General features: G+C 47.2%; 1 protein-coding gene across 1 annotated transcript; it reads right to left on the reverse strand.

Moving 5' to 3' along the window:
* Positions 1-18,206: 18,206 nt before the first annotated feature.
* Positions 18,207-26,778, reverse strand: EN1 (engrailed homeobox 1). The gene is made up of 2 exons (XM_027562264.1): positions 25,301-26,778; positions 18,207-22,207 (listed from the first exon to the last, which is right to left on the reverse strand). The coding sequence occupies exons 1-2, from the start codon at positions 26,184-26,186 to the stop codon at positions 21,891-21,893; spliced, it is 1,203 nt and encodes a 400-aa protein (XP_027418065.1). The 5' UTR covers positions 26,187-26,778; the 3' UTR covers positions 18,207-21,890.
* Positions 26,779-71,742: the final 44,964 nt, after the last annotated feature.

The raw sequence follows: 71,742 nt of genomic DNA on the forward strand, positions 1-71,742 counted from the left end.
AGGGCTGTTATAAGGAGTCAGTGAGATGAGATACATGTAAATAACTTGGAAGAGTATTGGGCAAATAAGAAGCAATCAATAAACGGTAGCTTTTATTATGACATGTGGCATGAAATTCTAAGAAAATAATCACGTAATTGTTTTCTTAATTGCATTTACCTCTACATGAACTAAATGTGAAGTCACAGAGGAGGAAACTGTCCTTCTCAAGTCTTATGTCTCTTCCTAACCCCATCCCTGTTCCCGTCAGATCACGCAACCCACAGTCAGGAAACAGGCAAGTCATCAGAACCCTAGGCTTTTCATGAACACTTCCAAGACGCTGCCCACTAGGGCAGGGTGGCTGGTCCAGCTCAGGGCTAAGAAAGAGCTGAGAGAGGGGTAGATTCCAGGTGGAACAGGAGCTAGAAATTCTACTCCCTCAGATTCAATGCCTAGAAGTGGCCAGAAACCACCACAGCCACCCTGCCCACCTACACAAGAGGCCTGCAGCCAGCAGAAACTAAGACCATATAATTTCCTGGAAGGGCTTGGGAAAAAGTCCCACAGGGCTCCCAACCATCTCCCCATGAAGAATGCAATGTTCCTGCTACGTTTATATTTTGAAAGCTTTTGCTAACCAAATAAGCTACAATAATATAATTGTACTAATAAAAATAACAACCACCATTTACCAAGAGACAACAATATTCCATATATCTTATAACTGTTATTCATTTTTAAATCTGTTAAACAATAAGGCATTTATTTTCCCATTTTTATTCATCAAAGGGACATGTACGTCCCAGTCAGAGTACTGGTCCACATGGTCCACATGAAACAGCATCTGTGAGCCCAATACTCTGTAAGACCCCCAGGCCCAAGCAATGAAATAGGTCTGGCTGGCCAGGGCAGCCTCAGCAGGTGGTGTACAGACTACTTCTGGCAATCACCTGAAACATGGTGATTGCTATAGGCCCCTTCTCCCTGTTACTCTTGTCAAGGACCTCAAGTAAGGGACAGAGGGGGGCAACTGAATGAGCCCAGTCCCCTCATCTTACAAATGATAGATCCATACCGGAAGTAACAAAAGTCCCACTCTCCTGTCACACACCTGGTAGCAGAACACAGGTTTCCTGATCCAAGTGAAGAAAGCAGCCTGGACCCCTCGGGGCACTGTTCAAAGCTGCCAGAGGGCTGTCCCCACGCACTCCCCACCCACCCCACTGGCCCTTTCTGGGCTCCGGGCATGCAGAGAACTCTTTCCATAAAGAGAACCCATCTCCAGTAGGGCACCATCAAGCACTGGCTCGGTCAGAGTGGCCACAAATGTAATTCAAATTAAAACAAGGCTAACCAGAAAGCTGGCAAGAAGGAGACTTTAGAGAGCTTTGATGCTTCCCCTAATGACTGTGTTGATACTATTCAATCAGATGTCAGGTATCAAATTCTCTACCTTTAGATTGTTTTGGAAGCTCTTGCTTTATTGATGCCACATATGTGATCAGGGCTATCAGGGTGTATTCTACTCTGTCTCCTAATCGCCCTCTTCCAATGTCCTTGTTTTTAGAAGAAAAGGTGGGGTATCCGAGGGCTATTTTATATATATATATATACACACATATATACATATATTACATATAATAAATGAATGGAATCAGGAAACATGCTTGCTACAGATTAGGTCTCCTATCAACAGAAATATTTCTCAGAATGTCTCATGGCCAATGAATTTTTATACATCACTATTGTCTACAGATCTATATTATGGGAGAAAAGACATAAAGAAGCAAGTTAGAGAAAGAGTTTGATAAAAGACACCCCATTGCTAGATTCACTCCAGACATGTGCTCATGCCTTAAAACCAAACCATTTAATTGGCATCAGAGGGGCCTGACCCACCATGTTTGAAATGCAAACAAATATTCACTTGAAATGTTCACTAGTTCCACAGCACCCAATGAAGCAAGGCTTGGGCTGAATCAGTGGGATGGGGTGGGGTGGGGTATGGCAAGTCTGCTGGCCATGTTTCAAGATCGGAATTTTCACCAACCCAGAATTTTCACATCCAAATGTATCTTGTCCCCTTCCAAAGAGACATGCTGGAAACTCATATTTTATTCCAGCTACACTGCTATGCTTAAAAGCCCCACAGACTCTTCTAGAAGTGCATCAGATTGCATGGCACACTCTTTTGAAAATCCTCAGTGGTGGAGAAGTTTTGTCCTTCAGGGAGGATCTGAGTTTGAGTAAGAGTTGAAAGTCGTTCTGAGCCAAGTCTGATGAATAAGGCAAGTGATCAGACTGGAAATGCTATTTTGAGCATTAGTGAGGTTCAGATATAAAATAACAAGACTCCTTTTATGTGTCTGTGATGAGGAGTGTGTGTGAATATATGATTTGTAAACTAGTTTCTGAAAGAGAAACTCTTAAAAGTTTCAAGCAGTTGCAGTATTCCTGGAGCAAGGGCATATCCTTTCAAAGTCATTGCTTCAAAGAGGTCAACCGTTATTGGGAAATAGAAATGGGAGGGTACAAACCCAGGTCTGAGGCCATTACTTTGGAGCCCCACGTGGTGAAAGAAAGCAGCGAGGTTCTATCCATAGCTGGAGTAGAATCCACTCCGTGGCCAGGCCCTGGGCTGCACGCACATTAATGGAGACCATCACACTGGGAAGGCTGGAAGGGGGCTGGGCCCTCCTCCCAGGCCTGCTGGCTGGCTGGCTCTGTTCTGAATGACACAGCTAATTAAGGTAAGTACTATTGCAGCTCTGGGCTGGAGCTGCCGAAACGGGGCTAGCCTTCCTGGTGTCACAGCTTCCAGATGAATCCATATTTCAGGGGTTAACAGCTCATCTGTAAATAAAATAAAATGTCCTCTGGGCTGCAGCCAGGTAGCCCATTCCTGCCTTTGGCCTGAATGTGATTAGCACATTGGGGTGAAGGCAGGGAGGGGGTGAGAGGGCAGTGGGAGAAGGGAATCAGTTGGAGATTTTTTTAAAACCCTCTGAGAAGTGATTTTGGTGACTAATTTCCGAAGGAGGTTCCCCCTGGGACACTACCTCCCTAGCCCCCTAACTTTTAAAACTAAGTTCATTTTGAGGAAAAAAAACATAGTAAATTGGCTTCTTGTGGCTCAAGGCCCCCTAAACAGAATCAGTAAGGCCAGGGCACCAGACAGACCTTGTGGGTGCACAGGTCTTCCTTGTACTTGGAGAGTAAGGTGGGAATAAATGAGGCTGGCTTCAGGTTGTGCCCCCCAGTTTTTGTCAGAATCTCAAAGATGAAACCAAAAAAGACACAGCAAGCTAACACGAACTGTACCTGTAGAAGCAAATAGGCTAGGAGGTTTAGAAAGCAGGAAAGGCACAGGCACCTACATGAAAACAATCCATGAAAATCTGGTCCTTCCACTAAACCTAGCTTTAAAACAAACAAACAAACAAACAAAAAACCCTGCTATTTGAATACTCAACTGTTGTTTTATTTTCAAAACCAGGTTTGTGTATGAAGCCCCTGCATCTTCTTCAAGGTAGTCAGGAGCTCTGCTAAAGCTACACAAACTACATTCTCCAGGAAGCCTTCTGCCTCTTGAGAACATGCTCAGAAAGAAGTAAACCTGTGCACCCACCGCCACCAGGCAATTGTAATAATAAAGTGAAGGCAACCATCTTCACAAATTTTTCCATAAATCAGAAACTCTTTGAAGGTAAAATGTTGCTTGTAAAATAGCAAAGTGGCATCATTTAGGCGTAACCAGTGACTATGCAGCAGAGACCTAGGGATAGGTTTTGTTTAATTTTCTGAAATACCCTAAGTGTGAGCCCAGGTGATATTTTTATGTCTCCTTACGTGCCTGTCTATTTAGTCTCTTTAATAAGCTTGGAACGATGATGCACATGGGTTCCATTAAGGGCTTGAAAGTTTTCTCACATCTAGCCACACAAGAAATTCCTCCCAGTATATCTAACTTGTCTGCACGTCTGCTCTCTTGTTAACTTTCCAGCAACCTTTCCTTTCTTCACCCCACTTTCAGCATGTGGTGAAGGCATTAGCGAGGGTCGCAGCATATTATCTCCCCGTTCCAGTTAGGTGAGGAGGAACAGTTGACTGTACTTTTAAAAGTGCAGTCAGCTTTGGAAAGCATGAGGGTTTCTGTCTTTTGGGCAGGGCTGGGGGCAGCGGGGCGGGGGGGGGGGGGGCGGCGGTGGTTTGTTGTTGTTGATGTTGTTGTTGTTTTCACAAACAGCCCAGCTGTAAGAAGCCTGTCATTTCTCAGCCTGTTGTAGAACTCCAAAAGCCACACTCTAGCAGTTGTCTTCCCACACATCAAAAAACAACCACCACTCCCCCCCACACACATACACACAGCTCAGCTTCCATATTTCTAATGCTTTCCTTCAGAATACTTTTAAGAAATTATTCCTACACTGGGCCTTCCACAGAGTGCGTAACACAGACTAAGGGTTTTTCTAAAATCCAAATCTGAGCAGGAATTTTCTGTTTCCATGAAAAGGTTTCTAAGATGTGCACAGAAAATGAACTTCCAATAATTGTCTCCACCGTATTAACGCATATCTTCTGTTGGAAGAAAATCTGTAACCTCATCAAGGAATAGAATTCAAATAAATTTTCATTGTCCCACTGCACAAAGCTAAGCTTAGGCGAGTCCTAATTTGTTATTCATTCTTCTTGTTTAATTCATAATTTGATGCTAAATGTGGTGAAACAGCAGTGCCCCACAAACTCAACTGCATCTGTTCTCAGATACATTTCTTGCAGCTACACAGGCTTATGTTTTGCACTAAAAATGTTTTTAAGCTCAGAAGAGCAACATAAATGGAGGGTGAGTTATTTTTTCTATGCCTAGCAAGCCAACATTAATCTCTCTCCAAATTTTGGGTTCCGTTTTTAGTTTTTTACTCTCTTTTACTCTTTTTTCTCCCCATTCTGGCTAACTGTGCTTCTCAGTATTTCCCAAACCCTTATTTAAAGCAAAAATTCTTCCTGACAAATGTTTTTGGTTTAAAACTAATGTTTGCCCCAACTGGGTTAATGCCACAGAAGCTAAAAAAAAGGTTTTCAAAAAATATTCCACAACCTGATTTTTAATTTACTGCATCATCAGCTACTTTTATGATAATATTTAATCTACTGAAACAAAACCAGCCTTAGAGGGGAAAAAAACAAACACCAACAAAAAGATAGTTTATTTTTAGCAGCTTCATTCTCACTTAAGGTGGCTACCGAAAAGGCAAACAGTCTCACCTAGGAACAGTAGTTTCTCTCCTCTATTTTTCTTTCTCTCTTCCTTCCTTCTTTCCATTAATTTTTTCTCTCTTTTTTTCTCAGTAGCTGAGTTAATCACATTAAAGGTTAGACTTCACAAAGTGCAGTTAACAAGTCTCTGTAAGAAGGCTTTTAGAAAGAAACACTCCCCACCCACCCACAGAAAAAAATTTATAGAGTGGTGATAAGTGTAAATAGTCAACCGTGGTCCAGATGTGCAAAACCCCGAAATGAAAAGAAGTTTAGTGACTACAGCACTTCATGAGGTCAAGTTTGGAAAATTTGGCTCAGAGGGCCATGATGGTGAGAGTGTCATTATTTAGGAGTCAGGAAATTAGGGAAGGGAGACAATAAAATTGCCTCAAAATTCAGGGAGTTTCTTCATCTCGGGTGCTTCAAACTGTTTTACTCCAGAGTTCATTGTTTTAGAGACAAGTCAGATGGGAGAGATGGCAAAGCAAAGTAAGCATTCTATGGGTTCTTATGGGTCTCTATATCCTATGTTTGTTCAGACTGATTTCTTAAGAACTAAGCATTCTAGTGAGAGACAGTTATGCCTAGCACTGTGCAGATAAAAAACACCCTTGAAAACCATGCCCTGAAGATGCAAACTGTAATGGAAACTGAGCCAGGGCAGTGGGCACCTCCCCCTACCCTTAAGGAACTGCTTCCAATCAAAAGGTGAGCCCCTCTGCATGCCTCCACATTTTTAAGCACTGGCCTAGATTAAGGCAGCTCCAAGCCATTAGAATGGGCCTTTCCTGAATGGAAAAGACGTTACTGAAGTTTTGCCTGTGTTTCTGGTAGAAAATGGCCCTACCCCAGGAGCACCGTGCTGGTGGCTCCTCAGCAAAGTAGAAAATGTCACTTACGCATGAGCCGTGACAACAGCATGTACAGGCCCGCACGTACGCTTTCCTCTGCCGAGCAGCTGCTACAGCTGCAAACTGCAGGGCAAGATCAAGAGGACTAAGGAGGCCAACGACCCCACATCCACAGCGCTCTGGCCATGGAGCACTGCAAGAGAAAGTTCAGGTTATGTCAGGATGTTTCCCCTGGAAATGAAGGGGAGGTTTCCTTTAAGCTCCATAATTAGCTTGTTTGAAAGCTCTCTGATTCACCTCTCCACCCTAATTCTTAAGATCATGAATTTTGCATTATTCTATGCACAATAATGCACATAAAATTAAATAAACAATTTAATTAATTTAATTAAAATTAAATATTAAACATATTGTGTATAAGGAACCTGCGCCTTTGATTTAATTGGGCGGGAGAATCCCAAGCACTTTGGGTAACAGCAGAAAATAATTAAAAACAACAAGTACGTTAGCCTCTGGGTACAAGAAATAGTTGGGAGCCTTCTCTTGAGAAAGGTTTATTTAATTAAAATTAAACTAATCTTTGGAAAACATTTGATAAGCATTTCATAATACAAATCATAATCCAAAAAATGAGGCTCAGCCTGCTTCTTCACAATACAGGAAAATTGTGTTAAATAATTTATCTCTGGCAGTAGCTACTTTCTCCTTTATACACACACATACACACACACACACAGAGTAATTCAATAGACAACATGTTTACTAGGTTTGAATTCTAGGTAATATTTGATTCATTTAAAATCTAAGATAAACATTAGCAAAGCGTATTAAGCGTAATACATCCATAGTGAGAATTTAGGAGACAGTGCTTGATTTTGAACTGGGTATTGATTTTCAGAGTCAACAAGCCTCCTTCCAAAAGCATCCTCATGAATTCATTTAAAAGGAAAATGTAACTGTTTTGGCAAATCACTATCTTGTTAATATTAGTGATTTTGGCAAATCAGTAATATAGCCCCAAACACTGAAAGATCGCGGTCCCACAGTCATCCTCAGATACATTTAACTCACAAGGCATCGTGGTTAGTGCTTCAGACCAGGAGAGGAAAACCATTTATATTCCTGCTTCCCTCCCACCCCCAGTTAATGTGACTAGATCTGTTATTCAGTTGCAGAGAATTAGATAATATTAGACACAGACCACAAAAGAAAGTCATCAGATACACACACACTACCCTGCTAACTCTTCCCAGGGCCTGACCTGCCAGAACCCCAGACGTCCATCGTCTTTACTAAACCAGGGCCCAGTTTGACACCTATAGCCTGAGCAGGAATATCACCAAAATAAGTTTGTGGTCCAATTCCAAAATTACTGAATGCCTGCATCTCAGCTAGCAAGTACCTACAGGCATAACTCTAAGCCTAAATTATATAAATGCCAATTGTCCACCTTTTAAAACATCACATACCCCTAAAGAAGACCAAAGTTAGACCATCCACTGACTCAGGTAATTCCCTTCACTTCTATTTCTGAATAACTTAGTTTACCAGAGGATATAAAATATTTTCTTATATTCTAATGATTCATAAAGGATAAAGAAACTATATTCACCTCAGAGATCTGTTGGGAGCATACAACAATGCATTTTTGTTTTGTCCTTACAGCAAAAGATTTTCAATATATGTCTTGACAACAAATCATATTCTCCACTGGTCATATGTAACCTAAAAATCATTGTGTGGGCTGTACATACCCACAGGTGTCACACACATAGAAAAATATGAGTCAAATGTCGTTCTACCTACACCAGGTCATTTTATAGTGTCTTTGCTTTGTAAAGAAAGCCATGACGATATGTAACATGCTATTTTATAAGCAGTAATTCATAATGGCAACTAATAATTATTCCTACAACATCACGCATTCCTCAAAAAATTCAGCTAAGCTTTTAACCATTTTCCCTGTTTGGTTCAACTTTTCTTTGATCAGAAGAACAAAGTACCATTGGAGACTTACAGTTGGACTGAGAGACACGGCGATCCAAAGGGTGGCCTGCCTATTACCAGACTTAAAATTAAAAGAAAAAATCTGGAGATGGGGCAGAGCTAAGAAGGATTGTAAGCAAAATATCCCAAAGCCACCTCCAGTTCAATTAACTCTTTCACATCATTATTGGAAAAGAATGCTTAACCCTCTAGAAAACACCCTGTGAAGAGCCTGGTGCAGCCCTGGCTCCCTCCAGCCAGGACCACGGCTGCAGAGGGTTTCTCTTCTGCCATCCAGGGCTTGTCAATGGTGCCCTTCATTTGCATGTCAATCCTTTTACATGATTAATATGTATTTATTGACCAGAAGGCCTTCCCAACCTAGGACAAAGGGAGACAGGCAGTCAGTCCCCTTTTATAGGGCAGCTATAACTTTCCTGGCAGGACTGACAATTGTGCACAGAAATAATTCTCTTCCAGATAAAAAGTTCCCACCATTCAGACTCATGAAGTGATGGAAAGAAAACAATCTAAACTGGGCACCATAAGCTCATGTGCACCCTCCACCCCTTCCCCCTAAAGTCATTTGTCTCCATTTCCTGCCACAACTGGAGAGTGTGGACAGTTACTTTGAAGACCAGAAAAAAAAAATGACCCAGAGTCTGAAGTTTTTACATCTCGTTGGGCCCACAATGGCCTCTGAGGCTGAGGTCTGCCCACAGGCAAGGCCTGACCAGAACCCTGAGTTACCTGGGGGAGGAGACTTGCCTTCTTTCCGACGAACGTGAATCTAGAAACAGGATGAAGCTGCACCCACCACAGCCCACAATTCAACTCCTCATCAATCTTTTATTCACTCAAATAAGCGTCACATTTCCCAGACTGACATGTAGAGTTTTATTTATTAAACAGCAAATTCCATTTTTATAAAAAGATCAGCCTTGTATCAACCATGAAAGATTCCCAGAAATTCTCTCCTCTTATATCTATTTCCTCACTCGTCCCACATATGAAACTAAATAAATAACAGCCTGGATGGTCAAGCAGTGGCATAAACTTCCACTTTCACTCTGGCATCTGCCTGTCTGAATGTCAGAGATGAGACTCCAGATAAGTTTAGAAAAATTGTGCACAGTATTACGATGACTTGTTTGTCCTGACGCCAAGGATATTGAGTCAGAACATCCAAGAGGGTTTTTTTTTTTTTTTGTCTTTATCCTGGGTGGTTCTGGGACTTACTCAGTTTGATTGTTGGCTTCCCACTTCTGAGGGTACTAAGTTCTCCACCCCACAGGGAGGCTGACAGCTCACTGTCTAGGGTTTCCAAGGAAAAGTGCATGAAACCATTTCTTCTATAAAGTCCTTCACTGCAGAAATTAATAAGAAAAAAGGGACTTTCCCTTTAGGTTGAGGTAGTTCATAGGCAGCCTCCACGTAAGCACTGTAACCTCTTGAAGGAAATGCACACACGTTTATGAACACCAACAAGAAATCAGTCACCTTTTCACTTCAAGGCCAGCTCCGAATTCCTCCCCAGGATTCATCATCCTGGGACTTTATGAAAGGTACTCATTAGAGGTAAACTCACTTGATTTTAAAGCAGAATTCTGGGGTGTTGCTCCTCCCAGTCTGTCCCTTACCTACATCCTATCGAACTCTAGGCAGTTGGGAACAAATGGTACGCTTTGCAGGAGGACTTGTCACAGGCTTGCTCTCCACCCATAGTCTGGTCTGGACAAGGTAAGGGAGGGAAGCAGTTTAAACAACCACATGGCTGTCTGTCTGACTTCAGCCAACCCCTGTTTCATTCACGGTGTCATTTTTACTTAAACTGGTTTACATGTATAGACTGTGCATAAAAGAATCCCAGAAAGAGTCCTAGAATTCCAAGAATGTAAACTTCAAGGGCTAGGCCTGCAATGGTGAACTTACCACAAGCAATTTAACATAGAATGGCCCCATGGATGTTTATAGGCAGGATGTTTCAAATTTCTGCCCAAGTTTTGCCCATACAGAAATGTGATGCTTATGTTGAAGAAGGTATTTCCCTTAATAATAACCTCAAAGAATATTGCCCTGAAATAGACCCGGAGTCATTTCAGAGATGCTCCTCTAGCTTCACACTTCTTATGTGATGCCCAGAATGTCAGGACTCCCCCTGCATCCATCCCTGTTCCCAATTCAAGGTTACACTTTCAAAAGCTTCTTGAGACTACTCCATACAACCACATTTCCCAGGAAAAATATCCACCAAAAATTCAGACATGAGTGTGGATAGCCCCTGAAAACAAATACAAAGACAAGGAGGGAAAGTATCATGAGAAATAGAATATAATCTCTAAATTCTGTACATCTGTGCTTTATTCCACTAACCTGAACAGATCTATGTGTTAAAAGTAGGGAAATAATTTTTTTCCTGAAGCTACTGACATAAAAAACTAAGGTAGGTGCACCTAAACCTGCCTTTGTTTTCTCTTTGACAGATCATAAATTCAGCTAAATTAACCAACCAGAATCAGTCCCAGAGGTATTGCCTCTGATATTATTAAAGTTAAGGGATGGGTTCCGATGTTTACAGTATTCCAAATAATCAGACTTCAGGAATTCACATGGCTAATCTGGAAATCTGGGCTATACCATACCAACATGGCACCTGGGACGCTAAGAGTGCAGCCCACCAATGCCCACCTCAGGGCATCACAGGCACTTGACTTAGGTCAAGTTCAGTTGATTGAATAATTTATCAGGATACAACAGAGGTTTCCCTCTAATGTTTGTTATCCTTAGAAGCCAATCTCTGTTGGCCAAAGAATACCTTTTAATTTCAATTCACTGACTCCCACTTCATACATTTGGTGGAGTAAAGGAGTGGAAACCACAGCATCCCCCCCCACAAAAAAAGCCTTCTAAATTTGAAAGAAGATTGAAAACTCCTGAACACCTCTATTCTCTCTTTGACCCCCTCCTTATCTAAGATTGCAGGCCATTAATCCAAAATGGGCACTAGAGCATTCTGGTATTTGCCTTCACGTTAAAATAACTGAACAATTAATGAAAGTTGACCACTGTTTGTGCGAGCAGCAAGCCCTCTCCCTTGCTTCCCCGACTTAGTGACGCATGATCCGTGATCGTATCTACTCACCGTCGCATCCCCTCCCCATCCAGCTGGCTCTGTCATCCCTTACTGCATCAGTGGAAACTCCCCAGGCTCTGTGAGGTGACTTTGCCCTCAAAGAACCATTAAGACTGCTGCTCTTGACCACTGAGGACCTTTGTGGTAAAAAAGTCATCATCTATTAAAGGCAGAAAGGACAACTACAGGGGCTTGACTCCATTGCAAGCTATAGACAAGTCACCAGCCACCTAATAAGGGAAATGCATCATTTCCAGGATGGTCCCTATTGATACCCCAAGGCAAGTCTCACACACTTCCATAAGGTGGCTTCTTAAGAAAAACAAGCTCCTCTAAAACAGAAGCAGAATTAACTTCCACTTTCCCTGCAACCTGTGAGCTGGATAAGGTGAGAGAAAGAAGGACTGACAGTCCCTCCTGGTTATCCACCACCCCCCTTGCAAACAACAGCCTTTGTGTTGGAGGGGCTCCCAGCATGGGATAACTGGAATGTGGGCCTGCCACTGTGTTGGAGTTAATAATACAGTGTCACAAAGGAATTTAAGCCTGAACTTGGGAAATTCTCCTTCTAGGAGTTTATACTTCTTCCTCTTCAAACTTCACTGCTCTGTCTCAAAAGAATAAGAAATCTTTATCGTTTTTCCCCCCAGAGGTCATTACACTTCTTTTCAACCTCCTCGTTGTGAGATGACCAAAGAATCACTGATTATGGAGAAGGCAAATCGCCTGCAATGTGTGAGACCTGGGTTTGATCCCTGGGTTGGGAAGATCCCTGGAGGAGGGCATGACAACCCACTCCAGTATTCTTGCCTGGAGAATTCCATAGACAGAGGAACCTGGAGGGTTACAGTCCATGGGGTAGCAAAGAGCTGGACAAGACTAAGCAACTAAACAACAACAACCACCAAGTCACTAGGTGAGTTTTGTACATCAAAGATAGAAAGGCTCTGGATCTACTTCCAAAAGGACCCATCGAGACTGCATATATGCATCAAAATAAAACTGTGGACAGAGAGTTGTCACTATGGACACAAGCCCTTGACCGCCTGAGCATGGAGAAGATCAGGGAGGGCTAGAGGGTTGGAATGAGAAAGTGAATGAGGTCAGGACAGCGTACATGGGTCTCCTGGCTCTCCTGGAACACACTGCAAATTCCAAGGAACTCCACTGTAAATAGAAAAGGGAGGTGCAGCATTAAGGTTAGCAGTGATTTGCACTGCATTGGGGACCCATAGACTACAGCCCATGAGGCTCCTCTGTCCATGGGATTTCTCCAGTCACATACACTCAACATCACAGGGATCCTCAAGAGTAACCCTCTGGACACCCCTTTTCTCCAATCTCAAATCCCTCAATTCTCAAGTCAGGGGTATGTAACTAGGTCTTTACTCCAACCAGCGGGAGCTTGCTGGCTGCAGCCCCAGCGAACAGAGCTCTTCCCTTCCCCAGGTAAGCCCATTGTAGGGGCTTTTCCCGACGATGCTGTCTCACAGCCAAGTGAGCTTGTGAGCCCAGAGACGGCTGAGGATCCGAGACAAGGAACTCGCTCGCTTGGTCTTTGCCGGGCAGTGTTTGCCATTTGCGGGAATAAATGAAGCATCGGTAATCTCCATAATAGAGCTTTCACGCTTCATTCTCTGAAACTAAGTTGGAGCTTAGACAGAAAGAAAAAAAGGAGGACTTTTAATTTAAAGTAATGATCATCAACACTCTGGCTCTAGAGAATCTCTAGGGGAGGGTTCCCCACCCTACCCCCAGGAAGCTGGAGGGAGGGCCGCGGCTCCCGCGCCTCACCAGGCGGGTCTTTTTGCTTAGATTGGTGGGCCAAATCCAAACGTGAGCAGCTCTCCTGGAGTAACAGGAAGGAGAGAAGCCCAGAGAGGGAGAAATATCCGATCAGGTTGTCCAAGAGAAAGGAGAGCAAGCCCTCTCCACCGAGGCCCGGCCAGGACTGGGGGCAGAGGCGTCTTCTACACAAGTCAGCAGTCCTCACTTGAGTTGCGCGGGGCGCTGTGGGGGCGCTTCCTCAAAACCCCGGGTATCTCTGGTTACTTTCACCCGCGGCAGCTTCGGTTTGGGGTCAAAGTGTTTGCACGTGGGGTGCATGGAACACAGAATCTCGCCCACCTGGAATCCCCTGATCCTGCCTAGTCCGAGAGCCCCAATAGTTCTATCCCAAAAGGGAATTTTGTTCACTTCAGCTGAATGAAAGTGGCGTCGGGAGGCTTTGTCCTTCCAATTCTCTCCTCCCCTAACACCCCGGGTCCCCTCACTCCCTTGCCACTACGCAAACCCACAACCCTAGACTTCTCACTCTGCAACTCCAAACAGCTCGACCCTGTTAGGGCATTTTGGAGAAGAGATAAGAAACTGAGGCCCTAGGAACATGAAACTGGGGTTTGGCCGTCTTCCCCCGAGTAGGTAACTAGCGATTCCGACGGAGCTCTGTTTCTGCCCGCAGAGGGACAGCGCACTTGAACCGACCCTGAAGTCGTGAGGCTAGCGTTGAAGGCCAGAGCTCAGTCCGCAAGGGGAGGAGGCGGGGGAGTTGCAGCCAAGGACCGAAGGTCCTCGCCCGGCCTCCGTCCTTCTCACGCCCGCCTAGCCGGCCGCACCTTCCTGGAAGCTCTATAGGGCCTGGGTGGGCGCCGCTCAGAAAAGATGCTGACCAAGGGCAAGAGGACTGCGCTAGTTTTAAAGAAATTCCATGCAAACAGTTAACCTGAGGGGGAAACCACAGCTGTGCCTAGGAAAGCGAATTGGCCAAATATCTCCAGAAAAGGAAAGGGAAGATGGAAAAAAGTCTGCCACCTGAAAGTGGGCGCTTTATTGTGGGAAGAGGCGGCAGGGGGCAGGGCTGCTGCAGCAACTTTTTCTCTCGCCCCCCAAAAAAGATCCCGCATCGGGGATTTCGGAAGGCGCTCACCTAGTCCAGGAAAATGCAGGTGGCGGCCCTTCGCGGGCCAGGTTCGCCCCAGCCAGGCACCAAGCAGGCAGGCGCCCAAGCTCTCGGACGCCAGGGCCTCCGGGCCAGCCAGGGCCGCGCAGGGCGCCGAGCGGGCTGGCCGAGCCGGGCAGCCGAGCCAGCGAGGGTTTCGGCTCCCGGTGGCAAATGTGCGCGAGCGCGCGCCTCGTCTAACCCTTCAGGACAAGTTGAAACAAATAAAGTCGGGTCTCCACAGCCTGAGGTCCACCCCTCCTCCTTCCTGGTTTGACCCCAGGCCCGGCCGCTCCAAAACATGGTTTGCGCAGCTCAGATTGCCAGCCGCTGCGCGATACCGCCAGGGCAAGGGCGCACCGCCAAAGGAAGGGAGCTTCCCCAGGGGCCACGACTTGGTAGCCCGGGAGTCAAGGGGGCCGGGGGTGACTGGGGAACGTGGTGGGAGCGGGGAGCGTGGCCGCCTCCAAGGTCAGCCCCGGTCCTGCGCGCCGGCCCAGGGAGGGAAGCGAGAGGTCGGAAGTCCCCGGCCTCCCTCATAGCCTCCAATCCCGGGAGCAAACTTGGGAGCCGGGCCACGGACCAGAGGAGACGGAGGGCAGGAAGCCAAAGAGACGCCCAGGCACACCCTCCGCAAAGGCCGAGTCCGAGTGGTCGGAGAGGTTGACCGCAGGAGGGCAGTCTTCTGAACGAAAACGGAAACCTTGGAGCAGAGGACCAAGGAGGAACCCAGAGGCCGGGAAGCCCATAGAAAATTACTGAAAGGAGAGCGAACCCGGCCTAGACACAAATCGAAACTGTACAGAGATAGTCGCTTGGGGGAACCCGGGTAGGAGATGCGGGAATATTGGCGCCTGCGGGTGGAGGGAGGCGGGTCCCTGTGCATCACCCGGAGCCCAGCGCCCGGGCAGCCCTCCCTTTGGCGTCTCCATCGAGCCGGTGGGCAGGATCCCGCGCTGGGCTAGCAGAATTGGGGTTTCGAGGTTCCCCGAGAGAGGACGAGCCCCAGATGCTCTCCGATCTCCAGCCTGACTCGACAGGTCAGCGCAGTCCAAGCCTACGGCCTTTGCTGCGCTGACCGGAAGTGCATCTGCGAGGCGCCCTCCGCAGACCGCGCTGGGCGCGCAGGCAGCTCCAGCCAGGGGGGAGAAGCCAAGGTCCGAGAGGCCAGGGGCGGGCTGTGTCAGCCGAGCCAGATTGGGCTCAGGAGGGAGAGGAGATTGTGAGGGTAGACACTGCTGATTGTGGTGGGAAGGGGTCATCTTGAAGACCTCCGGGGAACCTAATCTGAGACCAACCTGGGTGAAGTGGGATTTGAGAGCAAGAATTCGAACGTGAGGTACTAACTTGAGAGAAGAGTGGGAGGTTGGAGATGGCGGCTGAGGACTACTCCTACTTAAGAGTTCAGAAGAGAAAGAATAGCCTTTAACCCAAATCCACCCCATCCCGACTTATGCAGAAGTTCTCTTACTGTGGAAACATAGCACACCGGGAGAATCGTCCTGGTATTTTATGACATATAATTACTGTGTAAGCTTTAACGTGGTTTGGTGTGACTTTGGCAAGAATGTCCCTGGACCTCACTTTTCTTACCTGTAAAATGGGGATGATAATATCCAACTCAAAGAAGTGTGTGAGGTTGAAAAAAGTAAACTGTGTCAAATGGCTAGCAACGTGGGACACTGGCTGTCAGTAAATAGAGAATCTGTTATTATTTTTAAATTTCTGGATGTGTCTTCTTGTAATGATGAATTTTCATCTTGGATGAAAGACTTTTAACGGCCGCCTCACTGCAGCTGGAGGGGGGTGTGGGGCAGCAGCAGGGATTTATCAGTGGTTTCCCACTGCATTCACTTCATCAGTGGGTACCACTGTGTGCCTTCCGGCCTGAATCTGCTGGCCTCTCAGTCAGGGTCCTAGCCCACTCTTGCAGTCGTCTGTCCTTGAGGAATGTTCAATTTTAGTAGGTCTGTCTCTTCCTTGGATTCCTTCCATCTCACCTACAGGGGTCTCCCTCCCCTCTGCGATGTAATTGCTGTTCCTGGGGTGCCAGGAGTGAGTGGAGAGGGCGGGGGGAAACGGAGTGGGGGTACTGAGTGCACCCAGGATGGCGCTTCTCACCACCCCTGCACTTGCACTTGCATGGCAGCTGGGTCTGGGAGGAATCTTCTGGTAGCTGCTAGTCCCTGAGAGATTGCTTGCGTGTATGCTCTGTCCCCTGGCAGAATTGAGTGGGGAGGCTTGTGCTCACAGCTTCCCCCAGCACAGGGCTCCTCCTGCATCCTCCCACAGCCGCCCCTCACCCCATTCCCACATCTGAAAGGCAAATCTGGAGCATGGATCCAATCCTCTTCTCGGGATAAGCTGGGTGTGTTTGAGCATGCACAGTGCTCCGATCTCTGCTTTTCTGCAATCCATTATTGCAACCTGAAATCTTTCCAAATGTGCTCACAGCAACCTACCCCATATCTTTGGGAAGAATTCCAGAGTGGAGGGGCCTGCTCCATCTCCAGAATGGCATCTCTGGGAAAGGCTGCATTTAGAAGCAAACTCAAAGTGCAAATTATAATGGCCCAAGACTTACCCAACTCTCTAAGAAATCAGTTTCAGAAGTCTGCCCTCTCCTTCCCTGGATCTGCTTCACCCCCAGGAGGTACACCTGGGAAGGTGCAGGGCAGGTGGGAGGGAGGGATGGAGACAGGTGTAGCAGCAGCACATTTGTGTCTGAGCCCAGAGTCTCTGGGGAGAGAGAAGGGGCTGCCTTGACTCCAGACTTTCCACCCCACACAATCAATCCACTCACCTTAGTCCCAGTTCTCTGGTGGCCTTCATGAAAAGAAGTAGGCAGTCTAGTGTGTCCCCAGCCCTGGAAACAATGCCCTGTCTCTACACTGGATAGGAGCAAAGCCCATTAGCTGGGGCATGCAGATATGTATTGGACACCAGCAGGTGTACTCCTGGGTCATGTAAAAAAAGGGCCAGAAATTTCTACATTGACCATGGCCATCTGCTTGCTAGGAACCCATCTCTGTATGTCAGTTCTAGATATCTAGATACTTGTTTGTATATTTGCTCATATTTTACATAGGTGTACAAGTATTATATATGTGAGTACATTTTTTGTGCATTTGGATATGCAGAAGTATGTGCACATGTGCTGTATGTCTATATATGCATTGGTACCACCCACTCAGTGACACTCTTGAGGCCCTTACTGGACTTAGAGGAAATCTGAAGATTTTGCCTCTCACTTCCAGTATGCTTTCACACCCTGCCAGGCATTTCCCCTCCCACCCCCGACCCCCAGTTAAATGAAACTTTTTATTCCAGACTCCCTGTGGATCCCCTCCAACAATTAAATGCCTGGCCTAAATCATTTGGGGAGGAGTGGGGGCTGGTGGAGTCCCCAGTCTTGCCCCTTTCCACAAGTTACCACAATTCTTTCACCTGGGTTCAGAGTAAAAGAGAGAAGAGGTCTCTGGTGGGGTGATGAGGGATGGAGCAGTACTTGGCCACCTCCCTCCAGATGGAGTGAACATGATTTCCAATTTAAGCCATGGTGACATAGAGATTAAATGGGCCCCAGGCTGTGAGGCAAAGCGAGGAGAGGGGTCTTCAGGCTCGCCATCCCCTTCCCAGCCTGTGCCTGTTGGAAGATGAGGAATGAAGGTTGCCTGTATTGCCAGAGGAAGGGCTTTCATGAAGAAGAAAAGCAAGGCTGACCTTTGGAGAAACAGATGGCCATCCCCAGAAAAGCCACAGCAGACACTTTCACAGGGCAAGGAGTTTGGGGAGGCCAGTCTCCCTGACCCTGGCCTTGGCCTCGGCTTCTTGGTGTCAGCCAGGGTCACCCCTACCCCTGCAGTTAGGCTTTTTTACTGAGGACATTGGGGCATCTGGAAGCCCTGTCACAGGTGACAGGGCTGTGGGGGCCAGATGGGGGACAGGTTAGTACAGACTCTTTCTCTGTGCCCTTGGCAGCCTGGACACACATACACACACCCACAAACACTAATCGCTATTGGTGCCTATACACTCAAAACACACTTACACCTCCCAAGCCTAAATAAATGTATTTATTTATCAGTCAATAGCACCTCTATACAAATGCCCACGTGCAATACAACCCACAAACATACAAGCTAACACAGACCTACAATGTACCACCATACACCCGAATACCCCTTCTGTAGTCCACCCCCTTCCACACCTCCTCCTCCTGACCCTACTGAAGGAACAGGAGTTTCTGGCAAGAGAACAGAAGAGACCTTTGCCCTCAGAAAGAGCCAAGGATCAATACTGTTTAGACTTGGCTAGTGTGTATTTCCTCCTGGGCTGAGGAAGATTTAAGTTTATGGTTCAATCCAATCTTTAAAAAAATAGGTAGAATATAAGGAAGTTGGGATAGCACACTCTAGTATTTATTTCGATGCAGCCCCAGACTTTAATACACAGGCAGCTGGCTAAGCCAGACCCATAAATCAGAGAAATCAATGCCTGTTTATGATTATTATTACTTTCTTTTTTTAGAGGGGGTGCATGAAAGAAGTCTGACTGGAGTCCTCCTTCCCTAGTCTCTGCCCCAATCAGGAGGAATAAAAATGGGGATGGGGAAGAAAGAGAGAAGATAGGAAAGTCATACTGGACCATTTCTTGAGGACCTCAGCCAGATTTCAGAGATAAAGGCAGTTGTAATGAGTAGGTGTGACAAAGAGGAAGACACAGGGGGACCAGAGGAGCCATGGACCAAATGTTTAAGTTCTCCAAGCTTTAGTTTCCTCCTCTGAGTAAAGAAAAAAATTCTATTTACCCATAGTGATAGGAAGACAAAAGGAGATAATGGGCCAGAAGTCAAATTACATAATACTGACACATCCATGCAATTTACCAATATAATCCTGGGGAGAGGTGACCACCTCTCTCTCCCCCAGAGGGAAAACTCTTGGCTTTGATCTCCTGGTACAGATAAAGAGGGGCCTTAAGGAACAGGATGCTTCTTGGAGTTACTACTCAAGTTGGCCCCTGACTCTGCATCTGTGATCTTGAGGGACACAGGTATCCTAAGGGGCCACACTGAGGAAGGGAGAAGGAAGAGTAGCTCAGTTTCCATGCATTTGGATAGAAAGATTCTCTGTAGAACTGGGCACCCTAACATCCTATCTGCCTGTGGCCAGATTCTGGAAGGGGTACCCTCAGCCTCAGATCTCAGCCCCAAAACCAAAAGCTGTGGAGAACTTGAAGATTCCGGGCTCCTCCCCTGCATCGCCACCCCAAGAAAAGCAAAGGATATACTTCCAGTCACCAGAAAACAACTGGCCCAGGGAAGGGCCCACCTCACTGCTTTCAACTCTTCACTCAAGGATTGGGTGAGCATCTATTATGTGTAGAGGTTACTCTACACACCCAAAAAAGATGTGAATGGAATGCAATAAAGTTGGGAACCCATGGCAATGTGAAATGTGCTCTGCAACTCCAGGCCCCTGAACCCCAACCCCTCAAGCCCTTCAACAGGGACTTCAACACTCCCTTGGCTTCCAAGGCCTGACACCTGGCACTGTCATTTCACACCCAGCACAGGCCCAAACCAAGGTGAATTTTTCAAGAAAGGCAGACTGATCGGTCATTCCCACTCTCACAATAATCAATCCTGCAAAAACAACAGGAAAGAAACCCAAGGAAAGAGCACAGAAGCAGGGTTCCCCTACATGCACAAACACACGTGCAAACACAAATAAGCACATGTGCACACACTGTGAACTCACAAACATCCAAGTATGCATCTAATTACAGAGACATGAACATCCAATCGCATAATGTTCACATAATGCAGAAATACACAAAACACTGTGGGCACCCAGATGTACCAGTATTCATCTACACATGATCACATATGCACCCGAGTTTTTGGGGACACCTACATATCTGGTCATATGAGTATAGCTGCATACGTACATACTACAGAAGAGAAAGAAAAACGGGGAGAACAGAATTTACCATTTAAAAAAATCCTGGACCAAAGGGAGATTAGAAGGGACCTCCCCTTTCTCTTCCTAGTCCCTGAATGGTGGGACCCAGTGGCTACCCAGGAAGGATAGGCCCTAGGGTCTGGGACAAGTGTTCAGACATTTCCCTCTTGGAAATCTGGGGGTTCTGGGGCCCCAGGGGACTGGTGTTTGTGCCCCCCTCTATCAGAAAGCAAGCCAGGCTTTGTTGGGATTGTGAAAGGAACTTCGCTTATTAGATTTGGGGCAAAGGCAGGCCTGTGTGCATGTTGAGATCTTCGCCCCAGAGCAATCCCTGTAGCTGACTGAGGGGTTGCAGCTCCACATGGCTTCTCTGCATCGGGGCCTCCTCTCCGGACTTCGCCCACCATGAGTCCTGCCAGGTTCCTGTGCCGTCCTCGACCAGCCGTCTAGACAACCGAATCACTTCTCCATTGGAAGAGCAGTGAAGTCCAGACAGGCCAAGGTGGCCCTCGCTTAGTATTCCAGGCAGCCCCTCACCTCTGCCATGCCCCGGGAAGTCCTTTTGCTTCTAAAGGAGAAAACCTCTAGCAAGACTGCATCAGAAAAAGAGACAGAAAAAGAAAAGAAGCAAGCTGGAGAGAGGAGCAGGTTGAACCAGAGTATGCTGCAGCCCGGCTGGTCCTGGCTCCGCGGGAAGCAGACCAACAGCTCCGCAGTGTTTCCGAAGTCAGGACTGGGGTTTCCGGCCTTTGGTCTCCTTTGAATGCTATCAGAGACCAGGCGTGTCCCGCTAGACCCTCCAAACCCGGGCCATCCCCGGGTCCGAGCCATCCCTATCACCGCGCCCTCCTTGTACCCTGTATTCATTGTGCGGTGATGGATCTTAAGGCCTGGCGGAGCCTCGGGGCTCCGCGCTCGGTGTGTACCCGCTTTGCGCAGGGCCGCCCTGCGTCTTCGCCCTTCCCCAGCCCGCAAAGAGGAGGGCCGTCAGGCGCTCGTGAGCACAGTGTACACTTTATTTCAGACTACAGGTTTCTGAACATAATAAAATCTTTGGCTTGTAGCGGCGGTTCAGTCTCGCAGTCTGTGGGGTCGTATTTCTCAACAAGTCTCCGGAAAACGAAAGGGTCGGGGACAGGACAGACAGACGGACAGAAGGGGCTGGGGAGATGGGGGAGGGGGAGAGGCGAAGGGCAGACACGCAAGGAAACACACTCTCACGCACACAAAGAAAAGTCCCAGAGAAACGGAGGGCCAGCGATGCGGGACGGGAGGCACCGGAGAAGCAATAACATTCAAAAGAAAACGAAACTGGGCCAGGGGCAGCGAGGCGGAGGCGGGGGATAAAATAATTATAATAATTATAATAATTATAACAATAATAATAAAGGAGATTAATAAAAAGTCCAGCAAATAGAGATCGCTACACATAATTCTTTTCCTTACCTGAAATTAAATATATACAAGGTTGTAAGCGGTTTGGCTAGATAGAGCTTTAAGAGTTCGTAGTTTTCGTCCCTTATACTGTGAAGAGAGAACTGATCTTATTTTTCGATAGCACCTGTCTGAGTCTTTCTCCCTTTTGAAAAAAAATGTCTGGTTCCAATGTGACTCTCCATTCTGGGAACCTCTTTTTCTCTCTTTTCCCTGTTGCTCCCTTCCTCCTTTACGCTGATTCTTTCTCCCCGGGGCGTGGGGCCCACACTGGGGCGGCCGCGGTGCCAGGAGGGGGCGCGGGTGCGGCGGCCGGACCGCGCGGCCTCTGCCGGCGGCGGCTACTCGCTCTCGTCTTTGTCCTGGACCGTGGTGGTTGAATGGTTGTATAGTCCCTGCGCCATGAGGTGCAGCGCCAGGCCGTTCTTGATGCCCGTGGCTTTCTTGATCTTGGCGCGCTTGTTCTGGAACCAGATCTTGATCTGGGACTCGTTGAGGCTGAGCTCCTGGGCCAGCGTCTGCCGCCGCTGCTCAGTGATGTAGCGGTTCGCCTGGAATTCAGCCTTGAGTCTCTGCAGCTGCTCGGCCGTGAAGGCCGTTCTCGGCCGCTTGTCCTCCTTCTCGTTCTTCTTCTTCTTCAGCTTCCTGGTGCGGGGACCTGCAGCATCGGAGGTGGGGACAAGGGACAGAGGGCAGGGGGGAGAGGGCAGAGGAAGAATTGCGTGAGAATTGCGGAGCGGAGCTGGAGCATCTCGCCCCGGGCTTCTGGGGCGATAGCAGAGGCCGTGCAGCTCCTCCCGCCCACGAGCCCCTAGATCAATCTGCTGGCTACTGGGGTCGCTGGGTTCCCCTCTGGGAATCCTCTGGGATGCCAGAAGGGTCACAGGGGAAAACTGGCCTGCCGAAGTTGTGTATGCACCTCACACCTCAATTCAGAACAGACCCAGCCGTGATAGGTTTAAATCATAGAGTCCAAGATGGAAAGATATTTGGAGCCCTATCAGGCCCAACCCAGAGTTGGAGGTCAGGAGCCTGCTGTCTTCACAGACTTGGCATAAAAAGAGGCTCAACAGTGGAGTCATGAAGACTGGGATAGGACTGCCCTGCGGGAATTGCCAGCCTGCGAACTATTTTTCTCCCCCTCCTTAAGAAGCGCATCTACACCCACACACCTACAATAAGACCACATCTGCTTGTAGCTACGGACTCCAGAAAACAAGGGGATACGGAGGGCGATGTGAGAGGCTTGCCTAGCTCCAAAACATTCAGCATCTGTTCTCTCTACCTGCTCTTCTTTCCCTCTGGCCTAAAACGAAGCCCCTTATGGAGTCCCAGGAAGACACTGTCCACCTGCTTCCTGGAAAGGGGAGAAGAGGCCTTCCCCCAGTTGTATGCCTTATCCACATGCCCAGGCCCCTGGGGTCTCTGCTTTGTCCCTTGGATGGTACCAGTAAGAAAGAGAGGACCCTCCCCATCCTACACCCAGTGGCACAGGCAGGTCTCTCTCCCTAGTCCTTCGGATACAGAAGCTGCAATCTCAGGATTGAAAACTGAACAACAAAAGCAAGTCAGAGCTGTCTTTTCTGCCCACCTATGGTGATCTGCAAGAAAACTGCATCCCCCTCCCCACATCCAGAAGCAAAACAGGGGCAGAGGGACAGAAAGGGTGGGACAATCCGGAAAAAATCTGTGCTATGCCCTAAGATGGTTATAGGAAGAGGCCACAGGAAACCTTCCTAGGAAAGTGAAGGGTCCCTCAAAAATAGTCTGGGAAGAGGGCTGGCTATGAAGCCCAGCCCTGAAGAGAGGAGGAAAAAGAGGCCTCCACACGCAAGTCGTCTCTAGCATTTATTTGCTGGGCCCTGTCATGGTTATGGGAGCTTCCTGAGCTGAGTGAAGTCCCTGTCTGGCCTGTTAACCTCTAAAACTGTCTGGAAAGTAGGGTCTGCACCGGCATCTCGAAACCTAGTGACAGAGGGGTAAACCAGGCAGCTGGCCTCTGGGGCAGACCAGCTCCAGGGGTCACCAGCTGTCCTGTGACAAAAGAGTACAGGCCTGGCCGACCACCGCAACTCAAGACTGGGTTGAGGTTCCTCTCCCTGAACTGCCCCTGCAGGATTAGAAACCAGCACCCTGCCTCCCCAGGCTTGTAAGTAGGAAAGCAGCCAAGAACAAAGACAAGCCCCACTCCTGAGCCCGATGAAGAAAGCACTGGGAGGCGGGGTGAGGGGCCAGGAAGGCCTTGGTTTAGGTTAGTAATTAGCTGGTTGAGCAGAAGTGGCCCAGGAAATGTGTGCAACCTCAGAAAGGCCCCATTGTGAGATGGGCATCTCTTAGGTTGTTAGAGCGTTGTGGCAGTTGTTTTGTTGCTGTTGTTGTTGTTACTGTGTGTATGGGTGCCGTTGCAGAGGCATGAACACTTGTAATAAAATCGTAGCCTCCTGGCCAGCCTGAGCCGCACAGCCTGACAGCTCAATCACTCTATCCATCAGGCGAGTCAATCAAAGCAGCTTTTCGGAGGTTCAGGGAGCCCGATGTGTCAATAACGGGGCTCGAGATGGCGGGGGCTGATAGCGCTCATCGATCCGCGCCCGGCCAGCAGCGGAGCAGCGGTGGGAAGTCAGAGACCAGTCGGAGTGGAGCGCCGCACCGCGACGCCAGCCCGGCCTCCTGCCAGACCGGGGCGCGGAACCCCAATCGTAGGCCAGAACCCCTGCCGCCCTCCTCGAGGCGCCCATCAGCCTCCTGGGAGCTGCGGTCCCCGGAGGCGGGCAGACCACAGCCTCCTCACCAGGGGCCTCGTGGCTGCCCCTGAGTACCTCTCGGCCTGGGGTTCTCCAAGCTCAAAGAGGTATGTGGGGAAAGGGCCAAAGGAAAATTGAGAAAAACGGGCCTATGGCTAGCAGAAATTTGCTAACGGGCAGATGTACGGAAGGAAGGAGTGAAAAAAGGAAGGGGCAGGGCCCGGGAGGATGTGCCAGGCGGGCCACGGAGAAGCTGAGGTGGGGGCTGGCTCTTATGCCCTCGGCCCAGGTCCCTGGCCTGAGCCTAAGGTATCTTCTGTCCTCTCCCCCGTTTATCTGTCAGTTCCAGAGAATCGGAAGCCAGGGGCTCTCGGCACCCACTGTTTCCGAAACCGCCTTTCCCTGGATTCTACCCAGGCGGGTCAGGCCCTTTTGGCTACCCGGCTTGCAGAAGAAGGACAGCGATCAGACACGTTTCTCTTTCTTCCTGTGTCTCCTTATATCTATCTCTGTGCAAATGATCTCTCTGCAAAAAATATCGATACGGTGTTTATGTCTGCAAGGACACAAAGCGAAGATAATTTCTCTAATCAAAGCCTTGCTCAGTTTCGGCCTCCGCAGGATTTCAGACCCAGATCGCTAGGCCCACCTTCCCGCTGATTCTAAAAACCCCTTTCCCTGGAAGAAAAAGCGAAGACTGATTGAGTCTTTACTAAGAATAATAAAGGTAAAACACAAAGAAGGCGAGAAGGGCTCGGAGTTCAAAATTGAAGGATCCCACTCCCTGTACCCTGAGCCATAACCTCCCGGGCGGTAGTCGCAGAGCCCAGGAGCACAAAACTGGGTATAACACTCGGTAGTGACTGGAATCGAAGGTGAAAAGGAGAGAGCAGGCATGAGAAAAGAGAACCCTCGGGATCCGGCACGCACGCTCTCCCCAGCCCGGCGGCTGAGAGTTCTACCGGCGTCTGCCGGGCTCACCGCTAAGCCTAGGGCTGGGTACTCACCGGAGGACGGGCGATCGGAGTAGCGCGTGCAGTAGACCCAGGCGGGCCACACGAGGGGTTGCTGCGAGTCAGTTTTGACAACGGGCCCGCCGTTGGCTGAGCCCATTAGCAGTATGGCCGGGTTGCTGTGCTCCGGGTACTTAGCACCCTGCACACCTGGACTCCCCACGCCGCCTCCACTGCCACCGCCGCTGTCCGAAGGCTTGGCCGCTGCTGCTGCCGCCGCCGCCGCCGCCGCCACGGCCGCTGCTGCTGCCGCAGCCGCCGCCGCCGCTGGGTTCCCAGCTTTGGACGCGCCCGCCCCGCCGGCGGTGGCTGGCGGGGAGCCGTCGGGTGGGCCACAGTTCCCGTCCGCGGTGCACAGGAGTGAGGCGGCGCCCGGCGCCCTCGTTCCCAGCGGGTGGACGGGGTCTCTACCTGAGCCGGTCTGGCCTCTGTCACGCTCGACCCGGCCTCCGCCTGTGCCTCCTCCGGCCGCCGCAGCCGCCGCCACCAGGAGCTGCGGCGGCGGCTGCTCCTTTTTGCAGCCGAAGTCCGGCCTCAGGATGTTGTCGATGAAAAAGTTGGTGGTGCGGTGCAGCTGGGCCGCGGGCTGCGGCTGGTGAGCAGGCGCCGCGAGATGCTGCTGCGGCGGCGGCGGCGGCGGGGGCGGGGGGTGCGGGGGGAGATGCGGGTGGTGGGCCAGGGGCGGCAGGCAGGGCGCCGCGGGCGGCGAGGGGGGCGCGGGCTGCGGGGACACCGGCACGCTGTCTCCATCGCTGCCGCTGCTGCCGCTTGCGCCGGGACTGAGACTCAGGGTGAGGCTGCCGGGGGCCGCCGCCACCGCCGCCGCCGCGCCGAGGCCCGAGTCGCGCTGACTTTTAGGTTCCGGCTGCTGTTCTTCCATGCTCGGCCGCCCCGCCGCCTCGGCCGCCGCGCCGGCCCCCGCCCCCCCCGCCTCGCTCCCCACCCCACTTTGCCAGCGGCCCGTGGGGGTGCGCGGAGGAAGGAGGCCGGCAAAGCCCCAGCGAAGGCACGGGGCGGGTGCAGAAAAAAAAAGCCCAGGCGCCTGGCCTGGATCTCTCGCTCTTATCGAGCAGATCTCGCTGTCTCTCTCTAATTTGTAGATATCCAGATATGGAGACACTTGGCTATTTCTTTTTTCTTTCTGCAACCAGAATCAATTTGTTTTAAATGGGGAGTAAGCCACGGTAAAAAGAGAAAAAAAAAAAAAAAAAAAAAACAGGAAAGGAAAAAGAAAGAAAAAAATCTCCAAGAATTTTTTTTTCTTAAAGATAAAAAAAAAAAAAATAGTCTTTAAAGTCTAGCCATTTTCCTAGGCAGTAGTGAGGGGTTTGACTTCCCCGAGTGTCACGCTCAGCTGTGCCCAGAGCGCGAGGCTGGCAGCGCCTTTAATCGCCTTTGCTTTTTTTGCAGGGAGAGCGCGTCTCCGCCAGCGCCGGGGCTGCTTTTTTTTTTTTTTTTCAAATCTCTGACAGCTCGGATCTTTGCTCAAACTCTCTCGCTTAAAAAAAAAATCACCCAGGCACACTTTTTGCCTTCAAACCGGAAGCACGTGAGTCAGGGCCGCACGTGTGCGGGGCCAATGGCGAGCCAGGACTCGCGCTGACACCCGGGCCTCGGCCCAATAGGCGCGCGCGGGACTTTGCGGATAAATAATCCGGGGGCGGCGGCCGCAGGCGGAGAGGGGGAGCCGCGGCGCGGGCCCCGTGTGTCCGGCCCTCCCTCCCCTACCCGCACCCGAGCCCCTCCCCCTCTTTCAGGCCAGGACGGAGGAAGGGGCAAAGGAGACCGAGAAGGGGTGGATTGAGGGGTGTACGCAAATAGACAACTCCATAAACAACTTGTTGGAGAAATGCAGGATTATGGGTGCGTCCGTGCAGGCGCAGGATCAGGAGGCAGGGGCATCGGCTCTTTTGGCAACCCCCATGCCTAAGAAACAGCCTTTTATTTTCTCGCTCTAGCTTTTTCTTGCTTGTCATTAAGGGTGAAAGAGTGCTATCACTGTCGGAGTCTGTGTGTGTATGGTGTGTATTTGGGGAGTGGGGGGAGTGGGGTGGGGAGAGGTGAACCGAGGATGGTCGGAGATGTGAAACAGACCTAGATTTGGCTACTTTCAGTGGAGCGGTTTATTTTTCACAAGTAGCAAACGCCAGAGGCCAGCTGCGCCTAGCTAGGTCTGTAGGTTTGTAGTGCATGTTGGCCGGCTGCACTGCGTGCCCTTCCCGGGGTTTCCGTACCCATGCCCGTCCCTGGCGGGACCTTTGACAACCCGTAGGAGCTGTCCTGCCGCCATTAAGCCAGGTCCAGAGGGCGCGAGAGAGTCCTTTCCTGGCCGCCAGAGTCGAGCGGTCCGGGCATCTTATAGCTGTCCTGAGCCAAGTAAGTCAGGGTGCGGATACCCGCGAGGCCCTGGCTTTTGAGCTCAGGGAAACCTCCGTTTTCGATTTCCACGCGAAGTGAAATCTAGCGGATAAAAGTACTGCACTCTCGGTATATGCCCTAGCCAGCTGGACAGCGAATTTCCCCCAGTAGCCCAGATTTTCCTGGGATTGTACCCCAGTCCTTGAAGGCCTCTCACTGTAGCCCTGAATTTTCTTATCAGGTTTTGGGGGGGAGGGAGGAACTGCAGGGGCTCCAGCCGCTCCCACGCTCACGGAGATCTGTCTCCAGTCGCTGGGCTCTTTTTCGCTGTTTCCTTGTCGAGGCACCCCGAAGTTTTTCCACTGCCAGGGACAGGGTAGGGGAAGGTGAAGCGCTGAACATCGGCGGGGTTTGGTTTGCCTACCAAGCCTTTTTGGAGGGCCGGGATCCGACTATATGGTGACGCGTAGAAAAACTCAGGCAACTGAGGCCTCCGAGAGGGTGTTATCACGGAGCTCCAGCGAGCATCTAGCCGGGACCGCCATCCTTAACTGGGGCGACGGAGAAAGGATCTTTTTGAGGATGTTGTCTAACGGAAGCATTCAAAATAATCTCCCTGTGCTCAGAAAAGTCACAGAGGGTTAGTAAGAGAATAAAACGAAAATCACAATAACCGTAACCCCCGCACTAACCGAAGTTTCTCACAAGGGGCTAGTGGAGAGCGGGAGTTGGTATTGCTAGCTGCATCTCTAGGTCAGCCGAGGGTCTTCCGATGCTCGGGGCTTTTCGGAATTCCTAGGTGGACTTTCCCGGCGGTTCCGGGGCGGCGAGAACCACTTTCCCGAAGCGCTGCGCTAAACCAGGCCCGACGTGATCTCCTCAAACCTCCCAAGTCGTCCCCCAAATCCACCTGAGGGTCTCCCGGGTCCTCCTCAGTTCTGTACCCAAGGGCTCCCCGAAATCTCCCGGTGCCCCACCCATTCTCCCCGAAATGGGGGTGGGATTTTATTTATATTTAAGTTCGCAAAATTGAAATCTTTATCCCGCAAGCGAGCGTGGGTACTTAATTAAATTCTAATTAGGACACTATCAATATCCTATTTAGCCGCGTAGCTTTTGTGCGCCGCGGTCCCTTTCAGCGCCGTAAATAGGGTCTCGACGCCTTATCTCGCCTGCAGGAGACGCCTCGAGAAGGGCTGCGGAAGATAATTTATAGGTTTTAATTACTCTTCATTCCGCCTGATCAGCTTGGCGTTCATCACAGGCTTGTGAATAAAACCCTGGTCAAAAGCTCTGTCACATCGCGCTGGCAAGACGCTTAATCAAAGTGAGCGGCCCCGCGCGCCGCGCGGCCCGGCTCCTCCACGTAATTTCCAGCCAGCTGATAAAGCCAGCTGAATAATGCGGCGGCCCTTTGGAGACACCATTTACAGAAATGACTTTATTGACGGCTTAACGTCGGTAATTCATTTTACCTTTCATGTAGTGGAGCCCGGATTTGTTACAGTAATGGGATGATAAATGCACCCGCGGCCCACGAGCTCCGGCTGGATTAGGCGGTGCTCCTCTCGCTGGTTTGCCGCCCCCCCCCAACAGCATCCTCCCCCAGGCCAGGCCTCCGCCAACGCTCCGCATCCAGAGCCACTTGCTCTCCGAGACCCCTACTAGGGCCCGCGCCCTCCTTTCTTATTCCTGAAAATGAACACATTATTGGGAACTTTGTGTTAGCGGGTTGGTGTCCTGGCAAGCCTAATAGTAGGGTGTCACAGTGAGCAAATGTTGAACCAGGTGGGTGTGTGAGGGTCCAGAGGACTCGGAGGGTGCCCAAGAATGGACATGTGGGTGAGGAAATACGGGCAGGGTGAGTTGTATGTAAAAGCCTGTAGGTAGAGGGGTTAAGTGTTTGTGGAGCAATGTGTGTGCAGGTGTGAGTGCACTTTTGTGGCAGTCTTTTAAGGGGTACTGGTTTGTGCCTTTGAGAATTTCTACCAACTTGATAGATGTCCAGGAAGAGGTGGTCTGTCAGGAAGCAGGTTGGGAGAATTTTCGCAAATCCAATTGAATCCTTTTCTTCAAATGCCCTCTGCTCCAGGGCCAAAGATATGGAAGTTTAGTTCTGAGCTGTGCCGCTCCGCTGGGGCTAGAGGGCTCACAGAAGGCCACTGACATAGCTATATCTCTGCAATAAATTGACTGTCCCCGAGTTCTGCCAGCCCACATAGAAGTGGAGAATGATGAGAAAGAAAAGGATTTTTAATGCCAAAAGGAGCATTTCTTTCCTCACTTCATTGAAGGGTGAAGGGAGCCGAAAGAAGCTTTCAATGGTGGAGGGTGGGGTAAGCAAGACAGGGACCCCTCTCAACCCTCCTGCCTCTCTCCCGCTCCCAGACTTCCTCCACTGAAGCTAACTAACCAGGGCCTGCCACTAAGCAAAAGGCACCTGGCCAGAGGGGAAGTGTTTGTGTGTTTGGGGGAAGCTAGAAAAGTTTGGGGACCATAAGTAGGAACTGATGAGTAGTAGAGGCTGGGATACTGTGCCCTTGTTTTCCAGTCTTGCAAAAACCACTTATGGATTTGGAGAGTGGCCCATGGCTATGGGGGAATGAGCCTATATTTGTGTCTATTGCGCTTGTGCATCTGAGAACCAGAGACAGAAATGAGTCCATAAAAGCTTTGTTTGTATGTCTCTGTATTTGTGTGCATGGCTGGAGGCTAGCGAATGTACACATCAGTGTGTACACCTGAGTCTGCCCCACCAGCTGGGTACAGTGAAATGTATTTGGTGAAGGTTTTGGTGTACACTGTTTAGAAAGGAGAAGTCTTCCACCATCCCGCATTTCCACAGAACTTTAGATTTCGTTTAGGCAGAGACAAATGTCATGGTCCTGCCTGCTTCCACCTGTCTTTCTTGGATGGGTGTGAGGGGGAGAATTGTGAAAGCAAACCTTGCAGCCTGGCCAGGCGTGCATGCGTTGGGCCGAGAGTATGAGCGTGTTGCATGCACACGGTGGTAATCGCATTTCGAGTGTAGATCAGATGGCGGTGGGGCCTTGTGGCGCGGGACATGAATGAGTTGTCGCAACACAATAGCGCACAGCCTTCCTACGGGGACTGGGTGACCAGCGGTTTTGTTGGGAGTGAATGCGAGGAGATTTCTGCTACAAGTGCCTCGGTATTATTATGAGCCGGAAGGTCAGACTATACATCGCAGGTCCCCAAAGCCTATAGACCTTGGGAAATGTGGGGCCTCGAGCCACGTCATTGTACCTGACAGTCCTTTCAATAGACTAATTCAATTAGCGCTTGGGAGTTTTGGTCTTCATTTGGAAGCGATAATAATGTAGGGGGTGAGTGGGTGCAGGGGGATTCAATGGGTATTGGTTAGGGATCCTAAGCGATTGTACCCAAAGTTTGAAGCAGGACTTGGGGAAACAGGGGAAGGGATAAAGCTGAGATGGGGGTATGTGGGAAGCAAACCATAGAAATAAAATGCTCTGTTGACTCTAGAAATTGGGGCAGCTGCTTTGTTTATAGAGACCCTAGAAGACTGGAGGTGGGCAGGGGATATTTCTTTATTTCTGTGTGCAAGAAGTATACCCACAAATGTCCAGGTTCCTAAAAAGCCCCCCAAAAGCCCGCTGTTGGAGGTGGTCACCTTTGAGGATTTCAATATTTGAATTTATGCACCCATCATCCTGCCTTCCCCCAGGGCTTTCTCCCTTTTATTAGAGGGAGAGGCCGTTCACAGCACGGACTTTTTGTTCTAGAAACAGTTTTGGTTTCGGGGTGCTTTTATCCCCTTTAAAGCTGGGCAAGCAGAGAAAATGAAGCCCTTTCTCTGCTTGACAATGGGAAATACGGGAAACATCTCTGGCGATTCCCGAAAATTGCGGACGCTGTCGGCGCCTGATTCCCGGACACCGGGGTGCAGACAGACCGTCGCTTCGGGCGGGCTGACTTGTCGACTTAGGGCTGGATCAAGGACTTGGGGAGAGAGATGCAAGGCCCCTTGGCACAGATTACGGAAAGGAGCCTTTACCTTCTCCTCTGTATCCCCAAACCGCCCTAAAGCTGTACCACACGCCCCAACCCCCCGCCACCCGGGAGCTGGGGATTTTAGAGCTCAGGGCTTCCGAAAGCAAGGCGATTATATATCCTTCTCTATATATTTTTCTTAACTTTAATCAGGCATCCCGCCTTTCTCCTTACAAAGAATTCCACCCAAACCCCAGAACCGAAACCCTAATGTTCATCCTCACAGCCCCCTACACCACCACCCCCGCCTAAAAAGAAAGCCCAGAGTAAATTCAGCGGCTACGCTCGAATTTTCTTCACTCCTTTATTTTGCTTTTCGCCCTCTCTCACTCCCTCCTCCTGCCCAGAAGGTTCCCAGAGCTTGGCGACCCCAGGCCGAGGGGGCCTGCTCCCACCCGGGTCCCCACCTGTCCGAGTGGCGGCTCCCGCCTCCATGCGGCTCGGCGCGGGTCGGGGTCCACACTGACTGGCCTCGAGCGTGTGCACACCGGTGGGTACGGATGTGAGAGTGCGCACGAGGTGGGGCCAGGGCGGCTTCCGGGTTCTGCTGCCCCCCCTCGGCTCAGTCCATGCTCCCCGGGAGGTCAGACCCAACTCCAAAGTTGGGAACAAAAAAAGAATAACTCAAGAAAAAAAAAATACACATACGACATCCGAGTCCTTTGCATGCCCATACGGCTCCAAAACCGCGGTCTCCGGCTCGCCCCAGCAGTCATCCTTCTTCCCTTTACTCCTACAGGGCTAAACACTGGTCCCACGGCTCTTCTGCCGCTGGCCCGGGGAAAGCAAGCAGAAGTCGGCGCACCAGGCTCTCGGCGCTCGGGCTCCCGGCCAGCGCCTTCTCGCCGCTCTCCCCACCGGCCCCCGGGCACGAGCCAGGCCGCGCCCCCGTTTCATCCACTGGGGTGCAACCTCCCCGACCCCCTTCCCGGGTAGGGTGCGGGGAAACTCCGGCTTCCAACATGAGATCCGCGCTGCTGGCAGCTGGCGGGGAGGTGAGAGAGGGAAAAGTTTGGTCCGCAAGGGGGGCAGGTGGGGAAAGGAAGTCCACCGAGCCTGGGAGAAGAGAGGGAAAGAGGGGAGAGAAGCCGGGTGCCCTCCCCCACCTCCCGACCCCCCCCCCACCTCCTCGCTCAGACTGGATCTTGTGCCGGTGAGGTGCGGAGGAGGGGTCACTGCCAGGTCTCGGCCTTCGGGGCCACCTTCCCTCTCCCGCTGCTCCTGCAGAAACCAGAGCTGGGGGGCGACGGTGCAGCCGGGCGCCTGAGTGTTTTTACGTGACTCTGTGTGTGAGAGACTCCAGGTGAGTGCGTGTGTACGTGTGTGCCAACTGCACGAAAGGATTGTGTGCATTTCTGCGCTCCTGTAACCCTCGCGTGGTTGCGCTGTGTCCGGGTATGTAAGTGTAAGTGTTTGCATGGGCTCTGTGCCCTGGCTGTGCTTGTGCCTGTCCATGTGTAGGTCTCCGGGGGTGCCTTTGTGTGCCAGCTGCGAACCTGAGAGCAACTCCCTCCCACTGAGGCTCGAAGTGAGGTGTGTGATAGAGCAAGGGCCAGAGGGCTCTAACCCCAAACCCACTGCTCACCTCCCACGCCATCACCACTCCCTCACCCCCGTCATTGAACTAGGCAAAGGCAAAGGAAGCAGTTGATAAATCCTGATTAACCTACCTACGAAATCCCCAAACCCTAAGTCCTCACTGGGGGAAAGAGTGGCAACATGTGGCCAGGTTAACATCACAGGGCCTCAGGGAGAGAATAGTCTATAAGCCCACTCCACAGATGAGGCAACTGAGACTCAGAGCGGGAAGGAACTAGATCAGGCTGCCGCTGGTATTGGGAACCTTGGACATCTGAGTTTTGTCCCGAGGCCTAAGTGCCAAATGAGAGCACAGGGGACAGTGGTCTCCTTCCCTGGGTCTGCCAACTCCATTCAATTCACCTTCAAATAAGGTATATTCTCTCCCCAGACCGTCTGTGCGGTGGAAGAGGAAGCATCTCTTGGGGTTGGGAAAGCAATGGGAGGCGAGCAGGAGACACAGTCCCTCCTCTCTTCTGTCCCACTGGAGGGCCTTAAGGTTCCTGCTGCCTTTCGGGGAGGGACGAGGAGTGGGGGTTCCCTGCTTCCTCTCCACCCCCACTCGCCTTCAGAACTTTCCAGGCATGAATGATGCTGTTAGGGATGGGAAGTCAGTGAGAGGCAGGCTGGCCTCAATGTCAGGAATGAAGTACGGGGGAGGGATGGAATACCGACCCCAAAGCCATTCCAGGCACGTCCCTCCCCTCCCGCACCGAGTATGCCCGCCCCAAAATTGTTATGCAAAGGAGTCAAGTCTGTGATCTTCTGGCGATCAAAGCGGCAAAACCAAATATTAGAAAAGAAGTCAATAATGGATGAGCAGACTAAGAAACCCATCTCGGGGACAATTATCGTCGCAATTGAAAAAAGCTCCCGGCTTCCCTTACTCCCCCCCACTCCATTCCCAATATTTGGGAAAAAAAAAAAAAAGTAGGCGGAAGAATGGGGCCTGGGGATAGTGGTAGAGAAAGGCAGCAGCCCCGCTTGCGTGAAGGAGCGGGTTCGTGGACGCGTTTGTTGAGGGGAGATAACGCCCCCTAGGGGTGACCCTGGTAAGTCCTGGTGTTGTCTCTGGGCCAGTGAGCAGAGCCGTGCCCTCTGCGCTCGAAGCTCTTTAGCTTCTTAAAAGAGTGTGGTCACTCTGAGCCGAAGGGCTAGAATCAAGGTTTCTAGTGTCTTTTCAAACCTCCAGCACGAACCTGAGGCCCTCTCTTGCACCCCTTTCTACCCGCTTTCTTTCGAGAGGGACCCTAGGCGGGTTCTTAGGGCAGAGAGCAGGGTCCTAGGAGCGCGGGAGGATTCCCGGCTGGTTTTCCTGTGAGGAACGCGCCACCTATCGGTGCTCTCGGAGAACTGCACCTGTGTTGCTCTCCGGAAGAGGAGGCTATACGGGGGAGATTTGATCTGAACTCCCTGGGCCGGGAGATCCAGACCATTTCCGGACAGTCCACACCAGACAGGGGAGAGACAAGATTGCAGGAAGGGGATCCTTCACGGAATCCCCTCGCCTCATGAGAGCTTAAGCTGTTTGCTCTGTGATTCCTAAAGCAGCAAGCACCTGAGTCGGAGTAGGATGGGCAGTGAGTTGGGAGTCAGAATTGGATTCTTTCGACTCCTCTGCTATGCGACCTTGAGAGGGTCCCTGGCATTCTCTGGGCCTGTTTCCTTATTCATAAACTGAGGAAATTGGATTAGATTGATCCCTTCTCGACTCTGACCTTGAATCTAACATTGAATCTAACAAGTATATGTAGACGTGTATGTCCTGTGTTTCTATTTCCAGCTCTTAATAGATTCTGGACTTTTACATGCCATTTATATCCTAATATCTTATATGTAGCTGCTTCAATTAATATTACTGTTTTCTCAGTTGTCTGGGGATTTCATTTGCGTGGAGTCAGGATGCTTCTTGGTGGCCCGAATAATTGTTTGAAATGAAGCCAGTCATGTCTGACTCTTTGCGACCCATGGACATAGCCTGCCAGGCTCCTCCTTCCGTGGAATTTTCCAGGCAAGAATACTGGAATGGGTTGCCATTTCCTTCTCCAGGGAATCTTCCCGACTCAGGGATCGAACTCGGGTCTCCTGCATTGCAGGCAGACACTTTACCATGTGAGCCACCAAGGAATCCCAAATGCCCGTTTACTTAAACCTTTTTTAAAAAGAAACAAACAGGAAAACTTCAGTCAGTTTACAGTGTGGGACATGGCTGGGGAGGACGGGTGTCACGGAGCCAGGGAGAACATAATGGATGTTCATGTGGGAGCCTTAGGAGAGAAGACCCAGGACCCTGGATTGCAGTCATTGTCAGAGAGGTCAAGGAAGAACGGAAGCTAGACCCGGCTAGAAAAACGGGCGAAGCCATGGACACTCTGAAACTCCTGGGGTCGGGCCGGAGTAGCTTCTGACTGGAGGCTCCTAGATAGATGAAGCAAAAAAGGTAGGCGTTGAGACCAAAGGAGGATCGCTCAGATCTTAAGCCACTTCCCCTAAAACTCACCATGAAATTAATAAAGAACGGAAAGAAGGGGGTGGGAGACAGTATTTTCCTCTGGCTATCCCGAGAAAGCGTGACTTTTGCTCGGAATTTCGGGTTAGTGAAGCTGGAGGGAAGCGAGAGTTGCCCGCTGTGGGTGCTTTTTGAAAGGGCCGGCGCGCAAGCTTGGGGCAGCCTGCCTGCGTCCAAATTAGACGTGCCGACTGGGGCGCCCCGGAAAGATCTGCACCTGACGGAGCAGCAGGCAGGGCCCTCTAACCTCCTCTTCAGCTACCCAACGACCAGGGGCAGCGCGAGGCTGGATCCGCTGCTTTTTACGATGGTTGGGCGGAGGCCGCGCTTCCCCTCCCCTGGGAATAGAAACTCCCCGTGGGACACCCAGAAAGGCTGCCACTTTGAATCTGGGACCCTTTTCATTCTGGATGGAGGGGACGTTTCTCGTCTTCCAGTCTGCGTGTCCAAGAATCGTTCTGGGCCACCGGCTCCTCGGAAGTGGAAGTGGTGAATTTCAGCGTCTTAACAACAGGCGCATATTGAGATTCAGGGCCAGTGGTTAAAGTTCTTAGCTGCAGATGGAAAAATCAAGGGTCTGGTCACTTGTCCTTGTGAACGCTAACCGATCCTTTGGTGTACTTGGTGACCTGGCCCTGAAGTCCTGGCGGTCTGTACGGCTCGGAATTTTTCTCCCGAGTCCGGGAGATCGAGCTGCACTCAGAGGCCGGCGAAAAGTTCGCAGTCCCGGTTCTCGGCAGCGCGGAACTCATATTGCTTGTGACACGGGCGCTTTCCCAGCCTCTCAGATCTGACCCATGGAACTTTGTGCCCTCTGGCCTGGGTGCTGAGGCCCCGGAGTTGGTGGCCACCCCGTTAAGCTATGTCGGCCCAGGAAATGCGAGCTCCAAGCCTGGGCCTACCACGGCGGCACCGCGGCTGCAGCTGTGGGTTGAGCACGGTGGCAGCGTGATCGCTGTCTCCTAGCCGGACCGAGGAGCAGCAGGGACTCAGTGTCCAACCCACCACCTCCTTGGCTCTCCCAGGTGGGCCAAGAAACCCAGATCTCAGGAATTACAAGATGCCAGACAAGAGTGCGCTGCGGCAAGCTGACCGAGACGCGGGAACTTCGGCGGCGCTGGTGCGGAAAACGCTGGCTACAAAGTACACAGCTCAGATTCGCCTCTGTGGCGGGACCGACAGAAGAAAAAGAATGGATTCATTTTGCATATTTCATTCAGATTTTGCGGGTCTACAAAGCCCTCCGGAGAGACAGAGAGATAAGGAGAGAGACAAGGAAAGGGGAGAATGCGGATGAGGGATCGAGATGGCGGAGAGAGGGAAGGAGAGGGGTAAGGGGAGAGAGACAAACAGATGGAAGGAAGGTCCCCTTAAGAGGAGGTAAGGATGCTGAGGAAGAGTATCCAGCATACAGCGGTGTGCTTTGGGAGCAGCTCTAAGCTTTTAATTGGGGTTAGTTCATGTAATGCTTACAGTAACCTATTGAGAAGTGTGGCACTGCCTCTCCAACTTTCAAAGGAGGAAACTGAGGCACGGAGAGTCATAACGTAGCCCGAGGGGATGCTTATAGCAAGCGGAAAACGAAGAGCAGAATTGATCCCCAGCTCTTGGAGGAGCGGAGGAAAGTCTGTTCGGAGCACCCAGGGAGGACGGGGGTGTTATCATTTTCTCCGCACCGAGGCGGCCTCGATGATCCCAGACGCTCCAGCCAGGCGGGACTCGTGTAGGCTGCGGAGCTCCTTCGGGTGAACGTTGGCCCGGCCTTCGGAGTTCTCTCCGGGGGTAGGCAGATCTCTGGTTCTTGGTAGGGACTGGAATCCTCTGCAGGGAGATGACCTTCTGTTTCCGTCACTCTGACAGCCTCTCCGGGTGTAGCAACCACTCATTGCGGGTTTTGGTGCTCTTCGCGCTTCTGAGCTCAGTGACCTTGGAAGGGGCCCCGCGTGAACTCATTCTTGGTTGGCTGCAGCGGGCTGCGGGGGCAAAAACGCTGGTCCTGGCAGGTCGAAGTTGCTGGGAACCCTCACCCCCACCCCACCAGCCCAACCCGCACCTCCATTTTCAGTGTCTGGTCTCGGCAGCTACGGCTGCCAGAGTGATCGCCAAAGCCCAGTCTTTCCCAGACTTGCTTTCCGGCAGCAGGAGGGGGGGCCCTGGCTGGGGCGTGCAGAGAGCTCGAGTCCCGCTGAGAGGAGGAGTCCCTAGGCTTCCTAGACCTGAGCCTCAATTGTCCCACCACCACTTTTGGAGGCCGGTGGAGGACAGTGGCAAAATCCGGGTTACCCAGCCTTTCCTAGCCATCATCCCTCATCCCTCGGGATTGCTCCTCTCCAAGGCTCCAGCAGCCCTTCTTACTGACCAGGATGAGGGTGAGGATGGAGAGGGAAGGAGGGGATCTAGGATCAGAATTGATAGGAGATAGGGGTCCACTCCCCTCTACCTTGGCTCCAGGTCCTCTGCAGGCCAGTGAGAAACTTTGCCATCCTTGAGAACCTTCAGCTGGTGCTATGTGGAAGGGGTTGTGCTGATGGTTGGCTCCAACTCACCCAGACCCTGGTGAAAGAACTTTCCAGGCAGAGAAAAAGGAGGTGGCCTCTCAGCTTGCTTCAGAAAAGTGCAGGTGGGCTGAGAAGAGGGGGCTGGACCCCAGAGTGCTATCTCCCTCAGCTAATCACCAGGAGTTTTAGTCTTTCAGCCTTGGCTCCCTCCTATTTCCTTTTCCCACAGCTTTGTCCTTGAACCCAAGGAGCAGAACTAGAGGCTTTGCTGCAAGGTCTCTGTCACTGAGGGGGCACCTCAGACCCCAGTTTCCCCAGACCCCACAGGGCTCTTAGATGAGGAGTGAGCAAACCTAATTAGGACTTGTCAAATGCTAAAAAGTCTTCCTATTGGAGGCTGTCTTAGGTCTGGAAATCACAACTCTGTAAATTTGCAGTGTAGTTGAGATTTGGCAAGAAACTGAAGGTGTCAACAATTCTGAATGAATGTGAACTTGAACTTGACATGGGTCTTTTTTTTCTTTTTGGAAGGTATCTGAACCTTGAGCCAAAATACACCAAAGAAGAGCTTCTCCTCACATCCTCTACCTCCTGGAAGTTACAGGTACCTTGACTGTGGGGACCTAGGGGTTGGGAGTACAGAATTTGCAGGGAGCATGGGAGGTTATTTATCTTCCCTAGGTCATCAGAGAAGGAAAGCCAAGAGACAGTGCTGCCATCCCTCTTTCTCCATCAACCTTTAGCATTTATCCCCTCACCTCTCCTGCCTGCCCCTGTCAGTCTCCCAGCTATCAAGTGCAGACTTGACAGGAATGTTGCAAGGAAAAACTAATTAAATGGCTGTACAATGCTTTGGAAATATTAAGTGTCATGTAAACGCCTAATGCTAATAATAATCTTGATGGTGGTAATTATGTGCCAGGAAGCACATCCCAGACAGCTCAGCACTGAGCCCCAATGTGCGTGTCTATGAGAATCCCAGGGAACACCCATTCTTTCTGCCACAGAGCCCCAGCTTTGAGTGGCCAGGTGGAAGGTGGGAACTCCTTCCCGCTCCAGGTCCTGCTCCCATCACCTGGGAAGCAGACTGGGCTTAATCCTGGCTGGGAGTCCTTAAGTTACTTCACTCTCTGTCCCTGAAGTCCATCACCTGTAAAATGGGAAGTTGGTGATTCCTAAGGTATGAATACCCCCACGTTGGGTTCTGCTTCTTCCAGGCTCTGACCGGCTCCACGGTACACTCACATCAAGGTCTGACCTTTGTGAGCTAGACGTCTTCCATCCTCCAGAGCTTGCTTAAGATAGAATCATTAGGGGGATTACCCTGATTACCCTTCGTGTTTAAATAGAAGGATGTCCTTAAACACATCTCCCTCTTTCTCTGGACTCTCAATGGGAGGGGCAGGAGGTCTCAGGTCTTAACATTTTTTCTAGTTTGATGAAACACCAGGCCTTCCCCAGGACTTAAAGTTGCCTTATAAGGTCATTTCACTACCACCCGTCCCTCAGCCCCATCCTCTCCCAATCAGAGCTTCCCCACCAGTGCTGGGCTGGAGATATGGGGTGCTGATGTCTGCCAAAACCAGTGGAGGCTCAGGGGGCAGCAGACTACAGTGACTCATGATTGAGGGTTTTGGGAATTTCCACCAGAAATCACTGGGCCTCTCAGGGGTTTTGAAGAGTCAAAACCTAGATACTTTACTGATACTTCTCATCCTTGAACTTGCCCTAATTTTATTTCTCCACGACTTGGAGAATAGGTTACAATTTCAGGCTTTACCAGCTGCCATTTTTTTGTCAGTCCTAATTTGGTTGGATTTTCAGTTTTTATTGCTATGTGATGACATACCCCACTCCTTGTTGGAGAAGAAAATAGCTCTTTTTTTTTTTTTTTTTTTTGTCATTCAAAGGAAACAAATTCTTGTCTAGTTAAGCTTTAAAAACACAGTACTTTGAACTGTTTAAACTAGGCTTCAGTAACTCAAAAACACCTTACCTTTAAAACTAAAACTTTTTGCAGATTAAACAGAAATAGGTGGTTTCCTAGGTATTTTTTAAAGGCATCCAAATAGGAATGCTATTAACAGGGACAGTGTTAGGCTTTGGCATTTAGGCTATGTGGTATTTCGTGGTCAAATTTGAGGAGAATTACAACATCAGACACTGACAACACACACACACACACATACAACACAAATGCACCGTTGAAAGAAATTCTGGACTTTGCCATTTCACACTTTCTTAGCTAAATATAGGCTTTGCTTTTTATTTCTTCCTTATAATGAGAAGCTGGGTGTGCGACCCCATGGGCTATACATTCATGGAATTCTCCAGGCCAGAATACTGGAGTGGGTAGCCTTTCCCTTCTCCAGGGGATTTTCCCAACCCAGGGATTGAACCCAGGTCTTCCGCATTGCAGGGGGAATCTTTACCAGCTGAACCACAGGGAAGCCCAGAGAAGTGGGTGACAAATGTTAGCTCACACCACCCATTGATGGCAGGCAGAGACTACCTTCCAGGCCAGTCAGTGCCCTTTCTGCCACACCATCCTACCTGCTGCTTCTTTGGATAAGAAGGCAAATCCACATGCAAAATCCTGCACACTCCCCAGACGTGACCCTGTGTGTGTGTGTGCTTAGTCGTGTCCATCATTTTGCAATACCGTGGACTGTAGCTCACTAGGCTCCTCTGTCCATGGGATTTTCCAGGCAAGAATACTGGAGTGGGTTGCCATTTCCTCCTCCAGGGGATCTTCCTGACCCAGAATCAAATCCAAATCTCCTGCATCTCCTGCATCGGCCCTTTACCCTGTGCCACCTGGGAAGCCCCAAATGTGACCCTAGGCATCACCAAATCCTACAGTTCAAACATACAGTTCTCACACTGACCTGCCAACCCCACAGCCAACTTTGAAGGGGTGCAGGCAGTTTCCAGGCTAAATTGTACAGTTACACACCCAGGACAGTGGGACAGTGAACCGTAAGGCCCATTTCTTCACCCCTGGCTTATTTTTTGAGTTCAGGCTGTACCCCAGTAATCACCTCCAGTGAATGAGAGTTGTGGTCTGGGAACCTTTAGGGGCAAATGTGAATGAATACACCTATGTGTAGCTTTTCCGCAAGTTTGTCTTGTTGTTGTTGTTGTTTTACTCGGTCCCACCCAAGAGAGCTGCATCATGAAGAATCTGTTTCCAAATTAGATAAGTTACCAAGTAGTTACCGATAAGTAAGACACACTTGATATTTCAGATAAGTTCCTAGCAACTGCTGCTGAGTTAGCTTTTTTTGTCTTCCTGAAGATGTTATTCACCAGAAAGCGTTCCCTTCTCCAGGAATTTCATGGCAAAAAAAAAAAAAAATTTTTTTTAAATTTCTGACTTTTTGGTTCCCTTTGGTTGGTAGGAGGGGAGTGTGGGGCACAGTCGAGGTGATGTGGTGGGGCCAGGTTCTAGACCACAGGGAGAGAAATAGGATGGGGGCTGGGGGCTGGGCAGAGCAGCAATGTCTATGGGACATGGGCCTCAGCTCTGTGCGACTGCCCCAAGCTACCATGCTAGCACACCAGCTTTGTTTGATCCTTTTGACTCACTGCCACCATCCTTTTCATCACTCAGAACTCCCAATCTTTTTTCAGCATCTGTATTCCTATACTGGCTGCTGTGTTTGCTGTGGGCTGTGGGTACCCAAGCATTTTGTTGAATAACTTTGGTTAATTCTTTTGAAAGCACTTTGATCTGAGCAGTCTGTTCAAGGAATGGGGCTTCTATTCCAATGTGGCTGCTGCTGCTAAGTCGCTTCAGTCGTGTCCGACTCTGTGCAACCCCATAGACGGCAGCCCACCAGCCTCCCCCGTCCCTGGGATTCTCCAGGCAAGAACACTGGAGTGGGTTGCCGTTTCCTTGTGGCAGGCATGCCCTTCTCCTCCTCCATGTGCTGTAAACACAATGCCAGGCAATGAAAAACAATCTCTCCAGAAATTCAGATATTTCCACACTGTCGGCTGTTTGGCCCTGGGAGCCAGAATGTTCAGCATTTCCTCCAGATAATAGTATGTTACCAGGGCCCACAATAGCCTGGGAAATCGAGTCCCCCTTTCCCCTCTCCACAGGAGTCCTTACAGTAGACTGGGCCAAAAGCCTAAGGAACCACTGGACTGAAATTCTTGCCCAAGGCGGGAGCGGGGATGAGGAGGAAGTGTGAGGACATCATTCCCTTTCTGTCTGGTGGAAACTGCCTAGTGCGTGTGGATGAGACAACCCAACTCAACGTGGATGGGCTGTGTTGGTCCAGGGTGGTAGAAGGGATGCAGGAACTGGGCTCAGAGAGCCAAGCGGGCTGGCTTTCCTCTAGCACTTCTGGTTAGGAAGCTAGTTTGATGGGAGGGCTGTCAAATTTGACCATCTTGAGCATTTCCTGTGTGGGTTCAGGAAAGCTAACTGGGGATGGTGGAGTGGCAGGGGGTTTTACAGGGCCTTGAACTCTCTTTGCTATGACAAGTCTCTGGTGGGCCAGAGAAGCTGCTCGTCTGTTACCCTTTCCTGTGGAGAGAAGACCTCCTGGCCCATATCCTTCCATAAACTCAGATCCTGGGTCTCTGGCTTGTGAGTAAAAAAAGAGAAGAGTGTGTCACATTTAGGATTTGAAGGATGTGAAGCCCCAAAGGAGCAGATAGTAGAATTTCAGGCATTATCCAGCAAGTGGCAAGGAATTTGGGGGAATGCAAGCTGACTTGGTACTATTTGCTAAATTAGCCTTGCACTCAGGATGCTTCTGGGCCCCCATATCTCTCCAGTGCATGCAAGCTGCTTCTCAGAGCTGATGCACGTGAACTTGTTTCATTTCTGTCCAGCACGACAGCCCCTGGCCCCACTGAGCACTTGAAGTATGGTTGGTCTGAATGGAGATGTGCTGTCAGTGTAAATTAAAGTGCAGCATAACCAACAAGACTTACTGGATAGCACAGGGAACTCTACTCAATATCTTGTAATAACCTATAATGGAAAAAAATCTTGGATATATATGTATATGTATATGTATAACTGAATCACTTTGCTGTACACCTTAAATTAACGCAGCATTGTAAATCAATTATATTTTAATAAAAATTAAACACACACTCACACAGCAGATTTCAAAGGCAGCATGCAAAAATAAAGTATCTCATTAATATTATTGTATTGATTATATATTGACATGACAAGTTTTTAATCTGTTGGGTTAAATAAATTATTAAAGTTATTTTCCTCTGTTTCTTTTTACTTTCTTTTGATGTGGCTAGTAGAGCATTTAATTTACATATTCTGCTTGTATTCAGGGGTCACATTATATTTCTATTGGACAGTGCTGGTCTAAGTGAATCCTTCCCATTTGAAGTTACTTTTGAGGACTTGCTTATTAATTTCCTTCTTTCATTAGCCACATGCATGGAGGCCACTCAGAGCTCCAGGGAAATTTCCTTTCTGCTAGATCATTTCAGTTCAATCACTCAGTCGTGTCTGACTCTTTGCGACCCCATGAATCTGCTAGACAGGCACTGAAAGATCAGAAGTAGGCCGGGAGCCCAGCTTGACTTGTTTCCAAATAATGGCTTCTGGTGACATCGTGTGGTCATTTCTTAGTACTACACCAACCACAGGCTGTGCGCAGTCCCCATTTCCCAGTCCTGGTGTTACCCATTGCTCGCTGTAGTTACCGCACTGGCTGGGCTAATAGATCAGAAGTCCTACACTTGCAGAAGAATGTTTTTCCCCAGAATGTGTCCTGTTATCCTCTCAGCCTCCTTTCAGCTCTGCTACATCTGCAGTATTGGGTCAACCGCACTAACCTACTGCGAGGTTTTCTTTACTCAAGAGAACAACTCTAGAAACCTCTCTCTAGAAAACAGATATTCTAGCCTGGAAACCTTGCAAAAAGTTGAGTGTATGGTTGGTCTGAATGGAGATGCGCTGTCAGTGTAAATTAAAGTACAGCATAACCAACAAGACTTACTGTATAGCACAGGGAACTCTACTCAATATCTACTTCTCTGTGCCCCTTTTTCCTCATGTGCAAAAAAGGTCATATAGCGGATGACCTCTAACCTCAGCTCTGGCTCCCCAAATCCTCTTTGGTGGAGTGGACTTGACCCCTCACAGGTGGTCACCTATAAGAAAGGGCTTAATGTGAAGTTCATGGAGGTGACTTAACACAGAGCAGAAGTAACTGACCATGATTTCTGAGGGGGCGATAATAGGAACACAATTGTCAACAGTGAAGACTAAGTACTTTACATATGCTATCTCATTTAATGCTCACAACCATCCCACAAATTAGGTATGAATATAAAAAGGTAAAGAATCTGCCCACAATGAGGGAGACCTGAGTTCAATCCCTGGGTTGGGAAGATCCTCTGGAGAAGGGCATGGCAACCCAGTCCAGTATTCTTGCCTGGAGAATCCCATGGACAGAGAAGCCTGGTGGGCTACAGTCCATAGGGTCACAAAGAGTTGGACGTGACTGAGTTGGGCACACAAATAGCAAACAGAATTTTAATATACACAAAGTTAAAAATCCATCTAGGAGATCAGGGGACCCTATAGAAGAATGAGAATGTCCCAAGAGAATCTAACTGTATTGCAAATGAATGATACATTTGCATTTGAAAGAGGTGGAGAAAGATGCTGATCTAAGCAACTTTAGAAATAAGTAAGAATAGAGGCATGGAAAAGTGCACATAAGCACTGTGCTCTGGTTAATAAAATTGTTTCCCATGGGGGCATGCAATACTTATTCTGATATTATTAAGCATGTACACAGGAATTGGACAATCAAGTAAATGGTTGACAGATGATGGGAAACCAATTTCTTATAGTTGGAGTGGGAATTTACAAATAGTCAAAGAGAGGAAGCTGGTATGATCCATGTGGTAATGGATTAGAGTGGGAGACATTAGTATAAACCCATGTGTAGCTTATACAGATGATTACATGTAGAAGTATTTGTATATGCATACACACACACACACACAGAGGTTAATATATACGTACATAGTTCCTGTCCTATAGTCTAAGAGGGCCTAGAAGCAATGACACCCTAATAACAATAAGTATCTTAGCACCCGGATCTTGGTTTCTAATACCATTCTCCAATAAGGAACCAAGAGTCCTTGGAGAAATGGCCAATTCTAGAACCAGAAAAGGAAATACACATGGTGAACCTGGAGCATTTTGTGTTGCTAGCATGTAAGAAAGTGCTCAAAACTTTAAAAACCTCCATTGATAGAGGCATACAGGAGGCAACTGAAAGGATCCCTAGTGATAAGACTGGAACACCAAGCTACAAAATAAAGTAGTATTGTAACATTTGACCCAAAGTTTAAAGTAAATATGTATTCATGGGCCCATACTGATATCAGTGATTGAATATATAAATGAATGGGAGAAAAGAGGCAGATTTCCCTTGAAGAAAATAATACATTTCACCCCCAAGGAATAATCCCCGTCCCATAAGTGTAGCCTGTGCACAGTGCTGCCGTTGTTGTTTAGTTGCTAAGTCATGTCCAACTCTTTGCGACCTCATGGACTGCAGCCCTCCAGGCTCCTCTGTCCCTGGTATTTTCCAGGCAAGAACACTGCAATGGGTTGCCATTTCCTTCTCCATGGGATCTTCCCAACCCAGGAATCAAACCCGCGTCTCCTGCATCTACTGCCTTGGCAGGCAGATTCTGAGCCATCTGGGAAGCCCATCGTGACTGCCTTCCAGAGAGTCCAGTATGCAAAGGCAGAAGGTGAGGGGAAGAATCCTTGACAGACAAAACCTGACAAACACTTCCTTAGGCAGGTGATCAAGGTCATTATAAGCTGAAATAATTCTTGTTAGTTGGTACCCTTGGTAAAATGATACTTTTCCTCTCTGATCTTCCTCCCCAAAGCCCATAATCCCTATCGAGTCATAAGAAATACATCAAATAAATTCCCAGGGACATCTTCAAAAATATTTGAGCAGCATTCCTCAGAACTGTCACAGTGATCAAAACCAAGGAGAGTCTGAGAGACTCACAGACTTAGGGAATGAATTTATGGTTGCAGGAGTGGGGGAGAAGATGGGGAGAAGGGATAGTTAGGGAGTTTGGAATGGACAGGTACACACTGCTATATTTGAAATCAGTAACCAACAAGGACCTACTGTATAGCCCAGGGAACTCTGCTCAATGTTATGTGGCAGCCTGGATGGGAGGGGAGTTTGGGGAAAAATGGATACATATGTATGTATGACTGAGTCCCTTTGGTGTCCACCTGAAAGTGTCACAACACTGTTAATTGGCTACACTCCAATATAAAATAAAAAGCTTAAAAAAAAAAAAAAAGGAAAGTCTGAGAAACTATCACAGCCAAGAGGAGCCTAAGGAGACATGACAATTAATGTAATGAGGCATCCTGAGAGGGACCCTGGAAGAGAAAAAGACAATGAATAAAAGCTAAGGAACTGTGAATATAGTAAACACCTTAGCTCGTTTTGGGGCTTCCCTTGTGGCTCAACTGGTAAAGAATCCTCCTGCAATGCGGGAGACCTGGGTTTGATCCCTGGGTTGGGAAGATCCCCTGGAGAAGGGAAAGGCTACCCACTCCAGTATTCTGGCCTGGAGAATTCCATGGACTGTATAGTCCACAGGGTTGAAAGAGTTGGACACAACTGAGCAACTTTCACTTTCAGTTCATATCAATGTATGAACATGTAGGTGCATACTAATATAAGATGCTAATAATAGGGGAAATGAGGTGCAGGAGCATGTGAGAGCTCTCTGTACTATTTTCTCAACTTCCCTGTAAATTTTAAACTGTTTTGAAAAATAAAGTCCATAAAAAATGTTGGGGCTTCCCTGGTGGCCCAGCAGTTTAGCATCTGCTTTGCATCCAAGAGATACCGGTTTGATCCCTGGTCCGGGAAGATCCCACATGCCTCGGAGCAACTAAGCCCGTGTGCCACAACTACTGAGCCTGTGCGCTAGAGCCCAGGCTCCCCAACAAGAGAAGCCGTTGCAATGAGAAGCTCGTGCAGCACAACTAGAGAAAGCTCATGTGCAGCAACAAAGACCCAGTGCAGGAAAAAAATGTGATAAGTGAAAGCAAGATGAGGCTGTAAAAATGTCTCTAGGTAAGGGTTGGCAAACTTTGTAAAAGGCTAGTTAGTAAATATTTTAGGTTTCGGGCTTTATGGTCCCTATTACAGCCACTCAGCTCGGCTCTCTTAGAGTAAAAGCAGGCACAGGCCATACAGATGAGATGTCTGATTTTCAATAAAATTTTATTTAGCAAAAACAAAACAAAAAAGCAAAAAGTGGCCTGTGAGCTGTGGTTTGCTGACCCTGCTCTAGCATGTGCACTTAGAAGTGGAATTGCTGGGCCACAAATATCCAAACCCTCAATTGTGGAAACCACCAAATGGTTTTCCCAAGAGACTGCATCAAGTTTTAAAAAAAAAAAAAAGAAAGGAATGTATTACCATAGAAGTTCCTTTTGATTCATGTCTTGCCCAAAACTTAGCATTTTTTTCTAAAATGGTTTGTTGCTGGGTTCTTGTGCTGCGTTTCCCTGATTATAATGGGCTTATAATTTCTCCCTCTTCTGAGAAATGCCTATTCGTGGTTTTTGCTCAGTCTCTGCTGTGTTGTCTTTCTTTTATGCATTAGCAGGGGCTCTTTATATATTCTGGGCTTTGCTCGTGGCTTAGATGGTAAAGAATCTGCCTGCAATTCGGGAGACCCAGGTTTGATCCCTGGGTTGGGAAGATCCCCTGGAGAAGGGAATGGCTTCCCATTCCCATATTCTTGCCTGGAAAATCCCCTGGACAGAGGAGCCTGGTGGGCTACAGTCCATGGGGTCCCAAAGAGTCAGACTCGAATGAGCGACTAACATACACTTCAGATACTAGTCTTTTATTTGTTATTAATGTTCCAAATATCTCCTCCCAAGATATGGCTTGTCTTTTCACTTTTCATCAACATCTTTTGATGAACAGAGTTCTTAATTTTAATGCAGTCAGGTTTATTAATCTTTCCTTTTTATAGTTAGTACTTTCTCTTCTCTCTTGTTGAAGAAATCCTCTTGCCTTTCACCTGTAAGTCCTCAGTACCTTTGGAATTTACACGAAGTCCATAACATATGGAGGAGGAGAGAATTCAGTTTTATTTTTTTCTGTTTGGATAGCCACTGGCCCCAGTCCAGCACTTCCTCCCCTGCTGTCTGCAACGTCACCATGTCACGTCATGTCCACAGAGTACATCTGGTGCTGGTGTCTAGTTTGTTTCATTTGTCATATAATTTCATGATAATTCCCAATATCAAATTACCCCCAACCTAGTCTTTTTCAGGAATGTCTTTACTATTTTTAGCCCTTTGGACAGTCATATATTCTTTAAAATTATCTTGTCAAGTTTTCTCTCTCTGTGTGTGTGTGCGCGTGCGCTCAGTCGTGTCTGACTCTTTGCAACCCATTTTATGAAAAAACAAAAACAAACTAACAATATTAGTTCTGGGAACTTACTGAGATTGCATTGAATCCATAGACTGGTGTGGGGAGAACTGACATGTTCAAAATGTTGCATCTTCCTATCTCTGAACATTGACTATGTCTCCTAACATCTTTGGGGTGAGGTTTAAAGATGTTAAGTGACCAGCCCCTGGGGCTGTACAGTGAGGCTGAGCTTAGCCTGTGAGCTCTGTGTTTCCCCTCTGCCCAGGTGAAAGGGAGCTCACACACCTTCAATAAAAATTTTCTTCAATAGAAAAACAGCAAAGAGGACTATAGTAAGCTCGCTCACCCATCTGGGAACCCAGAGTTACCTGACAAAAGCAGAAAGGGGCCCTGACCCTCTGAAAGTTGTAAAATGAACAGCCGCCACTCCTCCTGCAGCTCAAGCTGTTTGCTCAAAGCACTTTTTAATAGGTCCTCAGACAGGGAGATGGCAATTAGGTCTTCTCAAGGCTCCAGGTGCCCCAGAGAGAGTGGTTGAGAAATCTGACCTGATGAACAGATAAGAAAGTTATAATTAACATAGTCTATGTGAACACATGGGATTGCCTATATAGTAGTTTTCCAACCATCAAGACAGTTCTCAGACAAATCTTCACTCACAGGGCGGCTCAGAATGCCCATGCTTCATACTAACAAGTTCCTTGTTTTCATAAAGAACAGATAAAAACCCAACCTAGCTGGTCTGTACGTCTGCCAAGTCTGAAATCAAGGAACTGAAATGAACAGGCACTGAGTATTTTTGTCATTGTTATTGTTCAGTCGTTAAGTCAAGTCCAACTCTTTGCAACCCCATGGACTGCAGCACACCAGCCTTCCCTGTTTTTCTCTATCTTCTGGAGTTTGCTCAAACTCATGTCCATTGAGTTGGTGATGTCATCCAGCCATCTTATCCTTTGTCACCCCCTTCTCCTCCTACCCTCAGTCTTTCTCAGCATCAGAGTCTTTTCCAGTAAGTCGGCTCTTTGCCTCAGGTAGCCAAAGTATTGGAGCTTCAGCTTCAGCACAGTCCTTGAAATGAATATTCAGGGTTGATTTCTTTTAGGATTAACTGGTTTGATCTTCTGGTATGTCTTTAAAATAATTGTCTCTCCACTGAGGCATAACTTAAATTCATTAAGTTTACAAATCTGGAGTGTCCAGCTTACTAAATTTTTACTCCATTATACACTGTGCAGCCACTACCCAGATCCATCTATTCAGCATTTCCTGACCCCAGAGGTCTGCCTCAGTCATGTCTTCCCCCAGGAAGCTGCTACTCTGACTTCAATCACCACAGATTAGTTTTCTGAAATCCCTATGGATGGAATTCTATCCTTCACATGTATTTTTTGCATATGACTTCTTAAGCTCAACATTACCTCTATGAAATCCATCAGGATATCATGTCACCATCGTTTGCTTTTTTCAACTGCTGTCTAAAAACCTATTGTCTGATTTGTTGCAAGTCATTTTACTATTGGTGGACATTTTGGTTGTTTTCAGTTTGGAGCTATTGCAGATAAAACTGCTATGAACATCACTGAACTTGCCTTTTAGTACACATGTGTGCACCTTTAAGTGGGTATAAATCCAAGAGTTCAATAGTCCAGTTTCTGAATTATGATAGGTCTTGAATTTTCTTTCTTTCTTCCTTCCTTCTTTTACATGTTTAGCTGCAGACTTCTGTCTGGCAAAAGAATATAGCTCCAATGGTTACACTTTTATTGCCATATTTATTGTCATATTGGTATGACATTAACCAGCTTTTATCTGGCCTGACAGTATTTTTTTTTTCTCTTCTCGCCTTTCTACCTCCTTTGCTTCCTTCCTACTTTCTTTCCAAAATCATCTTTACAATAAAACTTACAGTGTGTAATTTACATATAATCAAATCCACCAATTTTAATTGTACAGTATAAGGACAAATGTGTATGGTTGTGTAACTACCACAGTCATCAAGACAGGAGACAGTCCTGTTACCCAACAGTCTTCTGTATCTCTGCAATCACTTTTCCCCATCCCCAGCCCCTGGCAACCACTCCCTTGATTTCTATCATTATAGTTTTACCTTTTCTAGAATTTCATATAAATTAAGCTGTAGTTTCTATAGTCCTTTGTACTTCATCTCCTTCACTCAGCATAATTATTTTGAGTTCCATCTGTGTTACTGCATTTGTCACAGTTCAATCCTTTTTATTTCAGAGTGATATATATATATTTCATTGTGATATACTGCATTTTATTTTCCCATTTATTTATTACTGAACTTTTGGGATTTTTTAAATTTGGAGGATCTTATTAATAAAGCTGCTATCATTGTTTGCTACTGTTCTTTGCATAGAAGTGTGTTTTCATTTCTTTTGGATAAATACCAAGAAGCAAGATTATTCAGTTACACAGTAAGTATATATTTAACTTTTTAAAATAGGTAGTTAGTGGGAAGTTGCTATATAACACAGGCAGCTCAATCTGATGCTCTGCAGCAACCTAGAGGGGTGGGATGGGGTGGAAAGTGGGAGGGAGGTTCAAGAGGGAGGAGACATATATACTGATGACTGATTGACATTGTTGTATGGCAGAAATCAACATTGTAAAGCAATTATCCTCCAATAAAAATTTTAAAAAACATTGAAATAGATAATTCCTTAAAAGAATTGCCAAACTGCTTTCCAAAGTGGTTGTACCATTTTGTTTTCCCACCAGCAGTGTATGAGAGTTTAAGTTCCTCCATATCTTCACCTATACTTGGTATTAGTAGTCCTTCTTTTAAATTTTTATTTTATACTGGAGTATAGTTTATTAACAATGTGGTGTTAGTTTCGGGTACACCACAAAATGATTCAGTTATACATATACATATATCTATTCTTTTTCAAATTCCTTTCTCAGTTAGGTTGCTGCAGAATATTGAGCAGAGTTCCCTGTGCTATACAGTAGATCCATGTTGGTTATCCATTTTAAATACAGCAGCGCGCACATGTCTATCCCAAACTCGCTAACTCTTCCCCTCCACCCTTCCTGGTAACCTTAAGTTCTATGAGTCTGTTTCAAAAATAAGTTCATTTGTATCATTTTTTTTAGATTCCACATATAAGTGATATCATATAATATTTCTGAGTATTGCCAGTATTTTAATTTTAGTCAATTGTAAAAATGTGTAATTGTATCTCATTTGGTTTTATTTATTTTGCTTTGTACCTATTGGGCACTTGAATATATTCTTTGATTAAGGACTGTTCAAATATTTTACTCTTAAAAATTGAGTTGTCGTCTCATTAAGTTGTAAGAATTCTTTATATATTCAAGATATGTAAGTCTTTTATCAGATTTTGGAAATGTTTTTTTCTCAGACTGTTACTTGTCTTTTCATTTTCTTAACAATGTCTTTTGAAGAGTGTAGATTTTTTATTTTGGTCAAGTCCAAAATAAAATTTTACTTATCTTTTTCTTTTTAGTTTATGTATTTTGGGGTTTTACCTAAGAAATTCTTACATAATCCAAGATCAAGTTTATCCCTGTATTTTCTTCTACAATTTTTATAGTTTTAGCTATTACATTTAGGTCTATGATTGATTATGAGTTATATCTGGTGTATAGTACCAGATAAGGGTCAAGGAATATTCTTTGCATACGAAATTCCAGGTGGTCCAGCAGCTTTGTTGAAAAGTCTGTCTTTTCTCCATTGAAGTACATTAGCACCTTTGTCAAAACTTCACATCCATACAATAGGGCTGTTGTGAGAATTAATTAGGACTTTGAAAGCACTAAGCATTAATAACTAGCACATAATAATTGAACAATAATTATTGTCGTTTATAATCATTTATAATTTATCATTATTTCAGCTAGATTTTCTGTAAAATAGATGTATTGCTACATATTTTGTAAGGTTTTTTGTGAGGATTTGGTGACAAATAATGTAAACAGAACTTTTAGCAGTTTCTGTATGCAATAAGTTCTCACAATCTTCTGTATACGACATTGCCTACAAGTAGACTCTCTCTAAATAACAGCTATTATTATTATCCTGTGTGTATCTGTAAACCTTCATATGATGAATAATACATGAAAATATTTTATGCAATTGTTAATGCTAATATCCCTTATGAAGCAACAAGGAATTATTATTTTCTACCTTTCAAATTGGATATATATATTTTTTAATGAAACCCAGTGTTGCTAAGAATGAGGGAAAATGAGCGCTCTTTTATACTGTTTGTAATAGTGCAAATTAGCCCAGACTTCCTGCAGGGCAACCTGGCAATATAAATCAAAACCTGTTAAAACATGCATACATTTTGGCCTTGCAATTCAAATTTTAGGAATTTTAGCCCAAGAAAATAATTAAAATTGCGTGTTGAGAACTGTGTGCAAAGGTGCTCACTATAATAATATGTATAGTCAGAGGAACCTTATAACCACCTAAATGCTTGACAAATAGTTAAATAAATTGCTGTACACTCATGCAATACTATACAGGATGCCCTCCTTTAAAATTATGTAGTAGAAAAATGTTTTATGATGTATTGAAGGAAAAGACTAGGTTACATACCAGAATTGATTTTTTCATTCAGCAAGTATCTGTTGCAGACACTGGGCTATGATGCAGAACTATTCAGACAGTACAGGGCAGTAAGTGCTGGGACAGGTGATGGCAGGAGGCTAAAGGACCACGCACAAGGATGCTTAGGCCAGTTTGACCTGAATTTGCTGTCTAGGTCGGGTCAGAGCTCCCATAGTGAGTGACATCGTAGTAGAGACGTGAAGAATGAGTAGGGCTGGGCAGAGATGGATGTGGGGTTGGTGAGCAAATAGAAGAGGATTCCAAGCCAAGGAAGCCATGTTACTACAAGTTCCAGGAGATCACCGAAAGCTTTTATGCTAAAGAGTGAAGTGATCAGCCTTCGCATCCTAGAAGGACTTCTCTCCATTGTGTGTGGAGTGGATTGAAAGGCATCACATTGGAAAGTAAGTAGACCAGTTAGAGACTGTTGAAGTAGTTCAGAGATAATAATGGTCTGTTGGAAAGAAGTAGATGAATCCAGGAGATATTTAGAGGGGCTATTGGACAGGACTCGGTGACTGATTGGGTATGGGAAGTGAGGAAGGGAAGAAGAGGACACCAACCAAGTGTCTGGCGTGGCCACCTGGATCAAGAGTGATCCCCTCAGAGGATGGGGAACTCTAGGGAGGGAAACTGGGAGGAAAGAGGGGAGAGGTGTTGTGTTCTGCTTGGGTTACATTCACTTTGAGTTCCTCTTAGCAGAGAAGCTCCATAGACTCTTGGGGATTAGAGTCTGTAGCTCAAGAGAGAGATTAAAACCGAAAACTCAGCTCACATATAAGTGATGACTGGATACAAGAGAGTTAGTAAGAACTCATAGGCCAGTATTTTGAAACTGCAGATCTTAATCCCCATTAGTGAACTATAAAATCAATATAGTGGGACATCTCCAGCATTAAAAACAAAGAAAAGATAAATACAAAATTTAAAAATTAAAAGTTGTTTCATGAAACTTTTGTTTTAGGTCATATATGAATAAAAGACTGTCATAGTGTGTGACATAAGTTTGAGTAAATTCTGGGAGTTGGTGATGGACGGGAAGGCCTGGTGTGCTGCAGTTCGTGGGGTCGAAAAGAGTTGGACACGACTGAGCGACTGAACTGAACGAACTGATAGTGTGTGAATGTACCCTGTCCTCCACTATAGCTTGCCTCCATTTGATGAGTGAGAAGCTATCTCAATGCATGTATTTAAATCAATATTTGTGCTCCTTGACAGTTTGGAGCAGGGAGGTTCAACTGAAAAAAATGGTTAACTATTGAGTCCTCAAATGAACTCATCAGCTAGTAAGCAGATAAAAACATATGGAAAAGCATCTGAATTCTGGATTTCTCATAACCTAATTTTTCCCTATTAAGATGCTTTTTAAATTTTAAGATAATGGAGGTGAGGTTGATTCAATGAAGGCACAATTCCTCAGCAAGTGTTTCCTTGTCCCTGGAGTCAGGAAACAGTACTGTTGTGCTAGATTGTCCCTTTCAAGTCAATTTCCTGACATTAACTCTTAGAGTGCAATTATTTATGACTATAAACCTTTAGGTTCTAGGAACCCAAAATAGTAAAGCCAGCCTAAACTGGGTCAGGAAGATTGAAAATAAAGTTTAGAGTAGAATGAGAGGAGTTAATGGGGTAGCACACCTATCATAAAAGAAGTTGGTGTTCAAGTCCTTGCCATCTGCCTGCTGGCTGTGGAAGGCACACTTCTCAGTGAGCCTCCATCCCCAAATTCATAAAATAGAGACATAAAGTCCTCCTCTACAAGCATTACCTTTTCATTGACAGTATCAAGATGAGATGCGATGTGGTGAAGGGTTTTGTTCATTGAAAGCCATCTACAAATGCTTGGCAGTGTTTCTTGGGTTAACAGTCCTTGGATTGACTTTTAAAAATAGGAGATATGAGCTAAAGGAGGATCAGGTTCCTAAGGTTCTTGTATCATTAACTCTGTTCTTTCTGTTGCAGAGCAAACACTGTGGAGACTCTGTGCAAGCATTGTGGAGTGCTCCTGTGGTTACTCTATTATAGATGGCCACAGGGACAGCCAGCCTGCAAACTCAGACACCAGCTCCACCCCTGGATCATGCCACCCTGAGTGCTAATATGTAATGGAAGCAATAGCATCTTATTCAAAGAGTTGTTTGAATGACATAATATAGTAATCGTGTGAGCAAAGTATATATGTTCATGAAGTCTCAGTTCTCACTAAGGAAGCCCCAGTCTTCTGGCTCCATGCTGAGCAGAGGAGGCTAAACCTGCCATTCTCATCTCCCCGTGTCTCAGAGATGCCCCTTCTCTTTTGTCACGAGTTCCCAAACTTTAATGTGCAAATGCTCTCAGGTAACGCAATGAGAAATTCATTCTCTGGGACTCGTCCCCGGGCAATGAAAACACACCTGTAACACTCTCACCTGCCCTGATGTCTCCCTTGGCAGGTGGCCAGTGCTGAGGTCTCCAGGGCACTGTCTGCTGGCCGGAGCTTGGACTCTGCCTCTCCCCTGGATTCCCTCATTCAGGATCAGGAATAAAGGAAAGGACTTAATGTGGACAGAGAAACATGCAGTTTGCTCATTCATTCAGCTGCTCTGTAGATCCTACCCCTGGAGCCAAGAGGCCCTCACCAGGCTCCCCATCAAGGCTGAGGCCATGTCCCCACCCATCTCATGCACACACACCTGGTAACACCTTAAGCCAAGGAGCTTAAGCTCTCATAGCTCTCAGGGAGGAAAGGAGAGACATCTTCTTTCTCTATTTTAAGCAGAAATGCTGGGCTGGCCCTCAGCTTCTGCAGCACCTCCACTGGACTGGGGAAGGTCCTTGCCCACCTCAGGGGCAGGAACTCTAAGAAGTCCTTCCAGAGACTTCCCTGGTGGCACAGTGGATAAGAATCCGCCCACCAATGCAGAGGACACAGGTTCAATCCCTGGTCCGGGAAGATTGTACATGTTGCAGAGCAACTAAACCCATGCACCACGACTACTGAGCCAGCACTCTAGAGCCCATGAGCTTCAACTACTGAGCCTGAGCTTCCTAGAGCCCACGCTCCAAAACAAGAGAAGCTATCACAACAAGAAGTTCGAGCATCGCACCTAGAGTAGCCCCAGCTCGCAGCAACTAGAGAAAGCCTGCACACGGTAATGAAGACCCAGGACAGCCAATAAAAATTAAAAAAAAAAAAAAAAAAAGTCCTTCCAGGTGCCTCCTCACACAGGCCTTCTCCTGGGCAGTCACTCCTGCAGGGCCCGCTCCAGAATGTCTATACTTGCAGGGAATGGAATGGGCGGGGGCTGGGCCTTGACCGAGCACCTCAACTGTTTTTCACCTAAACTGCCTGTTATATAAATGCAGTTTTCTGGAGGTGTTTTCTTCCACTTGAGTAAGATCGAGAAAGCAATTGTGGATACGAGAGGATATTATATTTTTTCTTTTGTTTAGAAAAAACTATTTTTAATTGAAGGATAATTGCTTTACAGTGTTGTGTTGGTTTCTGCCATACATCAACATGAATCAGCCATAGGCCTACATGTGTCCTCTCCCTCATGAACCTCCCTCCCACCTCCCACCCCGTCCACCCGTCTAGGTTATTACAGAGCCCTCGTTTGAGTTCCCTGAGTCATACAGCAAATATGAGAGGATATTATTACTGTTTTACTATTATTGTAACTAACACATTTTGACGAGCCCTTCTTTGTGATCATAAATCCAAAAGGTTCAGTAAACCATAATTTTGCACAACTTGTTTGGTGGTCAACTCCTTCCTAAATGAATGTGGAAGCAATTTATAGTCTTTCTGTTCCTGGCTAGGTTTGAATGCTCCTCTATTTTGTGTGCTTGATTATGGGGTGCTGCCCCAGACCCCGCAGGGTTGTCAGATACCATACAGTCTTTAAACCATATTATTTCCCTAAAATCCCTCAAATTCTGAATTTCTGAATGCACCTGGATAATGGTTTGTGAATCATAGTTGAGGGACTTATTATAAGAATCATAGTTGAGGGACTTCCCTGGTGGCTCAGTGGCTAAGGCTCCATGCTCCCAGTGCTGAGGGGCCTAGGTTCAATCCCTGTCAGGGAACTAGATCCCACACGCCACAACTAAAGATCCTATGAGCTGCAACTAAATTAATAAATAAGTATTAAATGCTGCTGCTGCTAAGTCGCTTCAGTCGTGTCTGACTCTGTGCGAACACATAGACAGCAGCCCACCAGGCTCCCCCATCCCTGGGATTCTCCAGGCAAGAACACTGGAGTGGATTGCCATTTCCTTCTCCAATGAAAGTGAAAAGTGAAAGTGAAGTCACTCAGTCATGTCCGACTCTTATCGACCCCATAGACTGCAGCCCACTGGGCTCCTCCTCCATGGGATTTTCCAGGCAAGAGTACTGGAGTGGGGTGCCATTGCCTTTCCCGAAGTATTAAATAAATATATAAATATTAAAAAAAAAATCATAGTTGATATTGTTGCAGAGATTCAGAAGGGGTGGAGGTGTGTTTGGACTAGAGGCCTGTACCTACCCCTATTCACCTGCCAGCCCCCTCCCCACACTGTTCTCCTGAAATGGCTGGTCTTCAGACACCATTTCCAGCAGCTTCTGATGGCCTGTGACTGGCTGCATCAGCTCCATCTCAAGGCAGATCCTTGCCAGCAGATGAGCTCCCTATGCAGAAGCCCCTAGCACAATGCCTGCTTTCTCAGCCCACAGGTTTACAGGGTGTACTGTGGCTCTGAGCCCCAGGCAGAGCCCCGGAGGATGCCAGGGCAGCTGTGAACACCCCACTGTCAGAATCACCATAATTATCTCTAGCATCTTCATCAGAGGTGCCCTTAGCCAGAACGCGCAGGTACCTGCAGACACTCATGAGCCACCCTGCTCCATAGCACATCAAGTAGGCTGAGAAGGGAAGGGGGAGGGTCATGGTCTCCCCTAAGGGTCCCGGCAAAGAAGCAGAGTCTGCTTTCCCCAACAGACTGCAGGGGCTCCAGAGGTGCCTGTGGGCCCCAGAAGGACAGAACCATGTGCCTTTGATCCCCACTGTTTCCAGGCATAGCACCTGGCCTTCAAGGGCAGCGCAGGCTTACTAGCTGAATGAATTAAACCAAGTGGCACTCACTGAACTCATCAGATGACAGTATAGATCAAGGTCAGAAGCTCCCCACAGGTCAGCTGTAGCTGTGGGAGCTTTAATGCAGTACTTACTGTGTGCAGAGCCCTGTTAAGTATCAGACCCTGTCTAGTCCAGACTTTAGGACACCACGTGAAGGAGCAACTTGTATCCCTATTTATAGATGATAACTTCAGGCACATGGAGGTCAAGAGCCTTTCTGAAGGCCTCCCAAGTCAGCTTGGCTCCAAAGTCTGAGTCATTTCTGTCCTGTGCTGCTGCCCAAGGGCAATCCACCTGCCCTCCCCTCACAGTGGGGCTGGACCACACTCCACTGTCATTGTCTCTTTTCTGTGTATAAACCACTGCCAGGGCCTGGAGGAGAGACTCCAACAGCTTTCTCTGAGGGCAAGGAGCCAGGAGGCAAGGACTGGGGAGAGGCTGAGAGAGGGGAAGGTTGTGGGCAGGGGGAGGAGGAAGGAGAGATTCACCCCTTTCTGGGATGGGGTTCCTGCTGCATGGTCCATCCAGCTTTCAAACCCTCTTCCCTCTTCATGATCTGAATCACAGCTTCTCTATTAGCTTGAGGATTTCCCTTACCACCTCCTTGTGTTTCTCCTTTCTTGATAGCTCAGCTGTATCTGGCAGAGAAGGCAATGGCAACTCACTCCAGTACTCTTGCCTGGAAAATCCCACGGATGGAGGAGCCTGGTAGGCTGTAGTCCATGGGGTCGCGAAGAGTCGGACACGACTGAGCGACTTGACTTTCACTTTTCACTTTCATGCACTGGAGAAGGAAATGGCAACCCACTCCAGTGTTCTTGCCTGGAGAATCCCGGGGACGGGGGAGCCTGGTGGGCTGCCGTCTATGGGGTCGCACAGAGTCGGACATGACTGAAGCGACTTAGCAGCAGCAGCAGCAGCAGCTGTATCTTGAGACTTTTGTTTTTGAACTACATATTATTTTTCAGATTCTTTTCCATTATAGGTTATTACAAGATATTAAACATAGTTCCCTGTGCTATACAATAAATACTTATTGATTATCTATTTTATATGTAGTGGTTTGTATCTGCTAATTCCAAAACTCTTAATTTAACTCCCCTTACACTTGCCTCTTCGGTAACCATAAGTTTGTTTTCTGGGTTTGTGAATCTGTTCTTGTTTTGTAAATAAATTCACTGGTATTAGTTGTGTGTGTGTGTTTTTTTTTTAGATTCTACATATAAATGATATCATATGGTATTTGTCTTTCTCTGACTTCACTTAGTATGATTATCTCTAGGTCCATCCATGTTGTTACAAATGGGCATTATTTCAATCTTTTTTATGGTTGAATAATTATTCCATTGTATTGCTATGCTAAGTCTGGTATAAAAGTAATTGTAGTTTTGCGTTGTTGAAATTTGCCATTTGTTACTGGTTAAAAAAATAAAATAAATGTGGTTGTGTTATACATCATTTTAATGTACATTTCTCACTTTATTTTTTTTAATTTATTTATTTTAATTGGAGGCTAATTACTTTACAATATTGTATTGGTTTTGCCATACATCAACATGAATCCACCACGGGTGTACATGTGTCCCCAATCCTGAACCCCCCTCCCACCTCCCTCCCCATACCATCCCTCTGGGTCATCCCAGTGCATCAACCCCAAGCATCCTGTATCCTGCATTGAACCTGGACTGGTGATTCGTTTTTTATATGATATTATACATGTTTCAATGCCATTCTCCCAAATCATCCCAGCCTCTCCCTCTCCCACAGAGTCCAAAAGACTGTTCAAAACATCTGTGTCTTTTTTGCTGTCTCGCATACGGGGTTATCTTTACCATCTTTCTAAATTCCATATATATGCGTTGCTGCTGTTGCTAAGTCGCTTCAGTCGTGTCCGACTCTGTGCGACCCCATAGACCGCAGCCCACCAGGCTCCCGTCCCTGGGATTCTCCAGGCAAGAACACTGGAGTGGGTTGCCATTTCCTCCTCCAATGCATGAAAGTGAAAAGTGAAAGTGAAGTCGCTCAGTCGTGCCTGACTCTTCGAGACCCCATGGACTGCAGCCTACCAGGCTCCTCCATCCATGGGATTTTCCAGGCAAGAGTACTGGAGTGGGGTGCCAGTGCCTTCTCCGGGATATATGCGTTAGTATACTGTATGGGTGTTTTTCTTTCTGGCTTACTTCACTCTGTATAATAGGCTCCAGTTTCATCCATCTCATTAGAACTGATTCAAATGTATTCTCTTTAATGGTTGAGTAATACTCCATTGTGTTTATGTACCACAGATTTCTTATCCATTCATCTGCTGATGGACATCTAGGTTGCTTCCATGTCCTGGCTATTATAAACAGTGCTGCGATGAACATTGGGGTACACGTGTCTCTTTCAATTCTAGTTTCCTCGGTGTGTATGCCAGCAGTGGGATTGCTTATTTATTTTTTTTTGCTAATGACATTATTTGCTGTTTATTTTATATTTATTTTAGACTAGGGAAATATTTTAGACAAAAAACAAATTCGAGCGATCTTGAGTTCAAAATGGGTTGTAAAGCAGTGGAGACAATTCACAATATCAATAATGCATCTGGCCCAGGAACTGCTGAAGAATGTACAGTGCAGTGGTAGTTCAAGAAATTTTCAAAGGAGACAAGAGCCTTGAAGATGAGGAGTGTAATGTCTGACCATCAGAAGTTGACAACAACTGAGAGTCATCATCAAAGCTGATCCTCTTAAAACTACATGAGAAGTTGCCAAGGAACTCAACATCAACTATTCTATGACCATTCTGCATTTGAAGCAAATTGGAAAGATGAAAAACCTCAGTAAGTGGATGCTGCATGAGCTGATTGAAAAATTGTCATTCTGAAGTGTCATCTTCTCTTATTCTACACAAGAGCAACAAACCATTTCTTGACGAGATTGTGATATGTAATGAACAGCGGTTTTATGTGACAACTGGCAATGACCAGCTCAGTGGTTGGACCAAGAATAAGCTCCAAAGCACTTCCCAAAGCCAAACTTACACCAAAAAAAGCTCATGGTCACTGTTTGGTGGTCTGCTGCCAGTCTGATCCATTACAGCTTTCTGAATACCAGCAAAACCATTACATCTGAGAAGTATGCTCAGCAAACTGATAAGATGTACCCAAAACTGCCTGCAGCCCACATTGGTCGACAGAAAGAGCCCAATTCTTCTCCACAACAACACCCGACTGCAAGTTGCACAACCAGCACTTCAAAAGTTGAGCAAATTGGGATACAAAGGTTTGCTCATCTGCCATATTCACCTGACCACTCGTCAATTGGCTATCACTTTTTCAAGTATCTCGACAACTTTTTAACAGGGAAAACACTTCCACAACCAACAGGATGCAGAAAATACTTTCCAAGAGTTCACTGAATCACAAAGCACAGATTTTTATGCCACAGGAATAACAACAACTTATTTCTCCTGGCAAAAATGTGTTGATTGTAATGGTTCCTATCTTGATTAATAAAGGTGTGTTTGAGCCTAGTTATAAGGATTTAAAGTTCACCATCTGAAACTGCAATTATGTTTGCATCCACCTAATGTATATGTACCACATCTTCTACAGCCGTTCATCAGCTGATGGACATTTAGGTTGCTTCTGTGTCTTGACTATTGTAAATACTGCTGCTATAACACTGGGGTGCATGTTTCTTTTCAAATTAGAGTTTTCATCTTTTCTGGATATATGCCCAGGAATGGGATTACTAGACCATGTGGTAGCTCTAGTTTTAGCTTTTAAAGGAGTCTCCATACTGTGGTGGCTGCACCAATTTACATTCCCAGCAACAGTGCAGAGGGTTCCCTCTCCTGTATCTGGAGCCTTCTGAAGCTCCTTACCATGATTCTCTGTTATTGGAAGAAGTGATTATCTCAACACCAAGCTCCTCCTGTCCTCATCTTGAAAGAGAACTCTGTTTTACGTAACCTCATTGTCTATAGAGAAGTGGGTACTAGTGTGGTAGAATAAAATAATTAGACAGAGAAGGTATGAGTGGAGAGGGCCTCGATCACCTGACAAAGGAGAGGTCTTTCCTCCAGGTCCTCATGACTTCTGCCTCCTGTTTTGGAGTGGATCCAGAGGCTTGCCTCCAGAGATTTTGGATTCATTCTGTTTTCTGTGTGGGAAGAACCAGGGGTAGCATATCCAGTGCACTGTGGGCCTGGACACTGAAACCAGCAGGACTACAATACCGCTATCCCATCAGTGCCTTTGGGCAAATCAGAAGGTATCCTTCCTTTGGTTGGAGTAAAATCCACCTGCAATGCAGGAGACTGCCTGCAATACAGTAGACCCAGGTTCAATCTCTGTGTTGGGAAGATCCCCCAGAGAAGGAAATGGCAACCTACTCCAGTATTCTTACCTGGAGAGTCCCATGGACAGAGGAGACTGGTGGGCTACAGTCCAGGGGTCACAAGAGTCAGACATGACTGAGTGACTAAACCACCACCAGAGTGTAACATGGGTCTTGGGGCAACTCATCCCCTGCAGGGGTTCCTCCCAGGGAAGGGCACAACTTTCCCACTGGAAGTGGTGGCTCTGGGCAGTACTTGGCCTGACTGACATGTGTACTTTTGGTAGCACTCGCAAGACAGAGTCACAAGGATTGTCCACTGACTGGGTGATCTGTGTAGACAACCCCACCAAAGACATAGACTGGGTCGGGGATGTGTTTCTCTGACAGTGGTGCATGATCTACCCTATTGTGGCCAGTATGGGCTCAGTTATTGCAGCTCTTGAGCTCTAGAGTTATGGTGCACAGGTTTAGTTGCTTCAAGGCATGTGGGATCTTCCTGGACCAGGGATTAATCCATGTCCTCTACATTGACAGGAAGATTCTTATCCATTTTACCACCAGGGAAGTCCCATAAATTTACATTTGCCAAAACCCTTTGTGAACCCTGAGTTCCTGGAAATTCTGATAACTGTAGTGGCTCTGGCCTTGTGACTTCATAGAACTGTGGCCCAGATTTGGAAAGAGTGCGTTTCCCAGAAACAGTACCTTCTCCAGTCAGGTGAGCCTCTTGCTGCTCACATGAATGAATGAATGAATGAATGAATGACTCAACGAGTCAGTCACTCTCCAAACCCAGCACGGGGCCAACATGGAATCTTCCAGTGCCTTGTTCTACTTGTTAACACAATGCATGCAGGAAGAGTTCATGCATATGCATGTGTGTGTGCTCAGTCATGTCCAACTCTTTGCAACCATAAGTACTGTAGCCTGTACATATGGTTTCTCTGTCCATAAGATCCTCCAAGCAAGAATACTGCAGTGGGTTGCCATTTCCTCCACCAGGGAATCTTCCCAACCCAGGGGTTGAACCTGTGTCTCCTGCATCTCTGGCATTGGCAGACAAATTTTTTACCACTGAGCCACCTAGGAGGCTCATAGGAAGAGTCCAGAATCCTGTTTGTTTGTTCTACAATCAAAAACAGAATAAGAATGTTTTTAATTCAAATATCAGACATATGGGAAATTATTTCAAAACACCAGTGTAATATAATGAGCACAGACTCGAGATGGACTGGGTTGGTTAAATCCTGGCCCCACCGTTTCATAATGGTGTGACTGGCAGGTTCTGTAACTTCTCTGAACCTTGATTCCCTCATCTTTAAATAAGGATGATATCTACTTCTGACAGTTGAAGTAGAGATTAAATAAGATATTGCATGTGAAGCACCCAGCCTGTCATAAGCACTTGACAGATTATTACAAGTCATCGCAATGACCATTTCCTCCATTGACCTGGACAGAACAATTTTCAAAAGTTATAAACGAAGAGAAAGCAACTGAACAAGTGGTGAAGGGAAGAAGACTATTGAAAGACAGAGGATGGGCCAAAGTGCCCCTTTCCTTGCAAAGTCTTCAGGCCAACAGCCACTGAACGGTGCTGAGCTGTTTGTCCCTTCAGTAGTGTGACACTTGGATAATGATGTTGGCCAGCACGGCCCCTAATTGAGTTTTAATTACAGCAGTTCTGGGAAGAATGAAGTTAAACCTCTGTTCTCCTTGCATAATTAAATTTAGGTTAGCATATCTGGAGAATTCTTATCCCACACATGTACTGTGCCTCCTTGTCTGAAGAGGGATTTCAAAATTGGACATTGTTGTTTAATGGATGAAGTTTAAGAATGACACACGGGCTTTGTTCCACTTTAATTACTAATAGTTAATTGTAGAAAGAACCTAATTAGATTGCCGCCGGAGGGAGATGTAGGTGGAGATGAAATGGATCTCTTCATTAGGTACGGTTCTAAGGAAAGAGGGGCCAGCAAGGTCTGTGGGATATTGGAGGCTTCCAGGCAGGGCAAACATAATTTTGAGAGACTCTAATGAAAGGGGGCTGCCTTGGTGAATCTGTTAGGTGCTTTTTCAGACCTCTGTGCCACTCTCTGTACTGGCTCTGAAGGCAGCACAAGAAAAGCAGGAGGCATGATGTTTTTCCTTGAGGTGACCCAGCTTGTTCAAGGAGAACAAAATTAGTGTACCTAGGGCAGAAGGAAAGGAGAACTTCATCAGCACCTACACGAATGACAAATTCTAAAGGCTATCTGAGAAGTCTGCTCACTGGGGACAGTGGGGACTGGCAGAAGATTGTGTGAAACCCAAGTTCAAAATTCAGTTCTACCAAGTACCAGCTCCAAGGCCTCGGACAAGTTACTTGACCACTGCAACTCCATTTCTCGTCTGTAAAATGACACCCACCTTGCAGAGTTGAGTGAAGAGGAACAAAGGCAGAAAAACAGTAGCATGGGGCTTGGTTCTTATTTCTTGATGGAAAAAAAAAAAAAAAGAAAGAAAGAAAAACAACCATAGCTGTTCTTATAATTACAGGCCTTTCTGATTCTGAGGATTCCGAGATGAAATCATCCAGGCCTGTCTGAAACAGGCTTTGTTTTCCACGAAATGTGAAAGAGATCAGTCTCAAAAACCCCTACACATATATGGGCAATGAGAGATCCCATGGGTGAAGCTTGTGGAGTACTAGAGCCCAGGGCTGGTTTAATCCCTGCTTCCTGGACCCCACACACTGTGGGTCCCAGGACCTGCTGCTGGGACCTGGAGGTCCTGCCCTCCTCGCCACTTTACTAAGAACTGAAATGTTTAACTGAAAAGCTCATTTGTTGAACCAGGTTTTCAACCAGTAGTTTTCAACCAGGGGCAACTCCTCCCCAGCAACCCCCAGAGGACATTTAGCAAGCTTCTTAGAGATGTTCATGGTTGTTACAACTGGGAACTGGGAGGAGTTCCTACTGGCATCTAGTGTGTAGAGGCCAAGGATCCTGCTAAACTGCCTACAATGTGCAAGACAAGTCTCTCATGACAAAATTATTTGTCTCCAAACATCAAGAATGCTGAGGCTGAAAAACTCTGGAGTAACTGGTTCTGGACCCAGGGCAGCAAGCCTGGCAGAGCAGTCTCTGAATACATGTCTAAGTGTGGCCTGAGGAATGCACGCCCAGACAAATGCCCCCAGGCAGCCTCTGTCAACAACATCACTAGGTGTCCTGCATGAGGGGTCCCAGCCTGGGGTTTTGTCTCATAAACGGCCTCAGGGTAACTGCTCACCTGTTTGGTCATCAAATTGTCCAAGGAGTGTGTTCTACAGTGTGGCCACTAGATGGAGATCTTGGGATGATCTTTCCCAAGGAGATAATGAAGATAATGGTGACCTCCTTCAAAAAGTGCCATGCACGCACTGCTCTACGCAGTGCCTCCAACCCTGCAGCAGGCTACTGCTGACCCAAGCCTCTGCCAGGGACTCCAGGACAACCACGGGAAAGTCGGGACCAGTCTCGTGTGCAGTCACTGCTCCTTTCTCCTGAGTCCTGGTGTGCATAACGTTTTGTTTGTGCCCTCCAAGAGTCTGTTTCCCCAGTCCTGTGTAAGTTCTGATGGCTCTATGGTGGGGCTAATGGTGACCTCCTGTAAGAGGGCTTATGCCATACCCAGGTCTACTGCACCCAGAACCTCTGTCCCTGTAGTAGTCCACTGATCACCCATACCTTTGCAGGAGACACTCAAACACAGTTCTGTCTCAGTCTCTGTGGGGTCTCTGGGTCCTGGTGCTCACAAAGTTTGTTTGAGCCTTCTGAGCATCTCTGGCGGGTATGGGGTTTGATTCTAAATGCGATTTCACTCCTCCTACCATCTTGCTGGGGCTTTTGCTTTGCCCTTGGATGTGGCGTATCTCCTTAAAGATGCTCCAGCACTGTGCAGCCATGGAACCATGAGTTGGGTCTCCAAAGACCAGCAGAACGCTGGCTTTTGTTTGTTTGTTTCTTTTAAAAAAATTATTTGTTTATTGGACTTTGCAGGGTCTTAGTTGTGACACATAGGATACTGTGGCACACATTATCTTCATTATCTTCATTACCTCCACCATAGTTTGGTCTCAGGTCAGACAACAGGGAGGGAACACAGCCCTGCCCATCAACAGAAAATTGGATTAAAGATTTACTGAGCACCTGACCTGCCTCTTGAGAAATTTGTATGCAGGTCAGGAAGCAACAGTTAGAACTGGACATGGAACAACAGACTGGTTCCAAATAGGAAAAGGAGTACGTTAAGGCTGTATATTGTCACCCTGCTTATTTAACTTCTATGCAGCGTACATCATGAGAAATGCTGGGCTGGAAGAAGCACAAGCTGGAATCAAGACCGCCAGGAGAAATATCAATAACCTCAGATATGCAGATGACACCACCCTTATGGCAGAAAGTGAAGAGGAACTAAAAGGCCTCTTGATGAAGGTGAAAGAGGAGAGTTAAAAAGTTGGCTTAAAACTCAACTTTCAGAAAACTAAGATCATGGCCTCTGGTCCCATCACTTCATGGGAAATAGATGGGAAACAGTGTCAAACTTTATTTTTTGGGCTCCAAAATCACTGCAGATGATGATTGCAGCCATGAAATTAAATGACGCTTACTCCTTGGAAGGAGGGTTATGACCAACCTAGAAAGCATATTGAAAAGCAGAGACATTACTTTGCCAACAAAGGTCCGTCTAGTCAAGGCTATGGTTTTTCCTGTGGTCATGTATGGATGCGAGAGGTGGACTGTGAAGAAAGCTGAGGGCCGAAGAATTGATGCTTTTGAACTGTGGTGTTGGAGAAGACTCTTGAGCGTCCCTTGGACTGCAAGGAGATCCAACCAGTCCATTGTGAAGGAGATCAGCCCTGGGATTTCTTTGGAAGGAATGATGCTAAGGCTGAAACTCCAGTACTTTGGGCACCTCATGCGAAGAGTTGATTCATTGGAAAAGACTCTGATGCTGGGAGGGATTGGGGGCAGGAGGAGAAGGGGACGACAGAGGATGAGATGGCTGGATGGCATCACTGACTCAATGGACGTGAGTCTGAGTGAACTCTGGGAGTTGGTAATGGACAGGGAGGCCTGACATGCTGTGATTCACGGGGTTGCAAAGAGTTGGACACGACTGAGCAACTGAACTGAACTGAACCGAGCATAGCCCTGCCCATCAGAACAAGACCCAGTTTCCCCCTCAGTCAGTCTCTCCCATCAGAAAGCTTCCATAAGCCTCTTATCTTTATCCATTAGAGGGCAGACAGAATGAAAACCACAATCACAGAAAACTAACCAAATTGATCATATGGACCACAGCCTTATCTAAAACTCAATGAAACTCTAAGCCATGCCATGTAGGGCCACCCAAGACAGACAGGTCATGGTGGAGAGTTCTGAAAAAACGTGGTCCACTGGAGAAGGGAATGGCAAACCACTTCAGTGTTCTTGCCTTGAGAACCCCATGAACAGTATGAAAAGGCAAAAAGATAAGATACTGAAAGATGAACTTCCCAGATTGGTAGGTGCCCAATATGCTACTGGAGATCAGTGGAGAAATAACTCCAGAAAGAATGAAGAGACAGAGCCAAAGCAAAAACAACACCCAGTTGTGGATGTGACTGGTGATGGAAGTAAAGTCCGATGCTATAAAGAACAATATTGCATAGGAACCTGGAATGTTAGGTCCATGAATCAAGGCAAATTGGAAGTGGTCAAATAGGAGCCGGCAAGAGTGAACATCGATATTTTAGGAATCCACGAACTAAAATGGACTGGAGTGGGTGAATTTAACTCGGATGACCATTATATCTACTACTGTGGGCAAGAACCCCTTAGAAGAAATGGAGTAGCCATAATAGTCAACAAAAGAGTCTGAAATGCAGTACTTGGATGCAATCTCAAAAACGACAGAATGATCTGTTCGTTTCCAAGGCAAACCATTCAATAACACGGTAATCCAAGTCTATGCCCCAACCAGTAAGGCTGAAGAAGCTGAAGTTGAAGGGTTCTATGAAGACCTACAAGACCTTCTAGAACTAACACTCATAAAAGATGTCCTTTTCATTATAGAGGACTGGAATGCAAAAGTAGGGAGTCAAGAGATATCTGGAGTAAAAGGAAATTTGGCCTTGGAGTACAGAATGAAGGAGGGCAAAGGCTAATACAGTTTTGCCAAGAGAATGCACTTGTCATAGCAAACACCCTCTTCCAACAACACAAGAGAAGACTCTACACATGGACATCACCAGGTGGTCAATACTGAAATCAGATTGATTATATTCTCTGCAGCCAAAGATGGAGAAGTTCTATAAGTCAGCACAAACAAGACTGGGAGTGGACTGTGGCTCAGATCATGAACTCCTTATTGCCAAATTTAGACTTACATTGAACAAAGTAGGGAAAACCACTAACCATTCAGGTATGACCTAAATCAAATTCCTTACAATTACACAGTGGAAGTGACAAATAGATTCAAGGGATTAGATCTGATAGAGTGCCTGAAGAACTATGGACAGAGGTTCCTGACATTATGCAGGAGGCAGTAATCAAGACCATCCCCAAGAAAAAGAAATGCAAAAAGGCAAAATCGTTGTCTGAGGAGGCCTTACAAATAGCTGTGAAAAGAAGAGAAGTGAAAGGCAAAGGAGAAAAGGAAAGATATACCCATTTGACTGCAGAGTTCCAAAGAATAGTAAGGAGAGATAAGAAAGCCTTCCTCAGTTCTCAGTGCAAAGAAATAGAAGAAAACAATAGAATGGGAAAGACTAGAGATGTCTTCAAGAAAATTACAGATATCAAGGGAATATTTCTTGCAAAGATGGGCACAATAAAGGACAGAAATGGTATGGACCTAACTGAAGCAGAAGATATTAAGAAAAGGTGGCAAGAATACACAGAAGAACTATACAAAAAAGATCTTCATGACCCAGATAACCATGATGGTGTGATCAGTCATCCTGGAATGTGAAGTCAAGTGGGCCTGAGAAAGCATCACTGTGAACAAAGCTAGTGGAGGTGATGGAATTCCAGTTGAGTTACTTCAGATCCTAAAAGATGACTATGTGAAAGTGTTGCACTCAATATGCCAGCAAATTTAGAAAACTCAGTAATCGCCACAGGACTGGAAAATGTCAGTTTTCGTTCCAGTCCCAAAGAAAGGCAATGCCAAAGAATACTCAAACACCACACAATTGCACTCATCTCACATGCTAGCAAAGTCATGCTCAAAATTCTCCAAGCTAGGCTTCAACAGTATGTGAACCAAGAATTTCCAGATGTTTAAACTGGATTTAGAAAAAGCAGAGGAATCAGAGATCAAATTGCCAACATCCGTTGGATCATCGAAAAAGCAAGAGAGTTCCAGAAAAACATCTACTTCTGCTTTATTGACTATAGCAAAGACTTTCACTGTGTGGATCACAACAAACTGTGGAAAATTCTGAAAGAGATGGGAATACCAGACCACCTGACCTGCCTCTTGAGAAATTTGTATGCAGGTCAAGAAGCAACAGTTAGAACTGGACATTGAAAAAAAAAAAAAAAGAACTGGACATTGAACAACAGACTGGTTCCAAATTGTTAAAGGAGTACATCAAGGCTGTATATTGTCACTTTACTTATTTAACTTATATACAGAGTACATCATGAGAAATGCTGGGCAGGATGAAGCATAAGCTGGAATCAAGATTGCCAGGAGAAATATCAATAACCTCAGATATGCAGATGACACCACCCTCATGAAAGAAAGCTAAGAAGAACTAAAGAGCCTCTTGATGAAAGTGAAAGAAGAGAGTGAAAAAGTTGGCTTAAAACTCAACATTCAGAAATCTAAGATCATGGCATCTGGTCCCATCACTTCTTAGCAAATAGATGGGTAAACAATGGAAACAGTAAGAGACTTTATTTTGGGGGCTCTAAAACCACTGCAGATGGTGATTGCAGCCATGAAATTAAAAGATGTTTACTCCTTGGAAGAAAAGTTATGACCAACATAGACAACATATTAAAAAACAGAGACATTACTTTGCCAACAAAAGTTTGTCTAGTCAAAGCGATGGTCTTTCCAGTAGTCATGTATAGATGTGACAGTTGGACTATAAAGAAAGCTGAGCACCAAAGAATTGATGCTTTTGAACTGTGGTGTTGGAGAAGATTCTTGAGAGTCCCTTGGACTACAAGGAGATCCAACCAGTCCATCCTAAAGGAAATCAGTCCTGAATATTCATTGGAAGGACTGATGTTGAAACTGAAACTGCAATACTTTTGCCACCTGTTGCAAAGAGCTGATTCATTTGAAAAGACACTGATGCTGGGAAAGATTGAAGGCAGGAGGAGAAGGGGACGACAGAGGATGAGATGGTTGGATGGCATCACTGACTCAATGGACATGAGTTTGCATAAGCTCCGGGAGCTGGTGATGGACAAGGAAGCCTGGTGTGCTGCAGTCCATGGGGTCGCAAAGAGCCAGACATGACTGAGCGACTGAGCTGAACTGAACTTCCCAAGGAGGACTTGTACCTGGGTGGACCAATCTTCCCAGAGGGTGGCCTTTGTCCACTGCTCTAAGTGCCGATAGCCTTTAGGAAGCAGGAATTTAGTGAAGGGAGGCACCAACTGGAGAAAGGGTTCAATATCTACTGCTTGCTTAGCAAGTATGGGACACTTACAGCCCTGATCCTTCTCAAATAAACTGAGACTCACCTGCTTCATCCTCCCTGTTAGCAGTGATTATCCTGAAGGGTTATTGTGCTCCACCATTAGAAAAATGCGTCCTTAAAGACTGAGAACATGTGATGGGAAATAAGGAGGTGGGCAGATGGAGGAGCTACTTGACGGGGCTGCCAGAACTCATGCCTGATACCCTCCACACATTAGCTCCTTTTATCGTCTCAGCGCCCCACTGAGGGGCGTCTGGGGGCCTTTAGAGAGAGACTCGGTAACCAGACAATGTTACACTGCAGACC

This window comes from Bos indicus x Bos taurus, chromosome 2, assembly GCF_003369695.1.
Source record: "Bos indicus x Bos taurus breed Angus x Brahman F1 hybrid chromosome 2, Bos_hybrid_MaternalHap_v2.0, whole genome shotgun sequence".
NCBI lineage: Eukaryota > Metazoa > Chordata > Mammalia > Artiodactyla > Bovidae > Bos > Bos indicus x Bos taurus.

Excerpts from the sequence above, each read along its gene's own strand:
- EN1 (XM_027562264.1), bottom strand. The coding sequence starts at position 26,186 with ATGGAAGAACAGCAGCCGGAACCTAAAAGTCAGCGCGACTCGGGCCTC. Across the intron at positions 22,208-25,300 it reads CTCCGATCGCCCGTCCTCCG|GTCCCCGCACCAGGAAGCTG; the intron begins GTGAGTACCCAG and ends CCGATGCTGCAG.